This window comes from Indicator indicator, chromosome 22 (genome assembly GCF_027791375.1).
Source record: "Indicator indicator isolate 239-I01 chromosome 22, UM_Iind_1.1, whole genome shotgun sequence".
Classification (NCBI taxonomy): domain Eukaryota; kingdom Metazoa; phylum Chordata; class Aves; order Piciformes; family Indicatoridae; genus Indicator; species Indicator indicator.
In genome coordinates, this window is record NC_072031.1 from 11090238 (window position 1) to 11151185 (window position 60948).

General features: G+C 44.4%; 1 protein-coding gene across 2 annotated transcripts; it reads right to left on the minus strand.

Annotated features, from left to right (window-relative positions):
• Positions 1 to 12125: 12125 nt before the first annotated feature.
• PDGFA (platelet derived growth factor subunit A) lies at positions 12126 to 39446 on the minus strand. Of its 2 annotated transcripts, none has more exons than XM_054391178.1 (6): positions 39384 to 39446; positions 38141 to 38237; positions 30719 to 30823; positions 28409 to 28596; positions 20212 to 20338; positions 12126 to 12259 (listed from the first exon to the last, which is right to left on the minus strand). In XM_054391178.1, the coding sequence occupies exons 1-6, from the start codon at positions 39444 to 39446 to the stop codon at positions 12126 to 12128; spliced, it is 714 nt and encodes a 237-aa protein (XP_054247153.1). The 2 variants fall into 2 exon arrangements, with proteins under 2 accessions (XP_054247153.1, XP_054247154.1); XM_054391179.1 differs by lacking the exon at positions 12126 to 12259 and adding an exon at positions 18534 to 18589.
• Positions 39447 to 60948: the final 21502 nt, after the last annotated feature.

The window sequence follows — 60948 nt, forward strand, 5'->3', positions numbered from 1 at the left end:
TTGCTGCCAGCAGTACCCGGGGCTTCACCTCCCAAAGATTTCCTACAGTTCGTGATCTTAGCAGGTCAAAGTTTCCAAAGGTGGGGAGAAGAGGCAATCCCTTCCCTGCCTGTACAAAAGGTATGTGCCTCTGAGCTACTAATTTAGAGCCAATGAGTCAGAAATAAGTAACATAAAAAGTGCCTAACATGTATGTTTACAGAGCACCTCCTCTAAGCAGACAAAAGCATGTGTCAACAGGGGAAACTGCCGTGTCGAGCTTGCGTGGCAAGCGCCTGGCTCTAGTTAAACAGCTTTTGCAAAGATGTTAACATGTTGCTAGGGAAGCAAGAGCCTCCACAGATAGAGGTGCCCTCCTGCACCCAGACCCACTGTCAGTACAATGGGAAAATGGAGCTGCCCCAGCACTCAGCTTTTTGTTTTCAGCTCTGCAGCTTAAAAAAAAAAAAAAAAAAGCAGTTCCTCCAGTGTCTGATTAATGGTCCTTCTGCAGAAACTGCATTTTGCACATATTTAAAAATCTTGGGCTAGATAACACTTTGACCTAAAATATAATAGCTTCTATTTTTTTTCCTTTCCCTTTTCCCCTCTTTTCTTTTCCTTTTTTCCCCTTTTTTTCTTTTCCTTTTTTCTCCTTTTTTTCCTTTTTTCCTTTTTTCCTTCTTTTCCTTTTCTCCCCTCTTTTTCTTTTCCTTTTCCCCCCTTTTTTCTTTTCCCTTTTTTCTTTTCCTTCCCCTTTTTTTTCTTTTCCCTTTTTTCTTTTCTTTTTTTCCCTTCTTTTTTTTTTTTTCCCTCCTGATAATGTCTGACATTTGTAAGTTTTAATATCTTGTTTTTCAAAAAAAAAAAGTCTTTTCTATCTTGAAGAAGGAAGGTGGCCAAGCTGTGTGTCTGTACTTGTGGGCAGTCCCCTGTGCATGTGTGGCTGGTGGGTGCTCCGAGCACGTCACTAAACCATCTCTGGGACATACCAACACATTTCAGACCACCAGGAGAGACATCCCAGTCTGGCACCAAGAGGACCTCCTGGGCTGTGGAAATCTGCCCAGCACAGTTCCTCCTCCCATGGGGTGAGGTCCCTGGGGAAATGAATGTCATCTTCTGCCTGTGAACCATTCCCCAAATTTTCTCATCCCCTGAGCACTCCATGTGTGTGTGATACAAGCCTGGGTTATATTAAGCCCACTGCTCAAAGGAGCCGAAACTATGGCTCCCATGAGCACATAGCAACTACACTACAGAAAGAGCAAAAAATTCAGGGAACAAGTGGCACTGTAATATATCTTACCTACCCAGAATATATCTCTCCATGTACTGATCTCTATAAACACACCCATTTCTCCATATGGGTGGGTATATATTTATATGTACCAGTCTTAAAATACCAGTACGTTTTTATTAGCTCCATTTGCAGATGGGGTAATGATGACTGACAAAGGGCTATGATCCCTCCAGGCTGCTCCTTCTCAGGAGGGGAGAGTTTGGGTCATCTCCCTCTAGGAGAGATAAGAGAGCGAGTTGAGTTTTGCCAAAAAGCCAAGGAGCTGCTTGGTGCAGGAATCTTGCTCAGCTCTCACTTCCAATCGTGCTGGCAAATAAAGATGAAAGTGAAAACAGTATTGTGAGATAGTTATGCAAGAGCGGGCGGATCCCGGGACCCAGCCATTGTTCCAAACATTTAATTAACATTATGAAAGCTGATTAAAGGAAAATCTTTAACCTCCAGGGAAATCCCATTTTCCCTCACTTCCCATACCTCGGCAATTTTCACAATGTAAGGAGGAAAGTGTTGTTTCAAGGCATGATTCATATCAGCTACAACCTGATCTTTGCCACAGCCCTGTCCTGCAGCTTAAGTAATCACCAGCAGTGACACTAGACGGGGACACTTCTGAGGCAGCATTTTTCTCCCGTTATACCATGACCCGAATTGCCATCATAATTTCTAGACTTTGTGTCATCCTGGCACAATGACAAGCGTTCTCCCACGCATGGGAATTAGAAGTTTGTTTGCAAGGACAGCGATACCTTCCCAGACACAGCATCTCAGATACCAAGTGTGAACAACACGCCACAGTCTGTCCGTGCAACAGCAGGGGCTCACAGGGGCTCTTTGCTTTGGTCACTGCAGCAAATTCCTTTGAAGCACCATGTCCAGTGACTCCCCATATAACCTTGAGCAAACTACTTACCCTTTCTCTTCTTTTGGAAGTGGGGAGAAAGGCAGTGGTACCTCTCTCAGGGCGCTGCAAACATAAATAAGGCAACCAGGCAGTGGAGACGTTTAGGTGGGAAGTGCTATTGCAAAGTTGGGTTAGTGGAGAGCTTTGCCTTCAGCTGCAGTGGATCCAAGAGCAAGAACATCCCTTCCCACCCCAGTGTTCAGCTGTGTATGAGTTGCACATTGCCTCCCTGCTCCCCTAGGCCTATTTTAATTATACTGCATGGCCAGCTCATCAGAGAACTAATCCCGGGATCTAATCTTGGAGGCAATAGACAGCTGACTGTCTGCACTGTTTACCATGAGGAGTGTCCTTGGGGCTGTGTGGAGGGCGATGCCACTTCATGGGCTAGGAGGACATCCACTCACCCAGGAGGCAGCCAGGATCCCCGCTCACCCCACCTGGCCAGGCCACCCAAGCTCATCGGCCTCTCTGACAGCGATGGCACACGAGTGGCATCGGGCAGACACCACAGCCCTGGGTCCCCTCTTGGTTAACAAGAGGTGGAGGACATCCAGATCTAATTCTTGAGCATACATGCAGCTTCAGTCCTTCCAAAGCATCAGGGTTATATAAATACACAGATATATAAATACATGATACAAATACAGCCTCTGGCAGCAGTATCAGTCTCATATGCAGATCTTCAATAGCTCTTCCCATGGGCAGATCTTGCAGGACAAAGACATCGCAGAACTCCAGGGACCATTCTGAAAAGGGGAAAGATTTCTCTTTTCCCACTGTTGTTTGCATTTGCCTGATGCAAAAACCATGTTAATTATGATACAACAGAATCATCCTCACTACCCTGACTGTGAAGAAGAGGCACCACTTTTGTACACACCAAGACAATGGCAAAGCAGAAGCTTTATTTACAAGATGAAATTCCTCCTTCCAAAAGCGCTAGAGATAAACCGAAGGAATATTAAAATGCAACATCATGAATCCCAAAGGCATGAAATTCTGACTCAATAAAAGGCAGGCAGCTGGGTATTCTGATAAAAATGGGCCTTTATTTTGTAATTCTTCCTTTCATTACCTGGATCCTGCTTTCGCCAGAGCAACAAAAATGTAAGTTTCTTTGATACGCCGCAAATCTGAAAACAATCCTGCAAGGAGCACAACACAAAAAGTCCCACAAAAAGGGAAAGCTATAAAATTTGAGAGGCGAGGAGGCTTTCAGAAGTGCCAGTTTCCCAGTGCAATGGCTGGAAGGGTGGCCTGGCCTGGCGGCAGTTCAATCATTTTGTAACGAAGGACAAATACTTTCAACATCCTGAGAAAGAGGGCGGGGGGAAGGGGGGCATGGCTCCCTTGCTTTCCCTCCTGCTATTCTTTCTCCTCCCTCCCCCCACCCCTCAGATTTTCAATAGCTCTTTAGTGTTTCCATCAAAGGCTTTTGCCATTCATCCTCCCTTCTGGTGCCTGCCTTCCACCTGTCTATCCATCACAGCCCTAACCCAGGTCCTTTTTTTTTTTTTTTTTTGAGCCCTTTTGCTATTTTTCATGTGGTGGGATTTGTTTATAAGCTTCTGTATTACCTAAGCTGGAGGGGAGGAGGCTACTGGGAGGAAAGTGAGAAAGCAGGATTAGGGAAGAATAATTCAGCTCTGTTGCATTTCCATCTGAACGGTCATAAAATGTGCAAATCCTGTTCCTGGGAATTTCATGTCAGAGACCTTCCCTGCCATTGCCCTTCCCTTGCCCCTTCTCTCTCTCTCACTGTCAGGAAAGACATTTTGTAACTCCATGGACACCAAAGGCCACCAAGGACACCAAAGATGTGTGCACTGGCAGAGAGAAAGCTCCTACCAGCATGTGTGCAGGGCACACGCTCCAGATGTGGCCATAAACTACAGACAAGAGAGTGGGAAGCTGCAGAGATTGAATCTGGCAGGACAACGAGAGTAAGTGGGGAATGGCCATTTTAATATGAAAGGTCCCAGCACCCCAACTTAACTAATTAGCCAGGGTAAAAAATAAAAATGAAGTAACTTCTCAGGGTTGTTGTTCACTCTGTAGGAAAATGATGCAGAAATGTATGAATATATGTGATTCAGACCCCTTTCAGCTTGTAGAGTTTCTACTCTCTCCTTTGTAGATCATCTGTTATCACAAGGAACCCAAATAGATATGGTCCAGCTTTCTGAACCCCTGAGATCCAACAATGATTCATTTTGTATCACAGTGCAGGACTCAGGAATGACCACTACTGTATACATGTCAATGAAGCTTTGTCACAGATTCAAGCAGGGGTCTGTGTGGCTGGATGTGGTCTCTATGCACCCCTGATACTTGGCCAAACACATTTTGAACAGCAAGTAGTGATAAAAAAGGTGTCCCTTAACCTGTCCCCAACCCTAGTGAGCCCACAAACCTTTTCTTGGTGGAACTTTACGTCATGTCTGCTGGACCTGGCAACAGCTGGCAGTTTTCTTCCACATACAAACATATCTTGGAGATAGTGGGAATCACCCAACAGGTAGTACATGTCAAAATAAGTTCCTTTGATTGACAGCTGTTTATTATTTTTAAATAAAATGAGAAGAGATTGAATGGGTTGCCCATCAGCAGCTCAGTGCTTTGTTTGGCAGCTTCTTGGACAGTTTGACCATACATATGACAACACAAAATAAATTTCACTTGCTTGCAGTAGCAGTATGCTATAAATTCAGTCCATGAAGGATTTATAGTTCTAGCAGCAGTGGGATACATGAAATCAGAAGCCCTTTCATCCTTAAACTGCTCTGCAGTCTGTTTGAGATGATGAAAGTCATTGTTTCTAAGGCCAGAGGAGAGCAGGAGCTCATTCAGCCAGTCTGGCTGTGCTAGGAGGAGGTGCACAAATTGGGTCCAAAGATGAGAGGAGGCCCAGAGAAAACAGCAGCCCTTGGTTTTGCAAAACAGTCAAAGAGAAATCCTTAATGATTCTAGCTTTGCTTCACAGGCTGGAGGGGAGCAGTATTTCCATCAACTAAATGATCTCAACTCTTTGGCTTCCCTGAGGGCACTGCAACAGGACAGACTGCGATTGCTCACCAGAGTCACTCTCAGATGTTTGTGTTCTTCCCACCCACCAGCAGCCTCGAACCTGAGCATGTCTTTGGCACAGCAGGTGGTATCTTTAATCCCACGGAGGGCCAGCCCGAAGGGAAGATTAGCAAAAGAATTTGTTTTCATTAAAATCCAACCTACCATTACCATCCTATCTGATGGTGAGGGCTTAAAATGCGCATGTCCAGCTATTCTAGCTCTGCTTCTGCAAGGAAAGGGCAGTTCAGCAACCTGCCTCTTCACTTTCTAATGTCTGTCTGTCTTTTAATCAACAAGTAGCTAAGACAGGCACAGAGAGGAATGTTAAATGCACCTCCTCCTGGAGAACTGTGCCAGCAAAGTCGATGGAATTGGGATTTCTCCTTAATTATGGGGGATGAGGGGGAGGGTTTTGACCATGAACTGGTCTGGTTTTCTCCCAGAGAAATTGTTTCAAGGGCCCGTGGAAAAAACACAAACCAAACCAAAACAAAACCAAAACACAACAAAACAGAAAGAGACATACAAATAAACACTAATATGTGCAGGAAAAATACAAACCTTAGCACCATGCACTCCCCTCATTATTAGACAAAGGTTGGGAAGGGTTCACGAGTGTAAAATGCTGATGTGAATTATGAGATTACTGCTCAGTTTTCTTTCAAGTCGTGGGCTGGAAACAGATGGTGGCTGTAGCATTTATGACGGCACAACATGTTACTGCAAGCCTAGCCATCTCTCTCTCCTCTCAAAAATGCAGCTGCAAGGAAAGTTGTGGAAAATCACATTAATAGTCTCTTCCACCACAGTTTTCCAGCCCTTCATCCCTGGCCAGCACATGGACAGAGCCGTCCTGTATCCCAGTAAGAATACTCTTCTAATCCCTGTCCTGGCTAGTTACCACTGACTGGGTATTTAACAGCCAGTGAAAATGTGGGGTTTGTTAGCATCATAAAGAAGCCTCCATAAAGCAGGTCCTTAAGGTCAGAGCAGATGCCATGTGACCCCAAGCACTCCATAAGGGAAACACTCAGAAAGAAGCAATCAGACTGTCCTTTGGCTGTTTATTATTTAAACATTCAGTCCAAGCCAAGCAGGTTGATTCATAGTGAAGCAGAAAGACAGGCACAACATTTGCAAAAGCATCTTTGTGACTTAGGAGTCCAAATCTCACTTTCAAGCATGAATACAAACCTTCACAAGGACAAACACCTCTTCGTTTTCAGAAGGACAGCCTTCCAGTGACCACGAGCTTAGATCTATCTGGGTGCTTAAAGATACAATGAGCAACTAACCTGATATTTAAATACCTTCCCTGTACATAACAAACAAAAAAAAAATTCAAGTTTCATTACCCATGTGCTTCAGTTCTGATGAAATGCTTTGCCACCTAAAATATGTTTGTACCTACAGCAAAGCTATCCTTACAGTCTGAGTGAAATACAAGAGCTGGCAGGTGGACACATCCTCCCTGGTGGACAACAGCAGGCTAACTGGGATGTGTGCAACACTCTGGACATGACAGAGGTGCACACAACACCAGCTGATGCTAACCTGGGGGCAGCACATCTGGACTTGAACCCATGAGCTGAGCTTCAGGCACAACCCCCCAGCTCTCTAGTCACCATCAAGGGGCCTGCTTACACCAGGGAATGCTTTAACAGTAGAAAACTGTTACCTGACATCTGCAGGATCTCTGGGTGCTTTAAAAATATGAAATATTCCTGTTTCACACCACTTCTGAGAGCATTAATTCACTAACAGTAAATTCAGTAGCTTGGGATTCAGGCCCTTGTCCAAAGCCAGGATTTTAAGATTACTTCTTCAGTAAAGTTAATTAAGATTCTATCAAACTAATTTTCCAGACAAGTGTCACTGGTAAAGCTGGATATCCACTTTGTTATTGTCATTTTGCTGGCCTCACTATCTGATTGAGAACATCAGCATCAACTTGACCATGTTCATCCTGAGGCATTCAAACATGATCCTTCTGTCTTCCCTGCAGCTAGATATACCCAGTGCAGTATTTCTGCCTTCTAAGGTATAGAACAGGGCAACTGAAAACAAGATAGACTTTTACCACTCCCTTTATCAGTTTCACACCTAGACCACGAGGTTGCTACAGAAATTCAGTAGTGTACACACTCAAAACTTTCAGAAGTCTTTTTCCAGAGACAGGCTCTTTCTGAGTGATGTGACCATACACATCCACTGCCTATCTACTGCAACTGCAAAAGCCCCAAGACCTTTCCTCTAAGATACAGAAAGTAACTTATTTTTATTCTTTTTTTCTTTTGGAAACCTCATCCTGCAGAATTCAGAATGTACTTCCTGTAAGTAATGAGCTATAAATTGTATTAGCAGTTTTCACTTCTGGTTTTATCTTTTCCTGATCTAGCCTGAAAATTCTTTTGAAGTTGCTCAAAGTGTTCTTCATGTGTGCTTGTTTTAGGAAATACCAGATCACTGTTGGCAAACTTCTCCTTAATTACATGAGATAAAGCAATCAAGATTATGTATCTGCTTCATTTCCCACCTTTCTGAGGTACTATTTTAAGATAACTTTTTTTCACTTGCCTTAGAAAAGAAACACGCTGAAGAAAATAAGGAAGGGAGAGATCTTAGAGGCCCAGAAAGGGCAAGCATTGCTATGGGCTCTCTACTGTGGCTGAGTTTGCTGCTAGAAAGCCATTGAATAGTTAAATCTTTCCCTTGATACCATGGAACAGTTTACTGAACGGCTGCAGACCACTTCTGAAGCTAACATCATTCCAGACAACGTATAAAGGCTAAGCTTACACTGTGTTAGCAGAGTAGGCTCTTCAGGGTCTCAGCTGAGCAAGCCAGCTCAGATCATGCCTAACTTGAAGCATGAGTAACTTCAAAGAAACATCTCATATGCCTCAGGTTGAGCTTTCCACTGACTCTCTTGCTGCATCACAACCTATGGAGCTAATGGGAAACATTTGCACTTTCTAACCTCAGCTGCAAGGTCCCAAATTCCCTATTAGATATGCAGACACAGCCTAACTATTCCGGGTTGGCCAGCAGGCTCTACCCAACAAATGGATACAAGCTGTCAGGAAAGATCTTCTGAAGCACATGTAAGAGAAAGATCTTTCTCAATAAACAGTGACAATTTGATTTAAAAGCAGCATTTATGGCAATCAAATCAGGAGAGTACACAAGCTGACCGTCAACCTGCAGAACCTGTATATGGCCTGGTGAAGAAATCCTCTGGTTTCTTCTATCTGGGATAAATGGCTTCTGTCATTTTTGGTGTGGAAACTTGTTGCAGTCAAAGGGAATTCAGATCCCGAACACATTTTTGAGTAGCTTCCTGGCTCTAAGGAGACCCCTGAGCAGCTTCCTTTACTGTCAGTGAATTTGGACCTCAAAATGTCTTCAGTTCCAAGTGCATGAGCACAGAGCCCTCAGGCTGCATGGGAACATTACTGCTGACTAGATACCACATCTCCTCAACTACACAGCACACCAGGAGACCTTTCCCTGCTTGAAGGACATGTTGGCTGAGATGCTGATGCTCTGAAGGCAAGGGGGAAAGGGAAAAACTGCAGTGCTTGGTGGCAGCCAGGGAGGACACATCTTCAGGCAGGACCATTTGAACACAAAAAGGCTTCCTTGAAGTGCTGCAGCATCTTTTCTTTCTTCTCTGGCCCCATAAACTGACATAGCTGGGCAAAAGGGTCCAGTAAAGCAGAGCCCATAGCAGAAAATGTGGTCTCTTGAAACTTCCCTAATCTTCAGCTTAAACCAGCCCCACCTTTATCCAGAAAAGATGTGTAAAGCCAAGGCGCTAAGGAAAAGGCTGAAGTAAGAAGGATTCCCCACCTGAAATGTCAGGCTGCCCCAGCAGTCAATGAGGCAGGCCACAGGCACTTGAAAAGTCACTGCTGGGAAGGATTTACACCAAAAAGCAGAAAGCAAACCTAAGGTTTGGGTGCTGCTACCTAAAGAAGGAAGACAACACTCACGGTGAAATCCCTGGGTCAAAATTAGGTTCTCTGCAGAGTAAAGATAGGCATTCTGATGGCAACTGAGGTTTCTTGAAAGTCTTGTAAAAATTAATTACAATTGGATGCCCAAATCCCTTAAAACTGCTGAAAAAAAAAATCACAGCTAGGGTTGTCCAGCAATTCTGGAAGGCTCTCGATCCTTCACTGCAGTCCAAAAGTTTAAGTTCATCTCCAAAGGGAGCTGAGGCAAATCAGCACTTCACCCACAAGCCTTCTGTGAACAGAATCTTCTTTCTTGTGGTCAAACAGGAGATATTTTGAATTTATGTCTTTCTTCTCCCCTTGTGAGTAAACCAAACAATTTCTAGCCACTAATTGCCAAGGAAAAGTCTGGTAACAAATGCTCTGCATTTTTGACAGGTCAGAGGCTTCCCTAAACAAAGTTGCTGCTTTATGTTTTCTACCAGCACATGTTCACATCCAGGGACCTGGGCAAATTCCAGTCTGGATGAGTCTCTGTGGGAAACTGCTTTTCCTGATTTTCTTGTTTTAACTGCTCCAGGAAATGAAGTCTATTTTTACAGCAACACTGAAGAGCAAAATATGAAAGGATTATCTGCTTTGTGGCAGGAGTTTCAGGTCAATTCTCAGGTAACTGCCTGAGAACTGCAGAGAAGTCCATGGAGTTGCATCCGTTTATGCAAGTTGGTGATCTGGCCAATTATGCAATTGGTTGATCAGTTACTAGAACACAGAGCTACCACTGGCCTAAGGAGTATTCTATTTTCATATGTCTCAAAGTTCATCCAAGCCCTGATGTATCGATAACTGAAGTATCCAAGTATTATGGTCTGTAGAGACGATCATTAACTGCTGGAAGACTTAAGCGTGAGCAGTTTCTATCAACATCCACTTTGTCACTGAATGGTCATTACATGTAGTGTATTTTCTGGATTCTTTCTTCATCTGCCAAATGAACCAGGGTGGGATTTTCAGAAGCATTTAAAAAGCCTTTCTTCTATTCATTTGTGATTGCTTTCAAGAATGATGATTGTTTTCAAAATCCCCAGGGGATTTCAAGCACTATGGGATCAACTGCATCTCTGGGTGCTTCTCCTTTTTGCATACCTGATCTGAACAGCTACTCTCAATTCCAAACATGGACAGTAGAACCAGTTACCGTCCTTATGCAAGATCAAAGATAGTATGGAGAGGCCAAATCACCAGCTCTGGTCTTGGGAAGATGTGCAATCCCTGTTATAAACCTGGCTTCTTGTTTCCCTGTTTGAGGGACTGCTCCAGCCTTTATATGTGGATTTCTTTTCTGCTGAAGCCCACCAGTCAGCCTTTCTTCATGTATTTTTATCTAAGTTGTTTGGCATGCACAAGTATCAATCCAAACAGCAGTCAGATTTGATGGCCTGCCAACAAGTCAAACACAGTAATGACTGAATTCCCCTCTAGGGGAAGAAGTAACACTGTAAGAATGTGACACTGAAACCTTCAGTGACAGAAATTCTATTATCAGGATGCTGCAAGAATTTCATCTATTGATTATGAGCAAGACCAAGAGTCAGCACTTCCTCAGTTTCAGGTTAGGAACCAGATATTCCTGACTTTACACCTAACTGAAAAGTTCACCAATCATCACTCGGGAGACTAGTATACAGAAAACAAACTTAGAAACAGTATCTAAGGAAAACAGTACCTAACCTATGACTTGTTCTTTGATTTACAACTGTGATTGCAGGCCCCACCTCACAGTCATATGCTAAGATAATAGGTAGCAGTTCAGCGAGAGCCAGCCGTAACTTTTTACGTGTTGTAGTGATCCTGAGCTACTTAGCCTGATGCAGCAAATAATTAGAATGCCTAAAGGGACAGGTAACATTCCACAACTGAAAACTGAATGATTAGGTTTTTTGATTTTTTTCATTTTATCTTCTCGTTCCCTTTCGTTTGTTTCCTTACACTCAAAAGTTGCTGAATTTCATATAAAATTTACTCTCATTATTTTTTCCCATGTCAAATCTCTCTGTTATGGGCACGACTGTGATTTTTTTCAATTCAAACAGATCATCTTAAATGAGCTCACTGGCATTGGTAACTGCAGCCCTGAATCCACCCACACCAGGAAGGTATTTCCCCAAAAAAAGATTAAGTATGTGTTTCAAAACTGCAACCTCCATGGGGATAGAAGAGAGTAGAACTCTCCCAGCTGTTTTTCTGGTTGTATATTCTAGCCTTGTTACTTCATCTTTGGGGTTGCTTACAACACACTTCCTCAGAGCATTAAGAGCCCCGTCCCACAGCTGGGACCCTGAGTCAGGAAGGCACATCCAATTAAAAAAAGAGTAACAAAGCATCAACTCTGCTCCATTTGCCTGAGGTCTCTGGGATGTTTGTCCCAAGTTACAAGCATGCCTAGGCACCAGTTTGAAGAAGGGCAAACACAGGAATCTCTTAAAGTGCTTTTCCACATTGGGGCCTGAGAAAAAAAATCCAGGATCGAGCCCATGATTGAAAAAATTCCCTTAGGAAATGTCACCCACACCATAAAAGGAATGAATGACATTGAACTGAAGGGAAGTACAGTGAAAATTGTCTACTGAATATTTGTCAATTCCCATAAAATCTGAGCCTTGAGTTGTTCTGCATGCATAATTTTCACTGGAAATCACGAAAGGTTGACTCTTTAGAGATGCAGGAAATGACTAGCTCCTGACAGCATAAAAGGCTGCATAACTGCATGGGCAGGAAGCTGGATTTTCAGCAGTCATTACATTCTCTGACAATATGGCAGTGGGTTTTGATCATGTATCCAACGTACAGCAATTAGGCAAAATTACTTACCCTCAGTCTTTTCAGTAATTAGCTCTAAGGGTGCAAGGATTCACTCTCGGAAAGGGAAGATGGTCGTGTGATTTAGGGCACTGGATGAGCACTCAGATCTGAGTCCTATCCCTGGTTCTGCCATTGCCTTGCTGTGTGACCTTGCACAGTCATTTCTCCATGCCTCGGTCTCGCCTAAAACAGGATAACAACAGTTCTTTATTTCAGAGGAGATAGGAGTACAAACCAGTTCAAGGCTGTGCCACAGGGATGCTATGGCAAAGAGCAGCACAGAAAAGCTCAGACATGGAATAGTGTCTTGCTACCAATATGTAAGAAGGCACACAGGAATTACATGGAAGAATGGATACGAAAGGTAGGCTGATTTTTGAGGAATGCAACACTGAGAGGCTTTTCTCTGTTACCTGAAATTAAAGCAAACTTAAGTGGGATTCTCCTGGGTTTTAATGTTTTTCACCTGACTCTCTTTCTGAGCTCTGCTAGTACTAGGAGCTGTGCATTAGGAACACCAAGAAAATTGCTTCACTGAAAACCTCCAGATTGTTTCTGTTTTAAAGCAACCATGACTTCCAACCCAAGAGAGGGTCAGATAAATATTCAGCATTAAGATTTTCAAAGCCATTCAAGGGCCCCACAAACACGATTTCCTTCAATTCACAGTAAAATATGAGCATGCAAATCTGAGGTAGCTTTGAAACTTCATCTTTGCTTTTGGATACACTTTCAAATTAAATTATAAACGGGGCCACTGATCATAACTGAACTGTCAGATGTCTGGAATAGCTCCAATTCCAGAGTTAACACTGTTGCTGGAATTGCAAAGAGCTTTAGCATGGAGCCTTCAGTAATGAGCCTTTTTCCAAATGCAAAGGTGAATATTTTTTCTCTCCACAAACACATATCTGTAAGAGCATTTGTCTTTCATGGGGGTCAGTCAGTTTGTAGGCCTGGGAGACAGGTCCTCAGAGTGGGGGGGGGGGTAGATCTTGGGGCACCTGCCTAGACAAAGCAATCGATTTGGAGAGAAGCAGATCAAAGGCTGTTCTGTCAGGCAGGAGGAGAGAGAACAGCTATATGATGACACAGGTCCTAGGAAGGGAAAATAATTTTTAAGAGACAGAAACAGAGGGATGCAAGCCAGGCAGAGAACAGCTGAAAAGTACACCACAGAAAGGAAACAGGAACCCAAAGATAGCCAAGAGAACCTCATAGCTGGAATGCTGAAGCCCAATGGAGGAAGGAGTCCCATGAGATGCTGTTCCAAGCAGAGTAAAAAGCCTAAACTCAAGGACACAGAAACACTGGAACTGCCTAGGCACCTTCAGGGCTGGAGAGAAGCAACTGCCTGTAGTCACCAAGTAATGTCTAATAAAGCAGATGCCAAGCAGGACGGAGGACAGAAGAAAAGGAAAGCAAGCTGGCATGTAATCCTTGACTTCACTCAACAAAAGCAGCTGAAGGGCAGCTCTGGAAAGATGAAACACAAAATTAAATGTAATGAATTGACTACAGAACCAGTGATCACGTACAGTATTTTAACACAGAGACTGTATTTGGGCAGTCCCCTACACATATACTTTCTAATCAGAAAGGACCTCAAAAGAGATGAAATCAAACAACTAACTTCTGAACCTCTTGACAGAGGAGGCAACTGCAGAATGTAAAACAGGAAAACCTTTTATCCTCCCCATCTCTACCTAGTATGTGCGAGGACAAAAACCAACAAGGTGTTAAAGGATTGCATGGAAATGCGACTTACAACTCTCATCACCAACTTCTTCTTTAAGCCCCCACCCCACAAATAACAGAGCTGTCATCAGATCTCTTGTGGCTCAAATTGCTCACACCCTTCCCTGTAACACTCCAGAGGCAGCACCTCAGAAGTCCAGATGGAGTCCACCTCCAGCAGACAGTGGAAGAAGATATGACACGGCATTCACAAATGCACAGAGAACTGTTTAATTTACAGCCACAATGGTGAAACAAACCATTTCAGAGCTTGGACATTCAAAGTTAAGTCTGACACTCATTCTCATATTCACTTATTGTGCTTAAGTATTAGAGAACACAGGATTACATTAACCATACACAACAATCCGAGATCCCTGCAGGACCAAGTAGTGAAAGGGATGAGCAAGAATGAGGGACCAGCCCCTCAAGTGGTGTAAGCTGGTACAGCTCCATTGCAGGCAATGGAGTGATGGTGATTTACACCAGCTGAGGATATGGCCCTTGAAATGTCCAACTTAACTTTGAATTAATGTCTCCTGTGTCACAACCTTTAATGTTACTGTTCCTTCTTGTTGTATCTGCCACTTCGAAGAAGGACCAATACCATAGCCTGTAATGTTTCAAAGGCTGGTGGGTAGCATCTCACTCAGCTGGACTACAGAAAGTGATGCTCCTATCGTGACACTATTCCTCATAGTTTAATAACTGTGGGCTGGATCCTCATCTGATGTAAATTAGCTTGGGGGCTGCTGAAGTTAAAAACATTTGCCAATTTCTACTAGCTGAGAATATAGCCCTGAGATTTTTGTGTTTTCTGCTGCGTGCCATATGAACACTGTGCTTGAGAACAAAGACTCCAGAGCGCCTCATTCCTGGTAACAAAACTAACTGAAGACTACAAGTCTCAGAAAAACCACTGCTGGAAAAGACTCCGTTCAGTCTTCATTCTCTCTGGCTTTTCTGAATTTGGCATAACACATTTCTTTGCTGGCACCAATAAAATGCATGCCTCTTTATTTCAAGACTTTACTATAGGGCCAGACTCACTCGTGATGGCAATCAGCAGAGCTCCATTATACTCAATGGAGTTACTCCAGGGACGCTGGCCCACAGATCTGAACTCAACCTTCTTATGCCAGTACAACCACAGGACTCTCAAAAAAGTTGTTTTGCAAATTATTCCACTTAAGTGACTCTGACATCCTTTCATACCTGCACAGTGTCTGAGTGGGTCACATAATGCTTTTCATCTACACAATTTTAATGGATATATGCTGCTTTTTTTCATTAGATATCTTTCAGACAAAAGGAAAAAAAAAAGGAACGGAGCAACATTATTGGCATCCCACTGAAACATAAATATATAAATTACATTTTATACACTTTTTTAAACGCAGACACATACATTCATGTGCATAACATTGTGAACAGTACACTTAGTGGAAAACAAGCACAGACAATCTTTAGTTAAATGTATTTCCAGTTTTGGTGCTCAACAAATACACTGGGAAAATGATCACAAAATAGAACGGTGACTAACTCTATCTCTGCATTAGCATCTGCAGCCAATAATGCCTGCTAGCTAACATTGCTTTGTTTGGTTGACATTGGACACAGCTACAGGACAGAAGGGGAATGTTTGAACTATATTTAAAGAAATGGAAAGGTTAGAAATCTATCTCTCTCTCTTCTGTTGTTTTAAAGTTCTGCAGCTCATTCACATTGGAAGATATTTTTTGAGTGGAAACGCTGTCTTTCTTGAGTGGAAACTAAGAAAACTCTTTCATCTCTTTGTAGATGTCTCACAACTGAAAGAATCCAGTAGTTCATTTTACATATCCAATGTGATAATCCAAATAAAACAAAGGGTACATAATCCAAACTACTGGGGTGGGGCAGTGATTTTGGCCAAGTGAGTAGCCATGTCATATCTGGCACAGCCCTACATTTCCAAAGCAGTGCAGAAGGATTTAGCCATGTGGCTCCCACTGCAATCTGTGGGGAACTGAACATTTAATCCTTTGGCACTTTGAAAACATAGGAACCGATGCCAGAGTATTTTATCTGCCCTGCTATAGTTAAAATAGATTTTGATGTTATTTGGGCTATTCTACTACAAAAATATGACCACAAAATGCCTTTTTTTTTCTCCTTTTTTCTTTTTTTTTTCTTTTTCTTTTTCCTTTTTTTTTTTTTTTGGTTCAAGAAAACATAGCAGGCTTTCTCAGGTATATAAAACTGTTAATTTTTAGATAAAAATACAAACTTCACCTTTACAAAAACACATATTTCTGTTGAATACACATAAAGCATAACATTTTACCAAAAATAAAGAATTTTAGGTTTTGTTCAAATATTTGCAGCAAAGGTAGTTCCCATGCCACCATGACATTGTACAATGCAGATACAAGAATTTGTACATTTCACACAGCTCCAACATGTGAAATAAAAGTATCTGTATACTGATAAGAATGACAATTGCTAACACAATATCACTAGTAGGCAACTGGCATAAGTCTTAAAGGGAAAAAAGGATTTTTGCATGGATATCCTATGATTTGTTTACGCACATCTCTCTCTTATTTTTCTTTTTTTTTTTTTTTTTTACTTTCTTTATATGTAATGCTTTAAATTATGGGGGAGGTTGGGGAACATAAACCAAGAAACGTCTAAAAAATTATGCATAGGTATACCATTTTTATTTTAATACATCTCATTAGTTTGCATCTCACTAGGAGAAATACCATAACGTTTTTGTGTTCTGCTTATTTGTTATACCAGTCTTTTATATGTGTTATTGGCAAATGTAGTCCAAGAGATAATAAAAAGCTAGGCAAAGAGTAAAAAGAAAACTTAATAATCACTTTATGGTGTGTAAAAAAAAAAAGAAAAATTCCACTTAAGGCTCCCCAGAAGGTTTTCTTGTATAGACTTATAAAACACCACCAAGCAAGGATGTATTGTTCTATAGTGTTTGCGTGGCATTTGATCATTTCATACATTCCTGCTTTTTTTGTGCCTGAAGTCCACCAGTGTCCATCCATCTTCATCAAGAACGCAGGCACATTTCTTGACGTAAAGCACCGTTGACTGCTCTGACAGAAATCCACTATTCACTTAGATTTTTGTCATGGTTTTGAGTAATTTTGGTATCCTCCATTCATTGAAATGTCTTTTTCTCTTGTCTGTTTTTCTTTCTTTCTTTTTTTTTTCTTTTTCTTTTTTTTTGGACAGGGAAGCTTCCTATTGTTTCACAGAGTGCTACAATACTTGCTTTGATGTCACATTAAACAAATGTACATTGTCTCTTTGTTCTCATTAAGTGTTCTTTTGAGCCAGTTTTTTTCACACAGGAGAACAAATAAAGTATACAGTCAATAAGCACCATACATAGTAGGTTCAGGAATGTAACAAACCATGTACATCCATGTCCCAGAGAGAAGTTTTTTTTCTAGCTTATTTTCACCTTACATCTGCAGGAGAGAAAAAAGATACAATAACTCTATGATTAGAATCAAAGGTCCTATCCTCTTAGTAGATGACTTAAAAAAAAAAACTTTTCTGCATGAAGAGTCACTAACCTGGGACAAGAAGTTCTAAATGCTGTTTTGATTGAGTTTACATGCTCACTTTTAAAGTTGAGTTTTAGTAAATCTTTGCTTCTATCATACTACTCCCAATAAATACCTGTTAGTCTGAAACAGGATATCAAGTTTAGCATTCTTTAGAAATGATACATCAATATAAATGAAAACTGCCATTGGGAGTTTATGTGCAAAAAAAAAAAAAAAACCAAAGTGCTTGAAATTAAATTCACCATCATCCAGGCACATACACTGCAAAATCCAAATCATTCCCACTCCAGATACTAGAATCAATTACAAGTGCTGCAGTTTACATAATTACAAGTCATTAAGAAATGGAAATTCCCTATTTAATTTGGAATGTGTGTCGCCATCATCACACATTACTAATAAGTTGGCCAAAGGATTTCAGTAATTTTTGCATTGAGAGGGTGTTAGTTTTTCACTACACTGAAAAGCTCATGAATTTTGATAACTGACTGTCATCATTCTCCTCAGACTGAATGGACCAAAAGAAATTTTCTGGTTTAAGCCACACAGGGCCCTGCAACACGAGAAGTGGAATTTTTTTTCTTGTCAGGTAGACAAGTCATCAGACCATCTCAGGTACATGTACAATCAATCCCAGTTCATGCCAATACATGGGTTTGATGGTCACAGATGTAATAGTACTTGCTGTATGTACACTCAATGTTTTACAGCCCATGACTGGAAACAACGATTTGTAACCTGGCAATTCATTCATGCATTATTATGTGATGCTTTGACCTCAGAAATCAATAATAATGAAACAAAAGCAGAGGCAATGGAACTTGAGATTTCAGAAGCTGAAGTATTAGCACCCTTCAAAAACAAAAAAAAAAAAAAGAGGAAACAAAAAAGCCAAGAAAAGAAAGTAGCTCAAGAATGTAAGATGCTGATGGTGATGTGGAGCTTAAAGGAAAAATACCAGCAGGTAGAATTATCAAAGCGAATCAAATCTAATCTCTTTGCAGCCTTGAGGTAGCAAGTGTCAAGATTTCGAACAGTGATTAAGCTGAAGTGATGATATTTGATTAAGTTTTCCAGTACTTGTGCTATTAGGGTGTTCAGCATATAGGTCCTACCTGAATATCAAATAGTTCCAGTAGGTTTTATGTTGGTTTTAACTTTTTTCGTTTCCGTTTTTTACCTGATTCCCTAGGCCTTCCTGTTAACATAAGGGCAGGGCTGGTAAAAAGCCCTAAGGTAATGCATTATGTTGAACACTGCAGTAATAAATACTCAAAAGAGTTTACATTTCAAAGAAATCTCATTATCTTTTCCATTAAAGTAATAATTTTATAACGTCCTATTAGACATTCTGCTTACAAAGTAATTACACAAAAGTAAAGAAATAATAAACGAAAGCAGGCATGGCAAGAGTCATCCCCAAGATCCATCTATAATTACTGTTACCATGCAGTATTCAACATTTGCTTTCAGCTCTGTAGTTAAGCTATTTTCAGCTCACCATCCACTTGCTGGTGCAAGGTTTGTTCCTACCATTAATTAAATCCTAGAAATCTATGTTCTTCCATGACAATTCTACCCCATTTTTCACACACATCAAAAAGAAAAGGTTTCATCTTAAAACCTTAAGTCCTTAGTCTTTGGTGATTAAAGACATTTTGGAAAACAGAAATGGATCTAATGATACTTTCTTCCAAATAGAACGCATAGAAAAACTCCAAAACAATACACATATAAGAAAATCCATTTTAAAAGTGGTTTTGTCTACTCATAATTCAACCTACTTTCAGCCAAAACACTCAGCTCAGATTATAAACTGATGTCCAATGAAATCGCAGCAGAGGCCTAACTTTGCTTTTATATAAATTCTAACTCTCCTGCTCTGTATATAGCAACTGAGGTTTACATTCACTTACACACCAGATTTATGTCTCCATGTTTACCCTTCCTTACCCAGCCATCTACAAAATCTATCACCTCTGGACAGCTTTCCTCCAATAAATACCAGCTCTTCACTGACTCAAATTTGGGGCTGGGTCTACTGCATCTCTAAATTCCCACCAGAGGTGCAAAACAAATTCTAGAGGCTGCCTTCAACCAAAATCAGAAGGAAAGAAGATGTCCTTCATACTGCAGTGGGTTTCCTGAGTATGTGTCAAGCTCTGCATTGATTGCACCCTAGTAAGAGGATTTGAGGTAATGATTTTAGGTGATTTTATTAAAGTCAGATTGAAAGCAAGCATTTTTTCTCATAAATCTTTCCCCGTGGTAACTCAAATGTTGTCTTGATAAGGCAAACTTAGGTTTAATGTGACAACTGACAATAAATTCTTGACTATAAGTAAGTATGAAAACAACAGAAACAGGAATTGTTGCTTGAAAACTCCTTACTCTTGAATATTGAATCTATTAAGTGCTTTACATTAAGTGCTTTACATTAGTTTCATTAATATTTTCCCCAAGTTCAAGTAAATCTCAGTTTTTAGCTCTGTCTCTACAAAGGCTAAAGCAGTTAGGCAACAGAGTTCACCAATAAGCTGGAACATGACAACCTTTAACTTAGTTAAGCAAGACCTGAACCCTATTGGTCATTTACATTCATTTAAAGACTAACCTAATGAGAACAGATACATTTTGAGCTTTGAATGCAAACTCTTTATCCAGCACAGAATGTCCCTAATTTTGTGTCTTCAATACACAGAGAAGTAGCTGGAAGCTTCTCTATTGAATTCACTGGAAGCAAAGCTTGCATTCTTTACTAATATAGAAATGAGGTCTATATGAAATCAGCATTAATGCAAAAATAAAAGGAAAACATACCAGTTTCTTCTTCTCTATAATCTGAATTAGTATTTGATGATGTACAGGTGCATTCCATATGCTCTTCTAATCTCACCAGAACTTCTTTTAATTTTGGCCTTTTTCTAACATATTCCACTTTTGCCACCTATAAAATACGATGAGGTATGTACTGAGACACATTAACATAGTTATAGTTCAGAACTGAAGACAGATAACTCTATACCTCTATTTTTTAACGTAGCCAAACCCATAGGAAATGTTAGCATACTAATCATCTTTTATCTTAATTGTGCATCGTGTAACTATTTATTGTGCAGACTATTTGTTTATTCAAGTTCAGCAGTTTGAAACAATCTTCTTTTCCCCCAAGAGATAAAGCAATTTCCCATTCACGTCAGTTTGAAGTTTTAAGCAACCCAGCTTTCACAGATACCACAACAGACTTCTATACAGAATCAGATCTGGTTGTTCTTGCAGACTGCCACTTTTAGCATGATCTTCTGCATATGTTGACCACTGTTCTTAAGCTGAAGGCTAACAGTCATGGCATTAGGTTGGTTTGTAATTATATTTTTAACGTAATTGTAAATACATTGGTACATTTAAAAATAGATAAATTGTAAATTATAATTTACAAACTGGTGTCTCCAGGGGCCTCTGAATGTAAACTGACCAACTCTACAGAACCAGGGACCTGGACCAGCTCAGAAAGCAGCAATCTGAATCCCACTCTGTTATTGCAATAACCTGGGACATGTTTCCACGAGACCCATGCACTCTTTTTAGGCCCAAAGGAACTACCACTTACAAACTGGATTTAGCCTTTAGCTTTACTGTGGGTAGATGGCAGGCATACCATTTCTGTCCAGTTCACCCAACCACTTCCAACTGCACAGCTCCACTTTGGGCCACAGTACTGGCATCCTTGAAAAAAAAAAAAAGCCTGAAGGGCAAGGTGAGGTAGGAGGAAGGTACATGCTGGAAATGCTCTGACTACATGAAGGTCCCTCATCTGAAGGAAATCAGTGCAAAAGAGAAGGACACTGGGTGGGGAACATGTGGGTCAAAGCAGCACTGAACATGAGGACATCCTGACCAACTTGGTGCCAGTAGCCAGGAGAGAAGGAACGATGTAGGGGGCAGGAACCCTGCTCGGCTGGGACACTGAAATGCGCTGTGGCATGCTGGGCACCGATTTGCGCTACCTGTAATGGGCATGATGGTCATGGCCATGCAAGGGAATACAGCATAATGTGAGCAAAAAGAGTGCCAGTGTGTAAAGGGTCCAGAGCTTGGTATACAATTGTGTTAAACACTGCATGAATAGTTGGCAATCATTTACTGGAAATGGAAACCACTAAAATGAAATCATGGCTTCTCAGTCCTGCTAGTGATTTGTCTACCATTAGACAAAAAGAGAACTGCAGCATGGCTGTTCCAGCAAACAAGACCACACATTACAGGTATGCATTGCAAATAAGACAGATGAGGAAAGAGAAGGACAAGAGAGGCTGGTTGTATCTACAGAAGTTAGATGACAAAGCCATAGTCTGATCCAATCAAAAGCTCCAGTTGCTACCACACAAGGCATTCACAATCACCCTGTACTCTCCTGGTAATGGTCTACTTGTGTGTTTGGTGGGGATGTCACACTATGAAAATCATTCCCTGGTGCTCCCAAAACAGTAACAACAGTGTCATGAAATAAGAGTGGTGGCTGGAAAGAAACCATCACATTCCCAGTTCCCAGAAACACTCTTTTGGCTCTGTGGACACAAACTATCAAGCACCTCTGAATGACAGCAACAGAAGCTACAGTGAGATCCTGGCCTTGTTAAAGTCAGCAGGGGATTTGCCATGGCTTTCATGGAGAGAGGAGTTCAGATCCACATTTTGTCACAGCCCCTTGAGTCAACAGGATCTGGAGACAATTTCCACTTATGCAGCAAACAAAAGTTGCAGAGACAGATGCAACAACTAGTGTCCACACTGAAAGGTACCTTCCACAACTGTCATATGTCCACGTAACAGATGAAGAGCTGGCCATGACACAAGCATGCTTAAAGACTAACTGTGGGTCATAGCAGCATGTTTCAAAATCTCCTATCAGAACCCAACTCCATCAAGTCTTTCAAAGCAAAGATTTGAAACTGAGTCATCTGGCATCAAAGGATGACTAATCCTTAAAATTTACAAAAACAAACAGTAATTAAGACACCTCCACCATCAGAGACAAAGAAAGAGACCCAGCAATCATAAAACAGCTTTCAGATTTGCCATGCTTTTTACAGCTGCTAGAATAAACCAGACTTATTGAAAATTACATGCAACAAAAATAAACTGTAATCAAGCTTTTTAAAGTCTGTCCTTGCTTTGCTTGGTTTTCCAAACTGAAAGATATACAAGATCCCCGTGGCTATTTGATATTAAACAACTTGAAAAAAATATCAAAAAGGTACTACTTTGATCTTGAGGAATAGGATCATGATCTCCAGAGGTCCTTTCCAACCCTATCATTCCCTGATTCTGTGATAATGGATTTCTGCAGTAATTTAAAGTTGTTGGTTTTTTTACTGTACTGTAGTTAAAATACAAGCCAGCACGTTTCACTGCTCTACCTCATGTTACACAAGTTAAAGGGATGTCATTTTGTAAAACGTTGCAAATATTCATACTGAAGAAGCAGAAATTAGACAAATTGTTGTGCTTGTGTCGTCTGTTAACACCTGCTGCCACACAGGATGTTAATCTCAAACGATTAAGTATGCAGGTCAGATGTTCAGTGGGTATGCAACAGGGATAACTATGCTAACAGCATGGGATTTGGCCTCGTGTTAGCATCTTTTTTCCTTCTTTGTAGTTTTCTCCCTGGTGTTTATCTTGTACAGTTACTCTCAAGAGTATTACTAAATGCTTTGAGATTACCAATCCTCAATAAACCAGTATCAGCTAATGCAACAAAACTAAAAATCCTCAAATCCTCCAAAACCACAAAATATCACTATCATAAAACTCTAAGAGAAAGCCTGTGAAATAACTGCCTAGCTTAGTTAAATGGTATATAGTCAGTGACACAATATTTGCATTACTGTAGAGTCTAGGTACTATCCTGTGGTACAATGTGGTGGTTAAGAAAAAAATTAAAATCTGATAAAAATATTGGCCTAAGGGAAACATTATGGGAACACCTTTTATAGACCTTCTTCAAGAGAGATCGAATCAGGGAATAATAGCAGGGGAAAAAAAACAACCAACCAACCAACCAAAAACAAACACCAAGGCTGCAAGGATAAATGTCCAAAACACCCCTAGCACAAAGCCATAATTTATAATGGGAAAGAAATTACAAAAGCAGCCTCAGTGCAGAAAACTCCTTGTAACAGCAAAAAAATCATGTGGCTTATAAATAAATACAGGATGGGAAATAAAACCAAAAAGCAACAGAATGAAGATGCTTTTTGGAAGAAGCTACTTTTTCCATATTAAATTAAAGGGGAAACCACCTTCACCTTGCAACTGTGAGCTTTGCAACTTTCAGGTCTGCCAGAAAGTCATATGTCAGCAGAGCATAACGGCACAAAAAGGACTGAGCAGGGATCAGGCATCCTGCAGGGCCTGGCAAGTCACCGAGAATTTTGCAGACCCAGAGCCACCACTCCAGGGACAGGATGGCAGGACTGGCACAGTGCCACCCAGGACACCCCACGCCAGCTGTGCATGCCTCCCCAGCGCAGGCAGGATGGGAACCAGCAGGGAGACCAGCTGCCTCAGAGCCTGGCAGCCACCCATCCTAAAATACCCATGAAATGCATTTACAGGGCACTCCTCTGGCAAAATTCCTACCTCTGGCAAAATCCCCACCTCACAAAAGCCTCATGCACAGTTTAATTTAGAGTAGCACGGGGAGATTTCTCTGAAGGGCAGGAAGGCCCAGGGGTGCGCTGTCCTGTCATGGCTCTGGGGACAAAAGGACAGCTCTGTCAGCACCGGGTCAGGAAGAAGCCCCGTCACAGATCCGAGTAGGGGCGTACGGACCTGCCAGGCCCTGGGCAAGCAATAGGAAGCTTTGCCACAGCATCACGTCGGGGAGTGTGGGCCTGCCAGGCATCAGACAGGCGGCAGGAAGCCCTGTCACAGCCCAGTTGGGGCTGTGGCACTGCCAGACCAGGCACAGGCAGCGGGAGCCCTGTCACAGAAGGGTTGAAGCTGTAACCCTGCCAGACCGGGGACGGAGGGCGGGAAGGCCCCCAGCGGCGCGCGGCACGCTGGGAAACGCAGTCCTAGAGGCGCGGAGAGCACCGGCAGCCGCGCAGGGCACGCTGGGAAGGCCGCCGGGGGAAGGAGCGGGACCGCATCCAAAAGCGGTTTGGCGGTGCCTCGGCGAGGGTATGGATGCGCTAAGCGTCCGGGTCAGAAGTAGAGTGTGTTGCAGCGAACTCGTTACCCAGCCGCGGGAAGTAGGGGAGAGGTCTCTGTGTCCTCTCTCTGAGCAGGAGCAGCCAGACCTTGCCCTCTCTGCCAGGTGACTTTCGGTTAACAAGGTTCCTCTTACGCACCTCTCTGGTCTTGTCTTCACCTATCTCAGGGTTTCCCTTGTTTCTCCCATTCTATTGACCTTTGATACCTGTCAGCCGGTCCTGCCTACAGGTCCCGCCACGTGCTGGCAGTAATCTCCAGTAAATCAAAATGCTGTTTATCCTAATTATAGAAACAGTCACTGAAGAAAAATGTTCTTCAACCTGCAAACATTTAATACAGCCATTTTACCTACATGCACAGTTTGTTTTGCAATGGCTTTTTAACCTCTTCAGAGGCTGGGCAGCTCTGACAAACAACTTGTTCTGAATCCTATCGTTCAGCATTTTTTGCCATCTCTCTTTGAAACCTTTCTGAACAATTCCCAGATGATGGCTGAAGAGCTGCTCCAGCATTCCCTCTTCTCCAGCTCCTTGTCTTTGCATCTTTCCCTTGTATTAACTTACTGCAAGGATATACTATGATTCTGTGATACTAGATGAAGCTTCCCCAACTCATCATGGAGTATTCAGAAATGGCTAAAGCTGGCATGACTACAGCTCAAGGCAATGCAGAAGACAAAGCTGAGGTAGGCGAAGGATTTATCTCACTTCCTAGGTTTGGAAATGGGTACTGGTGCAAACAACTGTAATATTCAGTGTGGCTGTTCAAAGTTAGCAGTATAGGCAGGATTTGATGTAAAGTATTAACTAGGTTTTGCTGTTGTGACCAAACCCACTATGAACATCATGCACAACGTTACAAAAAACCTCAGGAGAAGACTCAGTTCACAAACCCCCACAAATAAATTATCATCTTGGCTTTGTAAATATTTGATCTCACTAGACAGAAGGAACAGAACCTGCAGATGTTACTGAAGCAACAGACTCTGCAGATGTTACTGAAATGCCTTTGCAGACAGGGGAGGAAATGTTATCTGTAACATATATCGATGTCCCCCTAAATTCACCTATCCTTGTCACCATTACTCTATCAGGAGAGAAATGCAATTCCTTCCTTCCTATCAAAGAGCAACTCTCAGCCAGCCTCTTAGATTCAGCTGGATTTTAGCAGGGCTATACAGGTACAGCTTGCTGAGTAGAAATGTCTCGACTGTGCTCTCATGGACTCACTCTATTACAGTGCAGGGTTTACTGACCCACCCCCTGAAAAGGAAACCTTAGAAGACCCATTTTGGGAGAGCTGTTCTACCAGCACCCTTGGCGTGGAGCCTCCTACAGCTCCAATTCCAAGCCCATTAATGGGATTTCACTGAGCAAAGCTCAGTGAAAGCTAAGTAACAACATCCCCAAAGCCTGCAGCCTTTCAATCACATCCCAAGAACAGAATGCCCCAATACAAGCACCTCCCACACCACACAGCCATTTCTTAACCTTGACTACAGTGGCCCTCAGTAAGACAAAAGAAAACACCCTTTGCTTTCGCCTGTTGGATGATGCAAGCCCACTTGCTGACCTTTTTGGATGAACATTTTTCTAGTGTGAATGGGCCAGCTATGATCTCACTACCTTGTCAATGAAGAGGAAGCAGGGAAAGCCTTTTCAGCATTCAATCAAAAGAGGGCTTTTATGTAGTCTGACATCAGGGGAAAACACAAGACGACTTTCCAACTGCACTGCAGGAACAGCTGAGAAGGCTCTCCAAAACCACTCCCCCTACCTTTCCAGCGACCCTCACTCTGGGCCAGCTACTTAATGGCATGAGCAGACGTTCAGCTCTGAACACAGGATTGGCAAAGGGCTCATATACCCATCAATTATATCAAAGCTACAAGAGGATCTGACTCCAGAGGGCATAAATATGGATTCTGTTCAAAGATTTCTGGTGTGACAGTGGGGTCAGCCTACAACCTTTACAATGAACATCCTGTTCCTGCTTGACCTCTTGTCCTTTTTTTTTCCCTTCTACTTAATGACTGTTTGGAGCAGTCTTAGAGCCTGGAAAAAAAGAGAGAAGAAAAAAAAAAAAGTCCTCCAAAGCTGGCTGACGTATATTGATATTGCTGGTGGCAATATATTTACACAGCTACAAAAAGCAGCTGCTCAGCTGAGCCTACTTTTAGCCTGTGTCCTACTAAAATGAATGCAAATCTAAGAGTACTGAAACTGTATCAGCGGACTGAGTGAGAAACTAAGATTTCTTTAACATGGCAGCTTTCTGGGGAAACAGCCCCAGCAATTATATCCTGTAAAGCTGCAGCCAGTTGTGCAGTTCTGCAGCTTCTAAGGAATCCTCAAGTGTCCCCAGCAGCAGAGGACCTGGGTCAGCCAAACCTCTATCTATCTATCTATAATCTTCCCCATCACTGTGAGGGTCAAAAACAAACACAGAGTTGCAATGTTACGCTCAGGTACCAACAGCAAGTTCACAACACACGGTTCAACTCTGCTGGGCATCTCCTTGTTGCTTCATACATACTGGAAATTAACTGGAAGCTGTATCAAACCCAAAGGCAACAACTCTACACTACAACCCTGAGGTATTTTGCTGTTCAGCTCCTCTTCTGAACGGCTTGCAATTGTAGTGCTTTAACTTCCCCAGTTTGTTCTCAGCCCTCAAATAATTATTGATCAATTTTATTTTCCTCACTTTACATCATTTTTGCAAAGCACATTCCACAAAGAAATGGCAGCAAGCAAGTGTAAAGTGAAATTATTTTTTTAAAGACAGGAAATCTGATGTTCTGATGTTGCTCCAGGTTATTTGGGTGTGAAAACATTTTTCAGATGTTCAGAAATGGAGAAGGAAAAGGAATTTTGCCTAGATGCATTCCTGTGTACACAAAAAACAATGAAATGGCTTAATGCCTTATTTTGTGTTTGTACACAAAATATAGGATGTACAGTGCTGCATTAACAGCACCTTTTTCAGTAAGAAATCCATTTCAAGTACAGTGATCAGTCTGTTGTGCTGGGCAATTCTATCTTCTAGAATGTGGGTTGGGTTGGGTTGGTTGGGTTTTTTTTTAACTTCTGTTCTTAAAATACTTAGGGCAAGAAGAACTCAGACTCTTAACAATATAAATGCTAAGTGTAAGTCTAATCTCCTACAGGCAGATGTAGATCAACATTGCTTGTTTGAATACTGATAAAAATTAGAACAGAGTGAGGCCGAATGAACATAAGAAATATTTCACGTAATGTTTACTGGAAAATCGCAACAGGGATTTGGTCTAATGAGTAAATACAGCATGAAGCTGTTGAGTCTTCTATCCCTGGGGTAAGATAATTTGAAACACATTTTTTCAGATCAAAAGTGTTATGTTGTCAAATATAAAAGCCCAATTTAGGCTGCATAATATTTAATTAGGAAATCAGCATTCCATACTGTTTGTTTTTTTTTTTTAAGTCCAATGCCCCTCGAGTCATTTTATCTTCTTAAGATTTGTGCTGTGCAAGATCATGGGAAAGACTCAATCAACTTTATTTTCATTAGAAAAGAAGAAAAACCTAAAGGGACTCCTGAGAAAATCAAATACAAACCCAAGATTTTCCAATGATCCTGTCATTTGGAAAGGCCATTCTGCTCCCTCTAAACGGAGAGGAGCGTTGTATCTTATCCCGTGGGCTATGGGTATGGATAATCAAGATCCAGGTCATACAGGACAGCCACAAGAACACCTGAAGTTTTCAGATTTCAAAAGGACCCCCTGAGGGGTCTGCGGCCACGATTTGCTCACCTTGACACTTCTGTGGTGTATCCGTGATGGCTGGCATTTCACACTGCTGGTGTTGCAACAGCCAGTGCAACGTTTCACCTCCACACAGGGTGGCCATATCAGGAAGTTGGCAGAGGTGGGATCGATCTGGCTCCGAGGTATCTCATATATAACCGTCCGTGTTTTGCAGACAGCCGGGATGGCTTCCTCTGCAAATACAAGAAATTCACACTGCAGGTGAGCAGCTGCTCTCACCTCAGAGCCCCCAGATACTTTACACCACCAGCTGATGAGCGGCACCCTTAGCTGGCGGGTTGAGATGACGTGCTCAGTTCCCGTTGCTTACTGACAAGTCAGTGCTGAGTACTGTTTGCCTCCCATTAAACTGTGTGTGCTACCCTAGGGAGAGGCTTGACTCCCTCCCAGAAACCCAGCCCAAAAATGAGGGTTTACAATGGTCTGGCTCCCAACATAGCTCGGAGCACATACCATTAGATAAGACAAATCTGGCTCTCTAGAAGTGACAGCAAGCCAGAGGCTTCTCCAGAGTAGATGATCCTCTCAACCTCACAGCAACTGCTTAACAGCAGCTGTTATTTCACAGCACTGGGGTGATTGTTGCATTATCCCACAAACCTGGAAAATACCACCACAGAAGCTGCACTGAGGGCATTTATATCATACCCAAATTGGCTGAGCTGATAAACAACCTGTGCCAGCTTTAAACTTTCAAGTCTTGGGTTTCCACTTCCAAAACCTTAACATCCCCACATCAGGGAGTCTGGTCCATCTGCCATCCCAAAGGGCAACTGGCATTTTTTCTGAAGGAAGTTATCAAAGCCTCATACATAGTGAGTTTCATTTAATTCTGTTACTTCTTGAATGAGGTAGAACTACAAGAGTAGCACGACAGCACAATCTGCAGCTAACACAGCTGACCTGCAGGGCTCAGGTAAGGTGAGCTTGTAGACAGCCCATTCAGCCACATGAGAATCATAAAAAGTAGCTCTGTTCTGCTGCATGACACTGCCATGAAAAATCCAAACCATTCTCCAAACGTTCTCACTCTAAGGACTGCTTAAGAAGTCAAGGTGGTAATTCAGAATGGTCCAGAAAATAGTAGCAATTGTGGGGACAACTTGTTTCATGACAAGTTCTCTGAAGACAGCTTGGTTTTTTTTTGCATTACAGTGGAAGCAGTGATAGTTTTGGGTTAGATGTGTCAGGGAACTGGAATACTGCCTGCACTTCTTCAGTTACTTCTGAACTACAAGAAGTTCAGGCCTGGCCTGTGCCTGTGCCATGAAACTCTAACCTTGGGTGTTTCAGATGGATAAATAGAGTGAAAATTGTCCTTGTCAATCCTCACAGCCATGAAGTCAAGGAAACAAGCAGATCCAGTACTGCAGGGTAGCTCACAACTCCTACAAGTTATTGAGTGTATCCAGTTCCCACTGGCTTTCACGGGGAGGCATTCAACACCTTGCAGAGAAAGGTGCCAAGTGTAGCAGACTGTTTCAGAACCGCTGTTCTCTAGAGGCATTCAATGTGACGAGCACGCTTGCCAATTCACACTGCAAATCCACACTGGCAGCATGCTGTGCTATCTGCTGCCTGCCACCACCACCTAAAGTGCCAGTGTATTGACTCTGAATTACCTATAATAGATAAGATCATGGATGTTTTCCACAGCCAAATGCAATGGCAAAGCACTAATCAGAGCTAATCAGATGAACAAGCACTGCATACAAATCCTCTTCTAAAATTCATCAGTATCTCTTTCAATTTATCTTTGGGCTTTGTTGGGTTACCATCATTTATTGTTTACTAAGAGCAAAATCCCCTGTAAACATGCCTGTTACCCTACATGGTGATGGAAATCAATGCCCCAGCGTTTTTGTCAATGGCTTTTAAATTTTTGGATAAACTCTTTTATTCTTGTGAATAAAGAGTCAAGCTGCTTCCTTTTGTGGAGCTTCTGCACTGAAAACTCCACCAACTGTTGATGTTTTTTAAAGCACACTGCTGTAGTTGTTCCCCACACCATGAATTATACATTGAATATCACAGCATTTTCTAACCTAGCTTTTCTAACATGCTCCAACAAGAAAGTGAATGTAAAGAATTTGTGCTTGTCTGTCTCCTATGGACATCCTCCAGAAGACAGCTTCTCAAGCAATGGCTCGTTTTGTGCAAAAAGAAAGGCAGAAACTAGAAATGGCCTTTTTTTCCTTTGTGTGTGTCACATTTTTCCAGTGAAATGTCCTGCTTGGCTGACCAAAAGCACCCCCTCTGTTTTTACTCCCTAAGTACAAATAGCTCATTGCTTACCAATGCTTCTTTTTCTGCGAATGGGCACAGGACGATTCTCTTGCACATGTTTAGCAGAATGAACACTGTAAGATCTCAAGTTTGTTTCTGAAACATCATCATATCCTGGAAGAAGAAACAAAATATTAAACCTTTGCTATGTTACTCTCATCAATGTCACTACGGTGCTGTTTCCACACATACGTATCTGTGCTGTTCGCATGCACAAGAAGTCCAAATCCAGCAGCAATTAAGTCAAGGCAACTGCAAGGGCATAAAGCAGGGAAGACATAGACATTAAATGTCATGTATCAGCATGCACAATTTAATTCTAATACCATTTTACTGAAAGTCCCCCAAAACAGTGCACACTGTAACACAAATCTGCACCTACAGTCAAACTGTTGCATTTTTATGTGAAAGGCATAACACAGCTTTTCTTACTGGAAAAGGTGTAGAAATAAGCACAATAATACTTCAAGTGAAGCATTTCTTATCAGTTTTTTGAAGTTCTGGTATGAGACTACAGTAGAAAATATGGCATTACACACCCAAGAGCAACAATGCTGCCTCTGTACATTTTCTCTGCTTGGTTTTCAGGGCAGTACTAGGGCAGAATCAAAAGCAAAAAGTAACTAGCATGGGTTTCCTTTTAGCCTCTCTGTTGCAGAACAAATCCCCTGTGAAGTATCCTAACCTTTGGAGGGGCATCTGAAGCTACTGCAAACTCTGGGACTGCATCCAGGCTTGTCTTTTTCCCTAAATAAGCCTACCACATGGGTTAAAGGGCCATGAGAAAAAGCAAAGACGGAAAACTTGGCATTTCATTTATCATAAAAAACAACAAAATAACTGCTCCAGCTATTTGGTTTTGTTAAGTGAAGCCGTCCAGGTCAAGTCCCATGCAGTGGGGTTCTGAAAACAACAAGAACAATCTGCAAACAGGGGATCAGGAAGATGTAACCAAACTGAGGACTGCGTATAGATCCCAGTACAGCAAAACTAAGATCTTTCACACTCTGCTGCTTGGAGTGCCCCCTGTAACATCACTGGAGAGTTTCAAGGTTTCATTGCTGGCTCCAAAGAAAACTATGATGTGCACTAAAAAATGTAAAAGGCTACTACAGAGTACTCAGCTGCCCTCTCTACAAGCTTACCAACATTGTACACTCCAGTCTTATGCACTGCCAGGCTCTCTGCTTCCAGTTCTTTTTGTGTGCACAGCTGACTGTGACTCTGGAACTTGGTTTATTCTCAGTTTTATTAGGAATATACATCATAAGGGTCTGCTCTACAAACTCCTCCCTTCAAGAAATCCTGCCCTAAAGAGCATGCAGCTTGTGGAATCACCTACAGGGCCTGATGGCTCATGAAGATAGTGATACCTTCAGCACCTTAGAAAGAGATCTATGCCTCAAGGTTTATCTTCTTGGAAAACACTATCATAGATAGCTAAGAAAAGATGAAATGGGAGGCCCAAGAGGTAGTGCCAGGATCACCCACTGGTCTTGTCTATTTTTCTTATCTGCCAAACAGATCCTTGACTGAAATAGATCAGCATGAAATCCAGTCTCAAATTATCCAAATGAATTGGATACTACTTCATATGTAGAGTGCTTGTTTCTTATTGACAGGAAATTTCAGAACCCAACTGATTGAGTTGGCCTCATTTGGAGTCCCAGTCCTGTAATAAAACATTGCAACATCCACTGTATTTTATTTCTGCTTTTATTGTGCCCCCTACTCCAGAAGACTCATCTGGGGGGGGGGGGGTTTGAATCAAATGGCTTGCCTGACACCCCACAGGAAGTCTGCGACTGAGCTGGGGAGCGGAGCCAGGTCTTGCGCATCCCATTCCAATGGCACCAGGCCATCCACCTGACCCCAAATGGTGTTATGCAAAATGAGGATCCGCTCTGATGTTCCTCCAGCTCTCTTCTGCTTCCTAGCACTCAGCCACCCAACACCTTAATACTGACCTCCTTTTTGGCAGCTTCACGTTGTCACAACCTCCCCCTCAATTTGAGGCAATGAAGTGATATTCAAAAGAAAGCAGCATGAATTCTGCTCAGTGTAAGATCCAAGCCAGGTTCAGAGCAAGAAGCATCTCAGTCTGCACGCAAAGAGTGTTTCAAAAAGATTAAACACAAAACTAATGCCTCTAATCCGAACTGCTTGGTGGGCACAGACATCTTGCTGAAAAGAGAAGCCGTCGATGATGCCAGCTGTACGGCAGGCCTGAGCCACAGGTCCTAATCCCACACTCAACGTGCTGGCATAGCTCCCTTCTTACATGACTGATTTCTTGCTGTCTCGTTTAAAGAAACTGGTAGGGCTAAAGGAATAGTATGATCAGCTAACCAATATGCTAAGCCACGTGCTTACATTTAACTGCTCAACTCATCTGCAATTAGCCATATTCTATCATCATGTCTATAAAGCAAAATGACATGTCAAGAATCATGTGTTGCTTATAAGATGACTTCTAAGGTGAAGAAAGCCTCTGGCTCATACAGTATCTCACTGTCTCACTACATATCTTAGGCATGTATATCATTTCATAAGTTCATGTCTCACTGTGGGGGTTAAGGAAAGAGATCTACACAGCTAGCACAGCAGACTGCAAAACAAGTTCCAGTCAAGCCTCTATGCATTATGCAACATAAATTTTATTATTTCTATCAACACAGCATCAATGGTTGGGTTGTTTTTTTTAGTAAACACAACCATGGAGCACGTGGCTGGAGTCAGAAGACACTATAATGCTAAAAGCACCTGGTGTCTCCCTGATCCTCACAGGCATTTGGAAGAACTCCATTGTTTAGGGAAGTCAATGGGAAAATCACTGCACTTGGAGCAGTCAACAGCAGTCTTGCACAAGCAGGACTGAAAAATCAGAAAGCCAGCTTTGAAACTCACACTTGACTCTGGATGCATGTGGCCAGAAGACTTTCTTTGATTTCACTGAAACAATGGTGGTCCAATAATCACAAAGAGTACTCCCTAGTTTGATTTTAAAGACCACCAATACCTAATTTACATCAGTTTTTCCCCCTGATGTATTGATTGAAGAAGCTGCAGGATAAGGATAATCTCTCAGCAAAGGAAATGGGAGTTTATGGGTGCTTAGCACCTCACAAAATGAGGCTTAGAGCAGAAAGCTTAGAAATGGGTGGCTCTTCCTTTAGAAATTGAACACTGCTTGTCAGGAAGTGAAGATGGAGGACGGCTGCAGATTAATGCAGCTCTCTTTTAAAGTTTTCATTAAAAAATGTTTTCATGGCAGATGATCAAGAAATTTCTCTGCAATCTTTTATGTACTGACAACGTATCAATGATGGGCATGAAACCTCTTGCAATTAGCCTTGGTCAATCCATTAGTGTAGCTGAAATTGTTCTTTTTTTGTCAGACTGGCATTTCTCCACTGGGTCACAGAGTATAAATCACAGAGTTCCTGTGCCATTCTGCTAATATGTGATCACTCTTCTCGCTATATAAGCATGTGGAAAGCATCCTAAGACTGCTGTTATATTTATCCATTTTTCACATTGCCACCCAACAATGAAGTACAATCCTCAATATATGCAATCTTTAACTAAGCCCTTCTAGATGCCACTTCCATGTGCATCTAAAAAGTACAGGCCCAAGACTTCTAGTACCAGCACCAGCAGTTTAGGAAATTCTCCTTTCCTCCTCTTTTTGTGGGAATTCAGTGTAAGGTGCAATAAACTGAAAGGTCCATCTTACAAACCAGTCTTAGAGCCAGAAAGCCCAAGGCAACATCAATCTGTTGTCTGATCTTCTTTCTGGCTGATGGAAAATACACCTTTCTGACATCCAACTGCAGAGACAGATGTCATTAAGTTTTCAACTCTGATCTATTAAAGGAAATGTAAGTAGCAGCCTCCAAGATCCTGTTTTGTTTTGGGTTGTTTTCCCTTCACCTAGATGCGATCAACCAACTGTAAAGGAAGAGTATTCCTTCTATCTCCCTCAGGACAGAGGACAGACATGGCAGATGCCTACTTCCCCTAGCGTTTAAGAGGTGCAAGGAAAGCTAACACATCACATTGTAACATCCTTCATTCCTGCACCACACCACAAGCCACAGAGTCAACAGGAGATTTTCCAACAGATTGGGCTTTGCAGCAGACTCAACAACTTTTCCATGAAAGTATACTGTTAATTTTGAACATTTCTCCACTTAACAAAAGCTGCTCTGCTAGTTCTTAATCACAGGCCATTAAATTCACATGGCCTAAGGTGACCCTGTGGTTGATGCCCTTAAAACTGTGCAAAGAAGCACACTCAGCCCTGCCTTTCCCCACGCAGGGAGAGGAGACTGGGGGAAAATCTGTTCCCAGCGGGAGGCAAACATAATAAGTGATGAAATGAACTCTACCTCCCACAGGACAGATGGGAGAGGTGAAGTGCGAGGAGAAAAAGCACACTGCTAAGCCAAAGAGAACCTCACAGGCGGAATATAGGAAATGCCCCCGTTTCGGTGATTTAGTCTTTTAGTAGTAAAACTGTACTCTGCACACTACAGCTGCCTACTTCCTGGGACTGTGCATGCTTTCTGTCTGAAATCGGGTCAGACTCTGCTCTCTGTCATGCCAGTGAAGCTCTGACACTCACTACGGATCCCAACCACAGCAAACTAATGCAAGAGCCTGTTTTCTGACAGAGAATTCTTCACGTTGCCTTTACAGGGATTTCTCTTTGAGTCAGACACGCAGTACTGGGCTCTGACAAACTGGCCTGGATTTTCTTTTTTGAATACAATGATAAGCTCCATGTTGGATAATGTTTTTCTTTAAGTAATATGCCAGATGGTCTGGGGGTGTGGTTTCTAATTTTATGAAGGGGGTTATCAGTCATCTCTGCTTTACAATATAGAGACCAAATCTGCCAGAATAGGAGAAAAACCTGCCCACTGTGACTTATAAAACTTACTTTTCCAATTAAAAATATATGTTTTGCATTGCAGGAGAGAAAAATAACTGTTCTTCCTTCATTCTCCCTACATTCTATCTTGTAACTCGGGAATATCAGCTGTTTTCTGCTTGCATGCCTGATCCTGCAAACTCTTCCCCAACAAGATCATTCTTAATTTTCAAGTCCACCCACTGAGTTTAAACAGGGCTACTCACATGCAGCAGGGCTGGCAATACCATGCACTAAAATGAGGGAGAAAATGATCACTCGAGTGTTTTTATTCTAAGCCTCAGTTTAAATCAGTATATGCTATAAACCAGAAATGTATCTACTGTACAAACCCTGGCCAAACTGGCCCTTCAGTAAAGGCAATTACAGCCCTAAGGAAATGAATTTCTGAAATATCATCTTACCAGGGACAAGAAGAAAACATTTGATTTGCTAATCCAAGCTAACACTAAATATCATAAACAGGTCTGATCCTGCTTACTGAAGAAAACATGGCAATTTCAGTGTTCAGTTAGTCACTCTGATAAACTCTGAATAAGAATTACTCATGAGAGTGAAGACCACAGGACTGTGCCCAGAAAACATAACTATGGGCAGTAAAGATGGGTTACTCTCTATGAAGATCCAACCCTGCCTGCATATCTCAGACTAAAGCTCAGGAGGCATGCAAAGGGAGCACTCACATAAGCAAGAACAGGGTGAAAGGCTGAATATTTTGGGTTTATTTTTTAATACTGTTTGAGTTCATGTCTTAAGGCATTACCGTTTCATGTTGAAATAGTAAAATATTTATGTGTCTCATTTCTCCCCTGCTTTCTAAACTGACAAACTGTAAGAAAACAGCAAAATGAAATGGTAAACTTGTGGCTGACCTCTTCCATTCTTGGTCATGCATCCTCTGGTTAATATTTGCCACGAGGTAAATAATTATTTTCTGAAATAAAAATCTCTGCTCTATCTGCTAATTTATTCAGCTCCCACCATTGCTCCACTTGTCTGCTTGAGCCTCTTGCAATGGAGCCATGTGAACTTTTGCTCTCCTTGTTAAGTGGTATTTAAAAATGAAGCATGTGCTTGTTACACTGGGGTATTTGAAAAAATAATGTATTCTGGTAGCTCCAGAATACTGACTCAAGCATGCAGTATTTTAAAATGCTAGTGCTGAGATCCAGCTCTTCTACAACAGCAGCCAAGCCTTCCACTGAGTTCACTGGGAAAAAAAAAAAAAGATTTCAGCAGTAGTGCACTTGTCTGGTCCAACACAGCCTTCAGTGGAGAAATATGTATTGCATACCCCTTCCCTGTTGTGAAAGCTGCTTTAATTGCAGTGATAAGCAATAACGATGAAGCGCTGCTCTCCAAAAATATTAAATCGATGCCAACAAATCTGGTAATTAGCAATTAGCCTTCATGGCAAGGTATTGTGCAAGAGAGAAATATTCCCATTTTCAGTGTAATAGGAAACAGTTTGCTCCCTAATCACAGGAAAATTGAAAGCTCTGTCTGTAAAACACATTCCTAGTGCATTCCTGCTCATTAATACAGCACTACACAAATGCAGCGAGTTAAAACTCTAGAAGGATCCTGCAACACTGAATGAAGGTGACTGAACCTGGCACAGACTGTACAAAAATACACAGCATATGGTTTAAAAGGAGATGGCCCAGTACCAATGCAAGCAAGAATTCATTCACTTTTCTCCATGTTTGCTCTTCAGAAAGATGTAGGTTTCCCTTGGGCACATCAAAGGTACCGGGTTTATTCCCTCTCAACTAAGGGAAGAAATCACCAGGAACAAAGTGCATCAAGTGAAACCAAATGATAAGAGACCCAGTAATACAGTGCTTCTAGATCTGATTTACTGCTGCAACGATCTGTTTGAACTGCACGTTCTCACTACACCCATTTGCATGCCTAATGATGCAGAAAATAACCCTGCACTATTTTCTCTTGGGGATAAAAAGTGTATTTTTAAGGGTAAGCTTCACATGCAGGTTCCTGTTTAAAATCAGCACGGCCGGTTTATTTTCCTTTTAATAAAGCCCAGTGCTTGAAGAGACATTACTTCATTCATAAATATTGTTTCAAATATTTTAAATACCTCTAGGACAGTAGTTTAAAGATAACAGAGCAATTCAAGACCAACAACAAACCTTATGGACATTCTTCTCCGCTGAGAGACGGAGAGGTCTGAAAACACAGAGGGTCACCAAGTCCCTCTCCACCCTGCACCCCCCGCCTCCTAAGTTTAACTCCCGATCGGCCCCTTGGCCGCCGCCTCCCTTGGAAATAAAGCTCCCCTGTCCAGGGCAATCTGGCTCTTGAAGCCGGGTCCCTGCACGGCTCTCACCCCCGTGGCGAGGCAGCCCGAGCCGCGCCGCCACAGCGGCGAGAGGCATCAGGGCGCTGCGCTGCGCCGCGGCCGCCCGCGGTGCCTCCCCCCCGGGGCGGCGGCGGCCGACGGCGCGGAAGGAAGGAGGACGGGACTAATTTACCTACGGAGTCAATCTCCAGGAGGCGCTGCAAGTCGCGGATGCTGTGGATCTCGCTGTGCGCCAGCCGCTCGATGAGCTCCTGCGGGATCTCGGCCTCCTTCAAAGACACACACACCGCGGGTCACCGCGCAGCCCCGCGCAGCTCGCCCCCCACGTCCCTGCAGCACCGGGGACTGAGGGCTTCGGAGCTGGGAGTGTTGGAGGGTTAGCAGGTTAATGGAGGGTGCGGGTGTTTGCTGGACGTGTTTGGACGAAGCGAAGGGGGCCAAATAAATATGCACACCCAACTCAGCCGGGTGCTGGAGCGCTCCCCGCCGCCCCCGCAGCGTGCCCACAGGGGCTGCGCGCCCAACTGCGCCACGGCTCGCCCGGGCGGGCAGTCCCGCACGGCTTCGGCCTGACGGAGCGTGTCCCCGGTAGAACTGCGCCTCAGAGTCCTGCTGCATGTCTGGGAACCCAGCCTGCGCTGCCAGCTGTTGAAGTTTGCCCAAAGGGGCATGAGGTCCTCCGCGGGAGCGGACTCCTCGACCCGGGGAGGAGAAAGACCGTGTCCCACGGGGCCACCGCCATCCTACCAGCGCCCACGACGCGGCTCCCAGTGCCAAGGAGACCCGGTCCCGGGAAAAGTTAAAAGAGTGGCCGTGCAGCGCCGAACACCGCGCTCCCCCCGCCCAGGGCCACCTGTAGCAACCCCAAGAGGCGGCTCCGAGCCCCGCTTTGTGCCCGTGCTGGCGAGCTGGCTCCCGACCCTTGCCCGCTCAGATTCCGAATCATCTTCAAAGCCCGGGAGGGGCGGGTTTTGGGGGGGATATTCAACCAACTTTTGCCCGCGGCACTCACTAACGGTGCCCGCAGCCGGCTATGTGCAGCGTTGTGCGCCGCGGGGGCGGCCGCTGCCAGGCGGCTCCGCGCACCGTTCAGCTCCCGAGCAACCGCAGCCCGTTTGTAGCCGCGGGGCGTGAATATATACATATATATTATACAGAGAGATGTAATCTTTAAGGGCAGCCAGCAGCCCCGGGGCGGAATGCACGGTCGTTCCCCTTCGCCTCTGGCATGCATGAAATGGCAACTTCGTTTGTGCTTCGGCCGCGCAGGGGCTGGGGCAGGGCGAGCGCTCCCGGCGAGGCCAGGGCGCGGAGATGCCCGCGGAGCCCAGGTGGGCACCGCTCCCCTGCGTCCTCTGCCGCCGGCTCACCCCGACCCCCAGGGACCGAAAACGCAGAAAGCCACTCTCACCTACCTCGGAGAAGGTAAAGGACAGGTAGCCAAAACCTATCAGCAAAACGCAAGCCCAGGTCCTCATCGCGGTCTAATGCACTTTAGACACGGAGGGAAGGCAACGCTGATGGAGAGGAGCTGCAGGCCGGCTCCTGCCGCGCAGAAATTCAGTACCATCCCTCAGGGGAAAGGCAGCGGGGTGGCTCGGGGGGTCCTCCGCATCCAGGGTGGGTCAGGGCTGCCTCGGGGCGGTGGTGGTTTAATTACGGCGCTGCCGCTGTTTGTACGTTCCCCTCGCTATGGGAGCGTGGCTGCTCTCCTTTCCTGCTGCTCTCGCTCGCTCCTCTTGGCTCTTAGGACTAGACCAGCCGGTACTTCTGCATATTTGCTTAGATCAGACCAAAGTGAAACCCAAGGAGTCGATCCGGAGCGCAGCCGAAACGCCCATCACCTGTCTGGGGCGGCTTGGCCCCCCTTCGCGGCGGGCGGCGCTGGGGCCCGCCTCCCCCCGCCGCCGCGGCCTCCCGCTCCGCGTCGGCACTCGGGGGTTGCTCTATTTGTCGGCTCGACACCCCCCTCTCTCCCTCCCTCCCTGCTCTGCTGGCCCTCCACCCGTTCCCCCTTTCTCAAAAAGGGGAAGGGGGAAAAAAAAAAAAAAAAAGGAAAAAAAAATCTTTATTGATACAGATGGAAATGTTTCTCTTGCCGAGAATGGTCCCGCTTCCCTCCCCAGCTGGGGTGAGGTTAAAAATAATAATAATAATAATTAATTACGAATAATAGCAGTGATAAATCGGAGCAATATTGCAAGATCTTGCGGGCTGCGTTGGTGCAGTTCCTTCCTCACTTTGCACGGGAGGAAAAAAAAAAGATAGAAGGAGGAAAGCAGGAAGGTAAAAAATTATATATATATATATGTGTGTGTGTGAAAGAAGGTTTAAATCCCAAGGGGATCGGAGACGAACTGCAACTCCTGCCGGAGGGAGGATTCCCGGGCTCGCTCCGAAGCGGTGGCCTGTCTGGAGCGTGGCTGGGGCTCGGAGCAGCATATACCGCTCCCCTCCCTGCGATGCGCCTCCCCCGCCCCTCCTCCCGGTACTCCCGGCACCAAACCCACAAACAACAAGTAGTGGGGGCAGCTGCCAGCTGCAGCCCCAGCTCACAGGGCCAGAGGGGCTCTGCCCACATGTACGGAAAGAAAAAAAAATAAGACCGGGGGGAGCGGAGCGGGGGGGAAGGAGCCGGAGGAGGGCAGAGGCGGGAGAGCAGCCGGGGAGGGAGCGGGGCAGCCCCTCTGCGGCACTGGGGCGGGGGAGCAGAAGAGAGGGGAAGGACTGGGAGCTGCTGCGCAACACCGGCGGGGGACCGGGCGGGATCCACCTTGTGCCCCTGCCTTTTATATAAGGCAGGCGAGATCGCCATGGCCACGGAGGGTTTGGGTGGTTTTTCTTATGGGTGGTTGGGTTTGGTTTTTTTCGTTTTTCTTTTTTTTTTTTTTTTTTTGAGGGGGGGGATTTGGGGGGGGGGCTTGCCATTTGCAGAAGGGGAGGGGCAGAGGGGCAGTGGAGATTTGGGGGGGAGTTAACGTAGCTTCTCTACCATTGCAGCGCAGCCTTCATTGCAAAGGAGAAACACACACACACCCCCCCTTAAGAAATAACCAAAGCACCCCCCCCAGAATAACTAAAAAGCAGCTGGGGGAGCAGCGGGCGTCCTCCGCCCTGCGGCACCTGGCTGCGGCATGAGCGGGTGCGGGGCTCCCCACCGCGGCCGCGCAGACGCTGCGCCCCGGGGACTCCGCCGCAACCGGCTTCGGCCCCTCCGAGCCCTCCCGTCCCCCCTCGCAGACAGCCCGCGGAGCGTCCGTCTTCGAGCCGGGCGGGGGCAGCCCTCTCGCTTTTCGCATCCTCCCTCCCCAGAGAGAAAATACCCCCTTTTCCCCAGCGCAGATTGGCACAAGGTGCCTGCTGCACCCTGACATCTCCCTGAACTCATTGTGATTTAAATAACAGCCCTTTCTCCTCTAAACAAAGCATCTTAATAGCAGATGCAAAGAATTCAGCTCATCTGAAAATCCAATAGCATTTAAGTGGATTAACTGCAATAACACAACTGAGGAGTGATACTATCCTTCATGGAAGACAATAGACTGTAAATGCACATCCAGGGAGACTTATCCTTTCATCTCTAAATTTCCTTCAGCATTTCAAAAGCGAATGCTTTCTAGAAGCCCTGGAGGGGTTTGCACGCTACTGGCTTGGACATGCTTCTAGGAAACAACCTGTGCTTTAATGGGCACTTTGCAATTGCATAGAAGTTCCCACCAAAACAGAAGTGGCCTTTCAAGTACGTTTAATTCTCTCTCATGATGTCATGTAGACCTACAGGGTGGTCTCCAGGACCACAAGGGGAAGAAAAAACAGACAAAAAAAGGTGGGGGTTGAAAAGAGAAAAGAGATATAAAAGATTTGGAAGCACTTTAAAAAGGAGAATGCCTTTTTTCCTTTCTGACTTTCCTTTTTTTTTTTTTTAAGAAGAAAATGCTGAACCAGTTTGGAGGCATTTGACAATGCCTCCTGTTATTAAAAAAAAATATATATATATATCTGAGTGCCACACTGCAGCAGGCTCAGCCACACAGGCTGCACTGGTAAGCAGAAGGAGAACCAGGACAAGTCATTCTGGTAGTTGCCATCACTTCATTACAGAGGAGTTGACATCATAGAAGTAAAAAGTGATGACCTAACTTAAAAAAAAAACAAAACAGTATTTTATCTGTACTTATCACTTGCTGGAGTTAAAGAAACAGTTCTTATGGTCTTTGTTGTCATAGTAATAAAAAAAAATAATTACCAAACAGTGAAGTAGATTCTGACAGTACCGGCTCTGTGAGCATTTGTTCCTCTCCTTCCTTCCTTGGTAGTGTCTGGGATCAGAACTGCTGGGTATTTGTAGCTCTTTCAAGTGGTATTCCACTATGAAAGCCAAAGTAGAGATAACTCCTACTTTATCTATTGATAAAAAAGATCTATGCAGTTTTGATTTTTCTTATATTTCCCTCATCTGATGAGGAACACACTGCATCAGCATCTTTTATAGATCTGTCATTGTGGAGCTCAGATAAGCATCTTTCCTCTGGGTCAAGTTACACTTGGAGTAGCTTTTAACATCAGGCTGTTTATATGGATCATTGCAAATATTTGATAATAATGCAAAATATGTAAGATCCCAGAAGAGACCAAAGACCAGGGAACGTAAATAAAATTTGCACAGGTTCTGCAAACAACTTTGCACTTGGGTTGTCTGTCTGCTTTTGAAACACATTTTCTCCTTGTCTGTTGTTTGATCTAAAAATGCATTTGTGCTGTGTAAGTCCTACAGGCATGCAAAGATACGCCTGTGTGAAGAGCATCACACAAGTGCATCTTTGCTTCAGCATGGCACCTTCCTGCAGTCTGTAAGTCTATTAAATGTGCATGCACCAAACATGAAATACCTTCTTTTATGTAATATCTACTACAAGCCACACGTGTGGCAAAGAGTGACAGGATGGTAGTTAGAAGCTACAGGTTTAAAAGGAAAACAGCATAAAGAACAGAGTACCAGAAAATTAGGATTTGCACTTTTTTTGTTTATCTGAGAGCAGCAAGCAAGACACTGCTTGTCTAATTTAAAGCACATAGCTTTAGAAGCCCCTCAAATGCCAGGAGTTATAATAGAATTGTACTATGACAGAGTGTTGAGAGGGAGGATTCCCAGGGTTTGCACAACACTTGGCATGGGGGAAGGGAGGCAGAAGCTCTTAGACACAAAATGAAACTACAGTGGCACCAGTGCTTTTTCTGCGGGCGGTGACACATGAAACCAGGGTGCCCCAAATCAGGCTTCCAGCATCGGCTACAAAGCTCATTTAAATCTCTCCTGGCTCAGTTGTTAGAAACACAGGTCAAGCAATGTAGCAGGACCAACTCATGTTTCAGAGGAGCGTGCCGGGGCAGCAATGCACCAGGGCAGCACGGCCACGGGAAGGTCACTGGGAGAAGCATGGTGTGGGGATGGGCAGCAAGGTAGGCACTGTGGTGCTGGGGAGGGGGCTGACGCCACAGAGGGCACTGGGCTGACTTCTAAATGGTACCTGCAACTCATGGCTGCTCTTTCAAGAGGCCAGGATGAAATGCTGACACTTTCTTGGCCCTCCTGGCAAGGCTTAAAGTTGCAAGAGGAATCGTTTCATTGCAATCACATTCCTGCTGAGGGAGTCTTGGGAAACCTGTCTTTTTCAGACTTGATTTCAGTGGGGGGTTTGCCTCTTTAATAATCTTCTTAAAGTTAACAAAACAGAATGAGCTTGGGTAAGGTTGGGTATTGGTGAGTTTTTTTGTTGTTTGTTGGTTGGTTGGTTGTTTTTTGGGGGTTTTTTGTTGTTTGTTTGTTTGTTTTGGAAGGTTTGGCTGCTTTTATTGTGGTGGCTGTTTGAGGCTGGCCAGAGTGGTTCAGCAAGCATGCTTTGCAGGATACATCCTGCCACCAGAGCTTATAAAAGAGCTGGGAGTGTCCTGGCTCTTAAGAAACATTCAGAGTGATCTGGACCTGCACCATCACTGCCAGTGCCACACGGTATAATAATACAAAGGATGAAATGTCAGAACATGAAATCCAGAAAGCTGGACAGGAAGCTCACCCACCTTGGGTGGTTTCCCTCTGGTTTTGAACATTTCCTTGGCCTGCAGCTTCAGAGGGGCAGGTGGCCATGGTGGGGAAAGATCACCTTGCTGCTCTGCAGCCCAGTTGCTGCATGCCTACAGAAGGAGGCACAAAGCTGTCTCAGAAGCAGCACAGGTGATGGATTACAAATGCAGAAAGTGCTGATGGCCAGCAAACTGTTCCCCTTCCTGCAACTTGGCCCATAAAGAGCTGCAAGGAGAGCAAGCAAGGCAGTTATTATTCCAGCTGGTACACCTACAAATATTATTTCCTCCTTTCCTAGCTGTTCCTTTTGGATCCTTGCACTGGCTCTGTCCTTCTGGCTGAGATTTGTTTTCTTTGAAACTTTTGTTGGTACAGCTTTCCAGATACTTTCATGGTTGATAATTTTCTTAAATAGTCATGAGAGGCAGATCTGCTACAAGGTTTCTGCTAAGTGGAGTGATCAGAAGGGGCTCAGAAAAGTTTTATGATGTCTCAGCCCCTAAACATAGAGGGTGGTCATGACCCACCCCACTACACGGGTTGACACTTAGTCACAATCCTTCTGGATTTGCTCTCCTGTGAGTGAGGCATGGTCCCCCCTAGAGCTGATCCTCCCCTCAAAACTGCCCCTTTGATTTCAGTTGGGGTTAGACCCAACTTTCCCTGGAGAAATGGTTTGGTTCAATAACAGAGAAAGACAGCTAGTAACGCTCTTGCTAAGGTGCTCTGCTCTCCCCCCTGCCCAGCTGCTCCTTACCTAGGAGGTTCAGCAGCACAGCCGAAAGTGAGGGGCTGTTTGACCTTCTCTGCTCTAGGAGCCACTGCTGACTGACACACAGTTCACCTTCAGGGCTGGAGTACAAACTGGCAGCCCTGCCAGCCTGGGTAGCAAGATACCATGTTTAGGCATTAAACTAGGGCACTTGCATACCAGCACAGGCCGCTATTTTAGTGGGTATATGAAGTTGCTCCCTGCTCTCCACCCCTATGGGACAAGGGAGCTGCTGTGAGCACGGGATATCCTCTGCCTGGTGGATAAAGCTATTAAAAATGGGCTGTGTTTTGTCAGCAATACTTAGTTCATCCAGCTGAATGACTGTAAAAGTACCAGCCCAGCTTAAGGTATACTGGGTCTATGTTCTAAATGAAAGCAACACACTCTGGGCTTGGCCTCCAGGGTCCTGTGCATGGTGTTCTCATGCCTCCTCAGCAATGTGGGTGTAAAGCTCTTCTCCTCTGACTCAAATCAAAGCCAGTCGCAGCGATTCTGTGGAGACCATCCAGGATGTAGCTCAGCCACGCTAAGTACCATAAAATTGTGATATTATTCTTCATTGTTTGTAGTTTGGAAGCCTGCAGAGGCCTAGCTTGGAGCAGTCCATTTTATTAAGCTCCATCCAAACACAGTGAGATAGTTGTTCTTCGGAAGAATTTGTAGTCTCAAAGTGTGAGCCACCCCCTTTGTGTTCTTGTATCCATGCAACCTTGTTGCTCTTACAACATTACACATTTGTCCTGTGAGATCCCCTCCCTTACAATAAAAACTCACGAGAATGATACACACATTTGCAGCTCTACACGCACCAGAGGCTGCAGGATCCAGCAGTGCCCAAAGGACAATGGAGATATGAAGATTGCTGTAGTGCAACTGCTCATTTATGTTGAACTGCAGATGTTTGTAATGGCTGTGAGGCTTCCTAATTGTATTTCTGACCCTTTTTGTCATAGAAACCCTTAAATTTTATTTTTTTTTTTCAACAGAAAGTCCAGTGTAGAGTTCTGTACATTTCCCATTTTTTTCACATCTAGGAACACAGCAGCCTCATCCTCATGTGGTCTTGATGACTGCACATAGTTCAAAGGACTATGCATGAAGTCCCCAGTCAAGTGCAGGATCTCTCCAGAGGGCTTGGTGGAACGAAGGCTAACAAAGTTACCCAAAACTAAGCCTGAGTGTTTTCATCTGGCACACTGTTACACACTGAGCCACTGATGGTAGTGGTCATACCAGGGCAGGCAACCCATGTTGTGTCTTCTGTCTCTCAGCAGAAATTCCCAGGAATTCAGGGCTTTCCAGCTGCTCATTCTCAATACTTACGGAATTTCTTACTAAATGCCGATAAAGATCCTCTCTAACCACAAATCACAACAGTACTCAGAAATGCAGAGAGGACATTTTGAAGCTTCAGAGTAAGCTTTACCATGTGATTGTGGCCAAGTTGCAGTTGAGAAGCAAATGGGAGCAACCATTTTCAAAGCCCTTTTCTCTCAGCCACCCATCACTTCAGGACAAGTTACAGAATCATGGAGTCAACCAGGTTGGAAGAGACCTCCAAGATCAAGTTTTAGCATTCTGGTTCAGTTTCAGGTCCAACAGACCTGCTAGAGGCACACAGCAGTGCCACATCATTTGCCTGTGTCACATGTGGATGTCTTAGCTCAGTCTGTCACCTGCTAGTCACCATCGTGTGTTCACTAGGAGCATGCTGCTGGGTGACAAGGGGAATATGCACCTACATTTACACCAAATGTGAATTTCTTGGTTCTTGGAAAAAAAAAAAAAAAAAGAAGGGAAAAAGAAAAAAGAAGTGCAGAACTATCTTCTCCATCCCATTGAATGTAGCCTTTGCTTCCCTTTCAGCAGCAATTTGTGATGCTGTCCCCATCCTTCTGGACGCAGAACTCCTCCTTTCTTGGAAGTGGGTGAAAAACACAATGTTAAACCACAGCACAGGCAATGGCCCTTTAAGCATTGTCTGTTTAACTGTAGCAGGATCTCTCCTGCACTCGAGTGCTTTCCATAAACAGCAAGTCATCCTGGAAGGGGAGGGAGAGGATGATAAATAATCCTGTTATTCATGCGACTGCGTTCTTTCATGGAACTGGGAAAAGGCAAAATAAAGTGGCGGCTGCAAGACTGAGAAGGAAATGCAAGGGAGTGGGTTGTGTTGCTGCAGTTATTTTGGGCTAGAAGGAAATCTGAAAAGAGTAAGGTGAGCAGAAAAGGTTTAAAATGCCAAGAGACAGAACACAAAACAGCTTTCTCTGCATCCCTGCCTTGTGTCTCTGCTAGCTGCTAGGGCTGGCTGTAGCTCTGGCTGCCTACTGCTTGCTCCTGTGGTGTGGCTACCTGTGCTGGAAGCTTTGTCCTGTGCATGCACCTTGCAGAGAAGTGGGAAGTGGGAGGTGTTGAGAGCTCCTGTAAGGACAGCTGGGCAAGGAGAGAGGCAAAAGTGGGCAAAGTCTGGGAAGGAAATCCCATGGAGAAAAGAGGGAGCAGAAAAGAAACCTGTTTGCTGAGGATTCTAGCAAATGAGCTCTAATCAGTTTTCCTAGGACAGGCTATCCCTCATTCATATTTTGACCTTATGCCTCATTCATATTTTGACCTTATGCCAGAGTTGCATCTCCAGCTTATGGTGGAGACTTTAGTAGCCACGCTGCAGCCACTCCGGTTCTCCATCTGCCCTCTCCGTGCATCCCCATGGGCCCTGAGCTGGGACAGCTGAGGCCCAGGCATCCATCCTATTTGATCATCTCTGCTCATGAGCAGGCTCCCACAGAGAGCCTGGGCAGACAGCTGTGGGGTAACATCTTAAACCACTGCAGCTGTTTGCTCTCTGCATGGGAGTCAGGGCCATCCATCCCTGGGATGCTCCTGGAAGCAGCCTGGCTCCATACTGCTGCCAAATTGCCCAGTGCCAGCCCAGTCCCCATTTCATAAAAGCATCTCATGCTGGAGTAAGTCCCACTAAGGCTTCAGTAATGACACACCCATTTCAGTGGTGTGGCATCAGGAAGCCACATTGTTATGATCTTCTACAAGTGCCTCTTCCCCACGTAACTTCGTGGCATCAGTGCAATTCCTTCAGGCTTGTAAAGGCTTAAGCCATTGTAAAGAAGGTAGCCTTGGAGTCTAGGTACTGCAGAGAGAGAATTCTTCTCTATGTCTTAGATATTTCAGATGAAAAAAAAAAGAAAGAGAGAAAAAGAAAGGGAGAGAGAGAGAAAGAGAGAAAGAAAGAGAAAAAGAGAAAGGGGGAGAGAGAGAAGGAAAGAAGGAAAGAAACAGAGAAAGAAAGAAGGAAAGAGAGAGGGAAGGAAAGAGAGAGAGAGAGAAAGAAAGAAAGAAAGAAAGAAAGAAAGAAAGAAAGAAAGAAAGAAAGAAAGAAAGAAAGAAAGAAAGAAAGAAAGAAAGAAAGAAAGAAAGAAAGAAAGAAAGAAAGAAAGAAAGAAAGAAAGAAGAAAGAAAGAAAGAAAGAAAGAAAGAAAGAAAGAAAGAAAGAAAGAAAGAAAGAAAGAAAGAAAGAAGAAAGAAAGAAAGAAAGAAAGAAAGAAAGAAAGAAAGAAAGAAAGAAAGAAAGAAAGAAAGAAGGAAAGAAAAAGAAAGAGAAAGAGAAAGAAAGAAAGAAAGAGAAAGGAAGAAAGAAAGAAAGAGAAAGAAAGAAAGAAAGAGAAAGAAATAAAGAAAGAGAAAGGAAGAAAGAAAGAAAGAGAAAGAAAGAAAGAAAGAGAAAGAGAAAGAAAGAAAGAAAGAGAAAGGAAGAAAGAAAGAAAGAGAAAGAAAGAAAGAAAGAAAGAAAGAAAGAAAGAAAGAAAGAAAGAAAGAAAGAAAGAAAGAGAAAGAAAGAAGGAAAGAGAAAGAAAGCGAAAGAAAGAAAGAAAGAGAAAGAAAGAAAGGAAGAAAGAAAGAAAGAAAGAAAGGAAGAAAGAAAGAAAGAAAGAAAGAGAAAGAGAAAGAAAGAAAAGAAGGAAAGGAAAGAAAGAAAGAGAAAGAAAGAAAGAAAGAAAGAAAGAAAGAAAGAAAGAAAGAAAGAAAGAAAGAAAGAAAGAAAGAAAGAAAGAAAGAAAGAAAGAAAGAAAGAAAGAAAGAAAGAAAGAAAGAAAGAAAGAAAGAAAGAAAGAAAAGAAAGAAAGAAGGAAAGAAAGAAAGAAAGAAAGAAAGAAAGAAAGAAAGAAAGAAAGAAAGAAAGAAAGAAAGAAAGAAAGAAAGAAAGAAAGAAAGAAAGAAAGAAAGAAAGAAAGAAAGAAAGAAAGAAAGAAAAAAAGAAAGAAAGAAAGAAAGAAAGAAAGAAAAGAAAGAAAGAAAGAAAGAAAGAAAGAAAGAAAGAAAGAGAGAAAGAAAGAAAGAAAGAGAGAAAGAAAGAAAGAAAGAAAGAAAGAAAGAAAGAAAGAAAGAAAGAAAGAAAGAAAGAAAGAAAGAAAGAAAGAAAGAAAGAAAGAAAGAAAGAAAGAAAGAAAGAAAGAAAGAAAGAAAGAAAGAAAAAGAATGAACAAACATTTAAGACAGCAGTTTCTCTGGTAGTGTACATGAAACCAGCTCCATCTAACTTGAGTCCAGTGTCTCTGTAATACCATCACTGTGTGGAGCTGCGGTGAAGGCAGATGGGGATTACACATGGTGTGGAGAGAGAGCAACAGGTACCTTTGTAAATCCTGCAGAGTCACCCGAGCCGCACGTCTGGGTGCTGAGCCGTGCTGCCAGCCCCGCAGGTGTTTTTCACATCAGGCTGTGCATCAGCGCGCGGCCGCGGCCGTCTGGCTGCATCTGCTGCATTAACGAGCGCTCGGTGCCTAATGGCTGGGTTAGTTTGGGAAGTTAAATACCACGGGCAACAGCCCAACCACGACGTGTGCAAACGTTAAACTGCTTCTGTTTGCAGCACAGGGTCATTACCGCTGCTCCTTCTCTCTTCCTCTCGCTGCGTTTTCCCTCGTTCCTGCCCATCCTTGCTGCAGATTGTGGTTTCCAAATCACCTCCAACTCTTGATTTTTCTCCATCTTTTGACATAGCTTTCCTGTCTCATTTCAGTTTCTGTGGATGCCAGAGAAGATGAAAGGATGCAGCCAGCCAACCCCAGTGTCTCCAGAGCCATGGGGTACTCCTCTAGTCGGTGTGTGCCTGGAGGCCAGCGTAGTGCTTTGAGAGCTGCTGGTTTGGGATGTCATCATTACAACTCTGGATGCTCTTAGTAGCTGCTGAAAGAAGCCAGATCCGAGTGCCTGCTCCTCTACTACTCTGAATGCAACAACAAGCATAACTGGTGGATCTGTGTCCAAGTCCAAAGCCACTGGTGAAAAATATGTGCCCTTAGCCACACTAAAATCCTGCTCTTACAGAAATCAGTGGTAGAAGTTTTGGGGCATTAGTCTTCTATTGTCAATTATCAATTACTTTAAAAGTATTCTGTGATCAGGCATGCATTCAGAAACAAGGCAGGGCCAAATCTGAAGCCAGCTATGACAAGACTTCCACCAGAAAACCCCCCACTTGTCTTTCTAGGGCTGATACTGAAGTTAGATTGGAATTCCCAGAAACATAAAAGAGGTGTCCATGTTCAGCTCCCCCTGAAATGGGAGTTGAGCACATTACTTAACAAGAAGCATTTGAAAAATACTCTTCTGTCCTCCTTTGTTTGAAATGAAGGTGTCAAATTCAAACATCCAGGCTAGCATGGTGTCTGTTTCCATTGCTCATGCTTTTAGTCTTGTAGTTGTCATGGTCCTTCATGGAGGTCTCACCTTTGGTCCCAAGCTCACTTGGCCTTAGGTTTAGTTTTGTGCAGTACTTTCACAGCCTGTGCACATACACAAAGCACAGCAGCTGGTGGATCTCTTATTCATGGCTTAATCACTTCCCTCCGGAGGTGTGCGGTGTGATGTGTGGTCTTACTCAACCCTGGCTTTCTGAGGGATGGAGGGGCAGGGTCAAACACAGCCCAGATTCAGCTCAGCACTTAAGAGCATGACTAACCCAGAGTGTGAAGTATTCTCTTGGTTTCATTAGGATGGACCTGCTTCTTTTCCTGATGTTAAGCAAGTATTTCGTCTTCTGGAGTTTTCCCTACCACACCCTTCCCATCTCCTGCTCGTCTCGGCATCACATCACTAGCTGCCCACTGGGTTTCCACACGTCTCTGCTGACTTTCCCCAGGCCATCTATCTGATCTCATAACCACATCTTCTTTGGTGGCTGACCATGTGCCCATGGTCCCACCCTCCATAGGGGTTTGCTGTATCACTGCTACTTTCCTATCCATCTGGAATTTCCCCTGAAGGCCCTGAGCCACCTACTCCCATAACTGTCATCAGAAACCTTGTGCTGGGGGGGGGACTTTCTGCACTGCATCTTGTGTTTTTTGCTTCATGGTTGTGTAATCCAAATTGGCTGTCGATTTCATTTGAAATGCCATTACACCAGAACAGGGCCTCAGCATTCACAGCACTTGAGAAAGATAAAACAGTGATAGGGAGCCAGATGGCTCAAGAGACCGAGAATCAGTGATGGAGTCTTTTAACTTCTACATCACTGCTTCAAAATGCAGCTCTGATCCACAGTGAACTTTGTGGTCCCTGACCAATTTCTAGTGCACATATAGTCATGCCAGAAACACTTCCCCTGTAAAACACCCCCTGCTTTGACTCAGAGGTCTGAAGAGGTGTGTGGTGGTCTTCCCAAACCAGAGTGAAATGTCACCTGCTGCACAAGGATGAAATGGTCACAGCAGCTCTAGCAATACTCATGCATGGTCTGTGGCAAGGGAAATTCTAATTGCAGTGTTGTATTGCCCACCTGATCAGCTTCCATAGGAAAGACATTTTCTTTTTCTCAAATTACCTATCAAGCCATTTTTTAAATAGCCTTGTTGCTGAGTCTCCTGAAGACTCTAACTGCTGTCCCCGAGGTCTGACTTGGATCCCACATGTGCCTAATGGAAGACTTCTCAGAGATGACAGACACTTTGCCAGAGTATCAGTAGAAAGAGCAAGAAGCAAGCAAGGAATGTGTGTCTGTCATGGCCCTGGGATAAAAACAGGGTGAGAACAAAATCTGGCCATGCACACAGGAGCCAAAAGCCATACTAAACTAAGCTACAATCTCTTACAGCACAGTCCTTCTGATGATGATGGTTATTTTCTAACCTAGCTGTGAATGAATCAGACAGAAGTAGGTGCCAAAAAAAGAGGTGACTGTGAAATAGCTCTAAGGACAAAAGCAGTCCAGCCCTCCAGGGTTTGTTTACTGAAGCTGTAATAGTGTGATAGGGCATCAGCCCACTGACTGGTAAAGTCTTCACTCTACGTGAAGGCAACAGAGAAAATGACTGGTTTTCCATGCAAGGCTTCTTGGCCTTGGATGTTGTACCTCCTCAGTCCGTGTTCACTGAGCTACTCTCTCCCAGATTCCCCTTGCCCCCACTGGAAGGCTGCCCAGAAACTCCCTCCCCAGCTTAAGGATCCAAGAGCAAGGCAGCCGAGTCAGGCTTCATATGTAGGTCTCTGCCCCATCTCGCCTGCCCGCGCAGGTCCATCTTGTGCCTTCACCCTTGTTTTGGCTGACTGTGCTCCCTGCATCTCTCAGTGCTGGTGGCTGTTAGGTGCACAGAGCCAGCCAGCACCCTGCTGCTCCACGTGCTCCCCCCCATAGCTGGTCTCATGTCACACATCCATGGCCCTGCGTCGGCTCCAGGGATCTGTTTTGTACCATCAGCAATTGTTTGGTTTATATTCGCATATCAGGCTGTGACCCTGAACTGGCTTCTCCCTTTAAATTCCTTCCACTTGGCTCTGCCCACACTGTCCACAAAGCCTCTCAAAGAAATGCAGCTTGGAAAAAAAAAAAGAAAGAAAGAAAAAAAATCTAAGAAGAAGAAAAACCCCTTCACAACAAAATGTCCTTCTCTGCCAGCAGTGCTGCCTGGGTGCGGTTATCCCAACACTCCCCCGCAGCGGAGCTGTGGAGTCTGTTCAGCACTGCAGGCGTCGGGGGCACCCCATGGCTAGGCACAGGGCACCCACCAACGGTCCCCATCCTCGGGGCTTGTCCTGCCTCACGAGGGGCCGGGTGCCTGCCTGGTGTCACTGCATTGCTGCAGAGCTCTGCTTTTATCCTGCGTTCATCCCAAGCTCACCCCTGCCACCCTTGCAGCTCTGTGCCTTGCGTGTCCTCGCGAGTCATCTCCTGCGTGGTGAGGAGCCCGTGAAAGCCCCTCTCCACCTCACTCACTCCTTTACATATATATAGAGAGAGCTAGGATTGTCCCCATAAAGTGGCAGCTCCACACATGTGCTGGTGGGTGGATAGCTTTGCATTTGCCCTCATGATTTCACGCCAAAAACATTTGCAAGTTCAGCTCATTGCTTGATCTCCCTCTCTCTCTTTCTCGTGCTGCCTCCCGCAGTCACTCACAGAGTCTAACCAAGGTGTCCTGCACTCATGCCCCCAGCAGCCATTCAGGCCCATGCTTGGGTTCCTGCTTGCATCCCTACAGCTTTGTCTTTCCCTTGTCCTGCCCCAAGTTCCTAACATTTTCTTGAAGGCTTTCAGTGTGGTCAGAATAAATCATGGCATGCACAGTGCTGTTATCGAGCCTTCCCTTTGGCCTCTATGTTCAGCAGCTAGTTGGGGATGATTAATAACTTAGAGAAAGGTTTGGCACAGCAATGGTTAAAGGGACAAAGCTGATGTGACGCAGGAGCCTTCTGGACAGAAGCAGTTTTATGAAGTCTTCTAAGTGCTGGTTTTTTTTTCTTTAGCAAAGGAGTGGATTTTTTTTTTTTTTAAGTGTTGTGAGAACAGGAATGTTTCTTTTTCAGCCAATTCCACATACTTTTTGTTATAGGAGAAGATGTGGTCTGAGGGTTTTAGTAGAGGCTAAAAACAGGGGAGAACTGGATCTATTTTGGTGGTGTATCAAGCGAGTAGGAAATAATTGACAATGCTGCATTAAAAAATGAGTTTAGCAGCAGCTCCAGGCAAACCCTGCTCTGCAGGCAGCCCTCCCCTCACCTGTGTGGCACCCAACAGACCATGCTGCTGGGTGCAGATGTGCAGATGTGATCCATTTCCACCCTTTGGCCAAAAGACATGTCTTTAATCATGCCCTCCTGGGAACTGAGGTTTGATGTGTAATTGTTTTGCTGTTGGTAAAATGAAGCACGCTGGCTCTCGGAGGCTGTTGCAAGGCTGTTTTCAAGAGAGTATCTTGGATGGTGGACAGGTGGGTCTTGCCTGAGGCCCTCACACATCCTTGGGTAATGTGCAGTGGCAGGGACTGAAGCACATTGACTGACCCTTGCTCTCCACAGCGCTGGTGACAGCAGTGCAGCCTTCTGCGGTGCATGGACTTTCCCCACCCGCTGCTTGGGCTGGAATCAGAGCTCAGCCTCATCCACTCCCATCCCAGCAGCCTGTCTCAATCACACCCTGCCTGGTGGAAAGGTGATGGTGTTTTTTTCAGGACCCCACATGACACATGTACCCTGCTAAGGACATGCACTGCTCCTGTCACTTCAGATCTGGGTCCAGGTCTGCTGGCAGCCGAGCCTGTAGTGATGGGTGGGATGCGAAACAGATTAAAAACCAGAGGCCAGATTTTTTTTTTTTTTTTTTAGCCTAATCTGCTAATGCCAAAGGATCGTACTTGGCAGCAACATAAGGAGAGTTCTCATCAGTTTGTATTTCTGCTTTTCTTCCCTTTAACAATCTAATTTTGTACATTGCAGTGTGGAATCCAGATACAGAAAATCTTCCCCCAGTTAACAGCACCCTAGTCGAGCCCTGTGGAAATCTGTCTTCTGCTTGTGGGAGCTGGAGAGCTGTGGGTGCCTTGCTGGTCTGGAGACTATCTGGAGGGGTTACAGAGGGTAACAGAAAGCCGAGGGTCACAGGAAGGGCTGCTGGAGACCTGTGCAGAGGTTTTCCTGAGCACTTTTGAAGAAAGTGACCTTTCATGTTTCCATCTGGCTTTGCACTTTGGTGCAGGTGACAGTTGGTAGCTATTGGGAAATGAAATGTTTTGATTGTCACACAGGAGAAAGTAACAATTTTCCCTGTAAACTTTCACACCAAATGGAAATACTCTGACAAACTATTCAGCCAGAACAACCTTTTGCACTGCAGAACAAACTGTGATGAATATTTTTTTCTACCAGGTTTTTCTTCTGACATTATGAATCCTGATGGGGGATTAGCTAACATGGCTCATTATCTGTGTATATAGCATCAGTGAGGAATACTTGAAGACGTGTGAGATCTTAAAACCAACCATCTGATGCCAATAAGCATTTTGAGATGTTGCTAGAACCAAAAAGCAGGAGTCATGAGCTGAAGTCAGTGCTAATGTTAATCCTAGCTATGGGTGAAGTTGCCCCAAGGCTGAATTTGCCTCAAGAGAGTCAAGCTGGGGAGCAGTTTAACTTCTAAGGGAATTAATTGGGAAGGTCAGCAAGGAAATCTTGAGTCTGCTGGAAAAGAAACAGGATGTATTTCTCAAGGGCTAAGAATGGCCCCTTTGCTAGATTTATGGGGCCAAGGTGATGAGAGAGAGGTCAGATAATAACCTTTCAAATCACAAAGGCAGACCAAATATGCTTTGCCATCGCCCGCTTGCTTTTCAATGTATGTGTGTGGTGTTTGGAAAACAAGGCCCCATCTGTCCCTGCTGAAAGAGAAGCAACAAAATAACACTGCTTGGTAGGGAAATGCCCAAACACAGAGAAGATAATGGGGACATTCAGGCTGGCAGCAAATGGGGGTAAAGGCACTCAGTCTTGAAAGCACGCTGCCTTATCTCAGGCAGGAGCTGCTGGAGCTACTCTGTGGGTAGTGTTTTGCCAGCCCAGGGAGGCTTCCTTCAGTGCCCGGTTATCTGGAGTGTCAAACTTCAGCCAAGGCCACCAGCTTGTGATAGAAAAGGGATGCTGCACTGGAGGAGACACGTCCCTCCTGCTGCAGCTGGTTTTGCTCCTAATCAGAGATGCTCTGCGTGGGGCACTGGCTGCAGGTGCAACAGGGCTTGTGAAATAGTCCCACAGGAACACAGCCAGCAAAACACTGCAAAACAGGGAGCAGAGAGGGGTGACTTCACTGGGGAAGGACACACAGCCCCTTGTGGTACCATCTAATACAGTCCTGCTGCTCCCACATCACCCAAAGGGCTGGAGGCTCCTGCTCCAGTACTAGGAGCTTCCTACCTCATTTTGAGAGCTTTCTTGATGCATACACAAACCACTGATCCCAGGTGACTCTGAATTTATTTTAACATGAATAAACTGGAAATAAATGGTTGAGGAACCCTCATAATTCAGCTACAAATTGGATATAAAAGAAGACAGCAGCTTTCCTTCCACATTAATGCACAGGTGAAGCAGGAGCAATAGAGGGGGGAAAAAACCTGCAAACAAAAATAGTGTCCTTGCTTATTACATGGCGACAAAAGTATGTGATGTTGCAAAGCTCTTGGCTCATAGCCTTGCCATGCTTTTATACAGCTGGAGAAGTTACAAAATTCCAGTGGGAATCCATGAGTTTTGATGAGGAGTATCCCTGCTTCCCACCTGTCCTGCCCTTGTGACAGTAATCAGGGCAGAGATGTGATGCAAGGCAACAGGGTGATAGTGAGCACTTCATTGCTGCCCAACATTGCACCCCATGACTTTGTACACCCGATTTTCCATGCTCAGGGTCTGCACTCCTGTTGCAGTCCTAAGGTTTGTCTATGTGTTATTGTTCATCTGGCAAGCTGTGCAGCAGCATGGCTCAGCCTCAGCCAGGCAAAAATGGTCACCTGGTGAAACATGGACTCCATGGAGCACATCGAAGCTGGAAGATTAAAATTCTTCTCTGAAGAGAAGCTGCCATTTGAGATTTTTTCAGAGACCACCCTTAGCCATTTTGGTTGATTTGATAACCTTCAGATGGAGACAGGATTTCAAAATGCTTGGCTACAGGGAAAAAAATTGTGGAGGGCAGTGCAGTTTCTCCCCTGACTTCTTTCCTCCATCAACTCAAGGGCTTCATCTTCTAAGCACCACTGAGACACAACTGCAGGCAGTGGATATTTTCCTAGCTAGCTCCAAGGTGGGCAGTAAGCACAAAGCAATCAGCTCCTGTCAGCCAGAGACTCTCCAGGGAAACCTGCTTTTTCTAAGGAGCTCTTACACAGAACACATCAGTGTGAGGTCTCAAGGTATTGCTGCAAGACCCCAGCTTGCTATGGGAATGCTGATCTAGTGAGGATTACCTTTCTTCTGCAAATCACAGCCCTTTCTTTTCCTCTGCTGTGGTAATTTTTTTTCTGCAGTTATAACTTAGCACTGAGCAGTCTGAACTGCAGGCACTAAACAGCACAGGCAGCAGCCTCCCTCTACCTTCGGGTGGACAGCTGTATCAGATGGCACCCGAATGGTTTCAGCATGAATCACTCCCTGCCTCTGTAACCAACATTCCCATAACCTAAATCTATCAAAAAGAACATAAACCACATCAGAAGCCAGTTCTCAGATACTCATTTGCTAAGACTCTGGAAATCTTTTATATTAAACAGATCATCTCTTTATAGGAGTATGAAGCTGAAGGGTGGAAAGGGACAGTCTTCCATCTGGCAATGCTGTTTAACTTTTTCTGGCTTCCTAAAAGCCATTGTCTTGTAAACTGAGCATTCCTTTACTAGCCTGGTAGACACAACATTCTCCATGTCCCAACCAAGCACTGTGCAAGGCCAGCTTTGCTCTCTGTGGAGCAGCAGTGCCCAAGTGGGCCAGCCTGGAGAGCCCTGGGCACTGCATCATGGGGATCAGGGGTGTCAGCATGCTGGTGCTGGCTGTCCCATGAAAAAAAAAAAAAACATGTGGAGCATGGCAGGCTACCAAACATGGTCCTGTGCTGGCTTGTGTGTGTGGTCCCTCAGCACTGGTCTCTGGCTTTTTTCGGAAGGATGCACTTTTACTCCCAGCATCAAGTGCACATCACTCCTCATCCCCTTCTGCCTTACCAGTGCCCTCCCATGCTGTTCCTGCATGGTGTGCACAGTGAGATTCAGCTCCAGGCAATGTGGCAGAGCAAGAGATGTTAGTCTGCAACCTTTTGGTTCCCTCCTCTGCCAAGCTGTGTGATACCAACAGCAATTCCCACCCCTCACCTCCCCAGTGACATTCTAAACCCAGGAAACAAAACGAGGAGCTTCCAGAACACAAGTCACTGAGCTTGCAGGGATCTCACTGGGGTCAGCAACAGCATCTGAAGCTTTGATCTGATGGCTCTTAGGTTTCTCCATGTGGCTGGAGACAACCCTGGATCTTCAGGAGGATGAACTGCTTCATTACAAAGGCTGTCTCATTTTTACCAGCCACTTGGGCAGCAAGCAGGGTTAGTCACCGTGGCCACCTGAGGAAGGTGACATCTCAGGATACCAAACAACATCCTTCAAACACCCTTTGCTTCCAAACCATGCACAACTTCATTTTTTTTTTTCTGCAGCTGAAGAACCAACTGTGAGGTGTCAGCTACTAATACCAATCTTATAAGGAAGTCTTTTCTTCTGTGTCATGATAATCCTAGGCATTTTTAATCCACACCAGTGGTTTTTATTCTTAATTTCCTTCATCTGTCAGCAATAATGTCTGGGGTTTCTGCTTGTGTACATGCTGTAGTACCTGCCATTGTGCTGCTGATGGGCCTCAAGTTCTCACTTTGTTGAGGGCATATTTATTTCAAAAAGGTTTCACATTACCAAAGGTAGCAAGTCACAAAATAAAACCATTGTTGCAAGTATCATTTGCAGCTAATCTTTGTATAATCCACAGCAAATGTTTGTGTGCCATACAAAAGTGGCTGGATTTGTTTACAGTTTGAAATTGTTGGAGAGAGGATTCCATCTAGATTAGTGAGCTAATCTGCTGTAATCTGCTTAAAAAGCTACTGGAATGGGTTTTCTTTCACCCAGTCACGTTAGCCCTCCCTGTGCAGTGACTTCAGACAGGGAATGGATTCAGGCACAAAAGGGCCTTCACCTTGTGGGCTCTCAGAGGGTTGTTCACATTGCAGGAGAGCCATAAATTTCCTTTTCTGCCTTAAAGAATGGGACAGCTGCAAGTGACTGCATTTAAACTGAGATGGGTGTCAGGCTCCTCCATCCCATTTCCTCCATGCAGCGTTTGAACTACGTTGCCTGGGGACAAACAAATCTTTGAAGAGGCACCTGCAAAGGTGCTTGCACAGAAGTCATCCTTTCTGAATTTATTCTGGTTTATTTCACTCTCTCCTAAAGAGGATCTGCATGAGGTCCCTCTATGCTTGCATTCTCCTGAGTTAATAAGGAAGCACCCTGCTAGTTTTCTTGATATTTCCAAATGTTGGGAGGGATGGGCACTTATCTTGTATCCTTTACTCACAGATCGACTTTGCACATGAGGGAGTTGCAGCTCAAAGTGGAAAAAGATTTTAGATACCATACTCCACAGAAGGTCTCTGATTGATCTGGGCTCCCATGGGACCCATGGGGCTGCCAGGTTCAGGCTTGGACCTCTAATAGGCCAAGGAGTTATGAGGAAAGCATGGGCAGGAGACTCCAAGATCCTCCTCCAACCAAGTGGTGAGCTTGGCTGTAAGGTTTATTTCACACAGAGCTGAGATGGTGTGAATGGTTGTCCACAATACACCAATATGCAGAGGCTACTGAGGACAAAGGGACCCCTCCCAGCCCCTGTCCCCTGTGTGGGGATGCTCACACAGAGGTGGCCTTGCTAAGGCACTGTGCTGCCTGCAGCATGGATGGATCCAGAGCCCTCTGCACCCTATTTCTCCAGGACATAGGCAGGAGGCAGGCACGGAGCAGCCCTGCCAGGGGAGCACTGAACAGTAACAAACCTCCCTGGAGGTAGGAGGCCACTTCATTTCCCATCCACCACACCTGGGCCCAACTAGGTGGCCATCATCAGAGCACGCTGATGTAGAGGACGGGGTTGCTAGCATCCCCCTGCTCCTCACAGGTTTTAAATCCCATCTCCTGCATGCCCCATGCTGGCAGTCTGGGCACTCCCTTGCTCCTTCATCTGGGCCAGGGCAATAGCTGCAGCTCAGCTCTGGGCTTTGAGACCGAGAACCTCTCCAGGGAAACCTGGGAAAGGAAAAACACATCTCACCTCATCCTGTAAACAGCAACAGCCACAGGACTGTGGATCCCAGCCTGCAAAGGGATCCAGCCCATCACTGGGGCTGCCCTCTGGCAAAAGCATCAACTCTCAGTGTCAGGGGGCAATCATTTCCCGCCCCCCACCCCCCCACCCCCCCAATCTCCTCAGTGCTGGTGGATTATTTCAGTGTGGGTCCCTCTGAATAATACATTCATCTGCCGTCCTTCCCCCACCCCGTCCTCAGCAAGGCCTTCATCAGTGAATACAGTGGCTCGGCTCCAGCACGCACAGCTGCCGTCACTGCTGCAATTCTTTTGCCTTGAGAAAAAGCATATACAATTTAATATGCTCCTGGCACAACAGCTTTGCTGTGGCAGAGGAGGCGGGTTTGTTTATGGCTATTTTGATAGGGCAGCTTTCATCCGGACACAGGTTCTGCTGCATCTCCCCACTCACACAAGGTCGCCTTTGTTGGGCTGGTTCTTATGCCTCTGACCATTCGGGTGCTTTCTCCTGCCCCCTGCAAATCCAAGTTTTAAAAAGCCCTCCTTGGCTAATCCTGTGTTTCTCTCAAAGCTAAATCTCCAGATGAGAGCCAGAAATGCAAGGCAATAGGAGAGAGTGTGATGCTTTGCTGGATACGTGTCAAGGCGATGAACCATCTCGTCATCTCATGGGAATCTGGCCCATGGCAGCATGTGCTGGATGCATCTGAGCATCCACATCAGTGGAAGTGGAGCTTGCAATGCTGCTGGTGGCCATTAGTGGTGACTTACAGGTTTGCCAGGCTCAGGAGCAGCTCTGTGGCTTTAACAGATACCTTCAGCCTCACTAAGAGCCATATGAACCATGCTGCAGGACCAAAACCAGGGCTTTACCATCTCAACAAGAGCCAGTGCTAAGATATATAGATTCTCCTCCAGCAGCAATTCCTGCAGTCATCATTACACAAGTTACACTGTGAGCAGTGACCCACCTCCTT

Excerpts from the sequence above, each read along its gene's own strand:
- PDGFA (XM_054391178.1), bottom strand. The coding sequence starts at position 39,446 with ATGAGGACCTGGGCTTGCGTTTTGCTGATAGGTTTTGGCTACCTGTCC. Across the intron at positions 28,597-30,718 it reads TCGCAGAAAAAGAAGCATTG|AGGAAGCCATCCCGGCTGTC; the intron begins GTAAGCAATGAG and ends TTGTATTTGCAG. Across the intron at positions 12,260-20,211 it reads TTATAGAGAAGAAGAAACTG|GCGAGACCGAGGCATGGAGA; the intron begins GTATGTTTTCCT and ends ATCCTGTTTTAG.